The following is a 70,359-nucleotide window of genomic DNA, read 5'->3' as shown; positions in this document are numbered from 1 at the left end:
AATCAGGAAGTGTGAGCCCCCAACTTTGTTCTTTTTCAAATTTATTTTAGTGACTTCATGTCCCTTAAATTTCCATATGTAATTTTAGGATCAGTTTGTCAATTTTTATAGAACAGCCAGCTGGGCTTTTGATAGAGGTTGCATTGAATTTGTAAATCAATTTGGAGCACACTGCTGTCTTAGCAATACTAGGGCTTCAATCCATGGACAATAGAGATCTTCCCATTTATTTCAGTCTTCCTTACTTTATTTCAACAGGTTTTTGTATTCTTCAGAGTCCAACTTTTGCCTATCTTTTATTAAGTATTCCTAAATATTTTATTTCATTTTTTGTGCTATTGCAAATGAAATTATTTTCCTACATCCATTTTTTGGGCTATTCATTGCTGAAATGCAGAAATACAATGAATTTTTGTACATGGATCTTGTATCCTGCAACCTTGCTGAATTTGTCTATTAGTTCTAATAGTTTTTGAGTTGATTCTTAAGGATTTTTTTATATCAAGAATACATAATCTACAAATAGTTTCACTTCTTCCTTTCCAATATGGATGTCATGAGTTTCTTTTTCTTGCCTAATTGCTCTGGAGAGAGCCTCCAAAACAACATTAGATAGAAGTAGTGAGAGCAGATATCCTTGATTTTAGGAGGATCTTGAATTTGATTTTAGGAGTGTCTCTGGAAGTCTGTTGGTGGTGAACTCTCTCAATTTTATTACACCTTTGTTCTTGAAAAGTAGATTTGTTAGATGGAGAATTCTATTTCAGCAGAATTCTATTTTATTTCAGCAACATAAATTTTGAATATGCTAGAAATACCATTCTGCTATCTTCTGTGTTAAATTTTTGTTGTTGAGAAGTCAGTCCCATCTGCTTGAGTGCCATTCTATCAGAGGCAATTTTTTGTCTCTCTGGCCTCTTTCCTAATACCTCCCTCTTTCTCTCTCCTGCAACTTTGTTTATTTACTTTAAGGTGTATAGCTGTGGATTTCTTTTAACTTTTAGTGCTTAGGAATTACTGGATATTCTGGATGTAAGGTTTGCTGTCTTTAAACAGCTCTTGGAAGTTTCCAGCTATGATGTCTTCAGATATTGCTTCTTCCCTGTTCTCTCTCCTTTCTGTCTAGTCTTCTAATTACACGTTAGATTTTTGTACTCAATCCTCCACGTCTTTTCACTTTTCTTTTATATTCAACTCTTTTCCTTTTGGAGCTGCACTCAGGATAAATTTCAACAGCTCCCTTACATTTTACTAATTCTGTCTTCAGCTTTACCTAATCCATTTGGCTCATACCTTGAATTCTGCAATTTCAAGGATGACATTTTTCATTTCTAGCAGTTGTGTTTGACTAATGTCTGAATGTCTGTATGTATGTATGGGTTCTTGTTACTCGTCTGTATGTTGAAGTATGCTGAAGACCTTCATGTTTTAGCTTTACCTTTGCCTCTGTTATGGCTTTTTACAGTCATCATAGATTTTTATAGTAAGAAGGCCAATAAAAATTTGTGTTCATTGAGAAAAGCTGAGGTAGGGTTGGGCCCATGGGGGGTAGAGGGGAGGATTTTCACATTGTTTCCCAAATTTACTCTACACATACCCTAACTACTGTTATTTTATTTTTGGTAATGGTGCGTGCAGGTGTGCCTCTTGGGAATGACTATCCCACAGGCAATCAAGATAGACCGGAAGTTCCTTTCCCTGGGGCAGAACCCTGATAGACAGGACCTCATTTAAGCCTCAGGCGTTTGCCTCTCTGCTCTGGGGCAGGGCTAATTGTCATCCTTGCTTTAGAGATGAAGTCCAAAAAGATAAAGGCCCTCATCCAGGACCACCCAGCTGGAAGATTCTGAGTATGCATTTGGATGTGTCTGGCTTGGTCTCTGGGACCAAGTCTGCTCCAGCAAGACAGAACAGCCTCCAGCTGGAGGGAGAAAGTGCATTGAGCCTGGGGCTGAGGACCTTCAAGGGTCTGTCCCAGGGGACATCCCCCTCCCCCACCCAGGATGTGTCATATTCTCAGGGGCAGCCAAGGGTGAAGGGTAAGCAGGGCCAGAGATGGGGTGGGACCAGGAGGATGATGTCACCCCCATACTTCGTAATGCTTTGGCAGAGCCTGAAGCTCCCACCTTGGGAAGGAGAGGAAGGAGGGGGAGAGCTGGAACCAGCAGCTCAGAGGCTGCCAAGTTGCTGATCAGGACTGGGCACCATGCCAGGAGCATCCGAGACCAGGCCTCCTGAGCAGGGGGGCTCGGGGAGAGGAGAGCCATTCTCAGAGTCCTGGGAGGGGATTCTGGAAAGCGGTGTCCACATCAGATCAAATGCAGAGTGCTCAATGGTTGGTCTACGTGTCTGACTGGCCAGGCTAGTGTCCAGCCGTCCCCTGATGGGTGTTCGACTGTCTGATGGCCTGTTTGTCTTCTCACTGGTGGATCGGCTGTCTGATTTATGAGGCTGACAGCTGGAAAAGCCAGCAGGGATGGCCCAAATCTCTGTCCACTTCCATGAGAACTTGGGCTACTCTCCCACAGGTGCCTGACGTCCCCCTTCTGAATACACAGGGTCAGGCAAAAGGAAGGCCACCCCAGGTAGCCAGGTACGAGGGGGATGGAGCTGACTCAGATAAGGCCTGTCCTCCAAAAGCTCCCATTCTAGGAGGGGAGACAGAGTCATACCCGGGATGACTGAAACCCGCTCCTTGCCTCATCTGACCTTGTGGGCTGGAAGTAGATAGCAACTGGGTTGTAGCCTCCTGATGGCTCTTTAGGATGTGTTCTTGGGAGTAAGTCCTTCCTCTGTTCCTGGAAGAAGGCTCAGGTAGTGTCACACCTCTGTAAGGTGACAAAAACTCTTCAGTCCCTTGAAGCTACCCCCAGAGTCAGGTGAACAGTGAAAAGTATGTGGTCCATGGTAATAGTCACCCGGCCTTGAACTTAGTTTGAAGTTTGTAATTCTGCCTTGCTGTCCTCCGTAGGCAGCGAGCCCTGATAGGGCTCTGGCCCTCCTTCCCCCTGCAGACATCCGTGCTCCTCTGCCCCCTTTCTTGTCCTGCCTGCTCTTGGCCATCTCAGAGGTTGTCAGGCCGCTTAGAGAGGGAGAGGGAGAGGCACAGGGAAGGAAAGGTTTACTTCCTGGGCGTGTTGTGAGCTGGTTCTGCTCACAGGGCCCTGCAGAGGGTAGGACTGACTCGAGGGTCCTCAGGCCCCTCCCCAACCCCCTGTGCCCCGGAGAATATTCTCCTGTGCCTCCCTCATATGGGCCATGGGCCTCCTGCACAGGCTGGCCCCCAAGTCTTCCCTGGCTTTCCAAGTCCACAGACTCCCTGCACATTGTTCCCCAAATTTACTAGACCACAGAACTCTCATGATGATGACGACGATGACGATGATGATGATGAGTTCTGTGTCTTGTGTGGACTGCTTTGGCAGACCAGGCCCATGTCTGGTCCACAGGAAACACATGGGTCCTACACCCTGACGAGCTCTGGGCATCCCGCGCCCCCACCCCCGCCGCCATCTCAGACTTGCCTCTTCCCACTCATCCCTAGCACACAGCAGCCCCTTTCCAGTCCTTTTAGATCTTCCTGGTGGGAACTAGCTCTGTCCAGGCCACCCTGTGCCCCACCCGCTGGAGACAGGTGACCCAGCCGAGGCTTCTGACCAAGCCCAGGGGAGGGGCACCCTTCACAGGGGCAGAAATCCAAATGCCTTCACATTTCCCTCCAAAGAAATCCTTTTGATAAGATCTTTCCAACTCTCTAGCCCCCGACTCTCTTATTCCCTCAGCACAGGGGTGTTGTGAACCCATTCTTGGCTCAACCGCTCACAGTGGCTCTCCTCCCGTCATGACCCGCTGTCCGCCCCCGGTCACACCCTGCCTCTGGGCCCTGCGTCTCCAGGAAATGGGGCTTTCCTCAACTGCCCATGCTGAACCTGCGAGCTTTCTCTAAGCCCTGCTGATCCCAGTCTGCCCCTAGCTCTGAGGATCCATCCACCCTCGGGGGAACCAGCCCATCGGATTGGCCAGGGACTTTCCAGGTGTCCGAGCCAACAGCGCCGTGTCCCGGGGAATCCCTCAGTCCCCAGCAGAGCAGCGGCCTGGTCTCCCTCCTCATCTCCCCTACAGCAACTGGTCCAGCTCGAGACACCCCTCGCTCCGACAGCGGTCTCTGTGCCCCAACTCAAGCCCCTCTAGCCTCTTCTCCTCACAGCAACCAGTGTGACTTCTCAAAGAGAAGTCTCCACACCTGTGCTGCTGCTCATTCCCATGAAACCCTGGGCCGTCAAGGAGGGTCCCTGTCTCCTGCCCATGCGTCCTTCCCTGTCTCTCCAAACAGCTAAACTCTAAAGATCCGAGCAGGTCTTGTCCTGCCGGGAGCGCTCAGGTTTCAGTGAGTCCTACAGCCTGGACTTCCGCCTGAGCCTGGACTGTGCAGATGACACGTCTGCGGAGACAATGGGTCACTCGTTCACCCAGCACATGCAGCCACTGTGGTCGGCACTCGGGATACAGCAGTGAAGAATCTATGAGAGCCTTATACACGTTCAGGAGCCCTGCAGTGCACCTGCAGAAACACACACACACGCGCACACACACACACACACACACACACACACATACACACAAGTGCAAATGCGCACACACGTGCGTGCAGACTCAGACCTGGATAGAGACCTCGGTGTACGATGGCTTTCCAGGGGTTCGATTTCAGGAGGCCCAAGTTCGTGGCCAACATCCAACAATAAAATGCCCCTCCCATGGGGTACATGTGTGGCTCAGCCCGTTAAGTGTCTGCCTTCTGCTCAAGTCGTGATCCCAGGGTCCCAGGATCGAGCCCAGCCCCAAGTTGGGTTCCCTGCTCAGTGGGGAGCCTGCTTCTCCCTCCAGCTCTGTCCCTCCCTCTCCCCCACCCACCCTGCTTGTGCGTACTCTCTCTCTCTCTCTCTCTCTGTCAAATAAATAAATAAATAAATAAATAAATAAATAAATAAAATCTTTTTTTAATGCCCTTCCCACTGCCTTCCCAACACAGGTGTTCTCTCCACCCTGCCTGTGTCCAGGACATGATCCCGGCCCCTTCACCAACTTCCGGTGTTAGTGCCTGCTATGTAGCTCTAGATGGGTCATGATAAAAATGGGGACTATCGACCATGACCCACTTGCACCCTCCCCCCTCCAGTCCTTACAGAACCCGTGGAACCTCCTCCGGGCAAGGCCCATCGGCCTGAGGCTTTTTCCTGATTGAGCTTCCTTTAGAAAGTGCTGCCCTGGGTGGCTCAGTGGGTTAAAGCCTCTGCCTTCAGCTCTGGTCATGATCCCAGGATCCTGGGATTGAGCCCTGCATGGCTCAGGGAGCCTGCTTCCCTCCCCGCCCTCCGCCCCCGCCCACCCCTGCCCATCTCTCTGCCTACTTGTGATCTCTGTCTGGTAAAGAAATAAATAAAATCTTTAAAAAAGAAAGAAAGAAAGAAAGAAAGAAAGAAAGACAGACAGACAGACAGAAAGAAAGAAAGAAAGAAAGAAAGAGAGAAAGAGCTGCTCCCGACCCCCTTCCCTCTCAAACAGGGCAGGCGGGACATCACACTTGGAAGCTCCCCTGGGGCATCCCAATTTATAGAACCCCAGACTTGGCCCACAGTGGGTGCTACTGATACCTTCTTCTATCTTCTAGATGGGGTCATTGTGGGGAGGGAGCTGGACATCCCTGACCCTTGTATCTTCATTCCCAGTCCTCAACCTTGGCCCCAGTGCCACCTCCTTCAGGAAGCCCTCCATGCTCCTTTCCCTCACCCACCCTCTCAGACAGCAGGACAACCCTGGCCCCGGGCTTCTGGGCCATGTTAATGGTGTATCTGCCCCCCTCTTCTGTGGATTTCCTCTCTGAGCATGGTTCTAAGCCAACATTTCTCAAACTGCCTGTGTACAGGAAGTCCAGGCTCCCAGAGCCCCTCATAATCCAGGGATGGGACCCCGAATCCAGATCTCTAAATTAGGGTTCAAGTGGTGGTTAAATCAGACAACTGTGGCCCAGCACTCTAATACTATTGCCTGAGTTCTTTTTCCATTGCCTGATTTCATTCTAGCACTGAGAACAGGGTCCATTATATTCATCCATCCACCTAACCATTTATTCATTCATTCGTTCATTCAACAAATACATCTTCAGTGCCCTTTCTGGGCCAGACATTGTGCTCAATCTGGGGTCAAGGTGAGGAACAAGCCAGAAGTTCTGTCTGCCCCAAGGAACTCAGAGTCTGGGGAGAAGACAGAAACCCTAACTAACAGTCACAATTCATGGTCACCGAAGGTCACCCCAACAGGGAAAGGAAGCAGGGAGCCTGGCGCTGAGAGCTCGTTCTGCACCAGGCAGCTGGCTAAGCCTGCTCGTGTGCTAACTTAGTTGGCCTTTGCAGCAACCTCGAGGGTGACACTATGATTGTGCCCGTTTCTGAGAGGAGGAACCAAAAACAACCCACTTGCTGAGGCTTGCACAGCTCGGGCGGGCAGAGTCTGGATTCGAACCCGTGGCCCACGTGTGGGCAGCAAGGTGGCATACTTTCTTGCTGCTTCGGAAGAAGGCCACGGGAGGGCTCAGCGAGGCCACCCTGTCATTATGGGATGTGACAGGCAAGCTCCCTAAAGGCTGATGGGGTTAGCCAGGAGAACAGAAGGAGACTCATTTCCAAGCGGGACAGCACAGCAGAGGAGTTCAGGGCATGAAGGGAGCCTGGCATACAGGCTGGCAACTTGCTCTACGACATCAGGATGCTCCAGCAGCTCGGGTACTGGGCAGGGTGTCCAGGCACCTGTCACCGTGAGGTCCCCAAGCAGGGAGGCCAGCAGCTGTGCATATGAGCCCCTGGGCTGGGTTCAAACAGCCTGTGGCCACACACTTACCAGCTGCGTGACCCTGGGGAGCTCCTTAATGGTGCAGAACCTCCTCAGGGGATTAGATTCTCCCCCCATTTCCTAGAAGACCCTCGAGCCTCCTAGCCTATCACCTCTAAAGCCCTCCCGCTCCCCCCCACACAACTGCTACAGCTCCCGGACCACAAGAAAGCTCGATTGACCAGGACATCTGGGTGGGGCTGGCTGCCAGCCTGGAGGAAGCAGCCTCCTCAGCGGCTGGGCTCTGAGAAACTGGGGAGGCCTACAGCTAAGTCCCTACCCCAGGGATTGCCCTCCTTCCAGCCCAGACTGTGCCTGAACTCCCCATTTGTAAACAGGTCAGCCAGGAGGGGCAGGGCACCGAGCCCAGCACCTGGTGCAGACAGATGGCCACGGTCCAGCAGCGAAGCGGAGGGGTGGGCCGGCAGGTGGGGACCAAGGATGGCGGGGACTTGTCTGCTAGACACAGGGGAAGCAGGGTGAAGCCTGTGGTTCTCCCTCCATCCCCAGCACACGCCCCCTCTTCCCAGGCCTGCCCGCGGCGGTCCACAGGCCAGCTCTCGGAGTCAGGGAACACTTGCCAACACCCCACTACCCTTTCTCCTCCATACACAGATCCCAGTGGAGATTTCAAAATCCCTTTATAAAAAGCCACAACTGTGGTGACGGAGAAAGCAGAGGGCCTGCCGAAGTCAGGCAAACCCGAGTGGGATCCTGCCCTGGCCATGTAGCGGGTAGGTGGCCTCAGCTGACCACGGGGTGGGGAAGCTCAGCTTTTCCATCTGTGAAGTGGGGGGCGGGGGGGATGGTGATCCCAACGACCACAGAGTCGCCAGCAGGAGAACCTGTGCTGAGTGAGGGGCTGTCATGTGACACGGGCCCAGGAAATGTCATGGGAGAAAGAACATTATGGAAAGGGGCCCATGACAAGTGCTCAAGAAATATTTGCTGATTAAATAGGAGGTTGAATGAAAAAAGAGATAAATGATCCCCACATCTGTGCTTTTGTCTGTCTTCCTAAAAGCACACCGGAATTAGAGCCACTGGCTGGGGGAGACACAAGAGCAGGGCGGGATGCGGGGCATAACTCTTGGGGAACGGAAGGCTGAGAACATTCTCAGTGACGTCAGCCCCTGTGTGCAGAATACATTACACCCTCTCCTTGCTGCCGACTCGCGCTGACATTGAGGCTCGTCTGCGAAGGTGACTCAGGGCTGAGCTCCTGAAGACAGACTTGGGTTTCAATCTTGTCTCTTCCCCCCAACTGGTCAGGTGGCCAGAGATAAGGATGGTCTTCCTGGCCCTCCGTTTTCTCGCCTATAAAGTGAGGAGCCAAGGACCAACTCTCAGAGCCACTGGGAGGATTAAGTGAGGTGATCTCTGCCGAGAGCTTGGAACTGGGCCTAGCAAGAAATGGCTGTCATTTTCGCCATCATTCCCTCAGGCCGACACTGTATCAGCTAGCTACTGCTGTGTAACACTAGCCCCAGATGTAGGGGCCCCAACCGCCATCTATGTAGCTCATGATTCTGCATGTCAAAAATGTGGGTTGGGCTCAGCAGGGTGGTCCTTGGGTCCTCTCGCATCTGCGGCTGGCCGTGGGTGAGCTGGGTGTCTCTGTGTCTGAGGGCGAGCTGACTGCCGCTGGGGTTTGTGGGTCTTGCCTATGTTCCCCCTCTAGCTTGCTGGCTCGGGGACCCCAGGGATTTCATTCACCTGGCTGAGCCCGGATTCCCTCCACAGAGCCTGGCATTCAGTGGGTGCCCAATAGTTACTGTGCAGATCAATGGATGAAATGTCAGATGTCATTGAGTCGAGCCTCTTCAAAAAGGGCCACCGCCTCGAGGGCTCCCTTTTGAACCAGCTGTCTTTATTTCCATTGGCCTCCCGGGTGGAGGAGGCACAGGACGCAGAGCCATGGCTTCCAACTTGGTATCCTTCCAACCTGGTATCCTTCCAATACCAGGATCTCCCCTGGGTGATCGTCAAGTACAGTCATTCTGGTTGTTCACTGACACCTCCAGGGGAGCTGCTTCAGACCACAGCGTGAACCACTCCTCCTCCTCGACTGGGGCAGAGGGACAGCCTGCAGCACACCATGTAGCTTTTCCAAGCCTTGGTATCCACACCTGATGGGGGCCAGAGGGTAGCAATTGTGTCTTCTCTGCCCGGGGGTGGGGGGGAGGTTAAAAGTTAGCACTATGTACATGATGGCTGCTGAGAGGACGATGATGTTGCTGACTGGGAAGGGGACAGGGTCCAGAGAGAGGCACCGGCCTGCGCCTGCTGGTTTCCCACCCCCTCTCCTCCTCTGCCCTCCCACTGCCACTGTCTGCTCCCCAAGGCACGCCTCACCCTGCAGAGCTGACCTGCCTCCTGCTCCCAGCTCCTCCTCTGGCTGGGGTCTTGTTCACAGCTTCCATCTCACCCCAGCACCCCCTCCCTCCTCCTTGTGGGCTCCCTCAGGCTTGGAGCTGGGCCCCTCTGGGGAAGGGGCTCTCTCTTCCCATCCCAGCAAACGCAGGATGCTTCCTGGCCCCAAGGCCCAGAGTCCTCTGTAAACCAGCACCTGGAGGATTGACTAGTGGGAATAGAGGGTCGTTGTCCCCCTGGAAAGCCCAAGCTGGGCTCACCCAGGTATGTGACACAAGGGCAGAGGCTAAACCTCTTCATTTCGGTCAGCTGCCACCGGCACCCTCCAGCCCTGAGCCTCCTCCAAGAGGCTGCTGGGGCCTCTCTCAACCCCACCTTCCATCCTTCTCTCCCCTGCAGCCTCTCTGCATTTTCTGCTGTTTCTGCCGAGCTCCACACCCCCAGCATCCTGCAGGAAGCCCACTCCCGTTCCCAGAGGACCTGCTTGAGGCATCTGAGGTGACATTGGAGGGGGAGGGAGGAATTTGCTTCTGGGACTGACATCGCTCCAGCCCTGAAGGCAGGTGTGTGTGTGGGGGGGGGGGGGGGGAGAGGTGGGAAATGACTTCAGAGGGGGCAGCTGGGAGTGGGGGTGGGTACTTCCAGCTCAGATGGCCTCGAACGGCCCCTCCCACCTCCCACGCCCCACACCTTCCCCAGACACAAGGAGGGTCCCCCCCCTCCCCCCGCTGCCTTCCCTGCCCTGCCGTGGCGCTCTGGCTGGCTGCAGATTGCTTCCTGCCCCAGTCCCAGCCTCTTGGACCCATCCGCAGTTCCTGCCTTGGCGGCACCGATGTTCTTCACTGGCCTGTTCCTGTCCAGGGAGGGCCAGTGCCGAGGGATGCGGGGTTCCGCTGAAGCTCAGAGCCCTCACGGGAAGAGGCGTCCCCGGGGAAGCAGATCATGGTGTCTGTTACCTCATGTGACAACCACAGTAACACCGGGACTTTGGCATGACAGCCTCCAGGTCACGGATGAGTCTGAGAGGTTGCTTGCCCAGGAGCAGGAGCTGCCCAATTTGTTTCCACGGGGAACGGGCTGCCTGGGGGTGGCGGGGGATGAGGGTGTGATTCCTGCGGGAGTGTGGCCAGAGGGGAAGGGGGCTGAATGTGAGAACTTCCGCACCCTTTCCTGTTTGTCCACTCGCTGTTCATTATGCTACTTCCTTCCACAGGACGACAGAGGCTCTGCATGGGCCCCAGGGGGTCCCTCAGCAGTAGTCAGCACTGACCAAGCTGGGGGCAGCGATGGTGGCTCCGTGTGTGAGCGGCCTGTGTGCACACGCTTAGGAGTGTAGGTGTACGAGATCCCTTATATTCACCAGAACACAGGTGCCATACAGCCCAGGATCTGTTTTTCTTCACTGCTGTGTTCTTGGGAGACTAGAACGGTACCTGGCACAGACGAGGTGCCCATTTAAGTGTTCATTGAATGAATGAATGAACAAATGAATGAACGAACAAATAACTGAACGAATGAACGATCAGACAGTGAGCAAATGAAGCTTAGCCCACAGGTTCCAGAAACTCCGGAGAGCAGCCAGATACCTGACCAGAGGCAGTGTGGCAAGTTGGGGAGGAAGTGGTGGCAGTCCTGGCTTGGGAGAGGCCCTGGGGGCTGAACTGTCACTAGGGACACTAGCCACCCTCAGCACCTGGCTCCTTGGCCCAGGAAACCCGCTGACGTGGAAGACCCCAGGGACGGGGCTGGAGGAGACTCTGCCAGGAAACAGGCAGGATGGGGGGTCTGCCAGGGCAGGTCTGGAACATTCTAGGCTGGCAGACATTTGACCTTTCCTGCCTGCCCAACGCTGGCCACAGCTTAGTTGGAGGAGATGTCTGGGTTCCCTCACAGCTAGGAATGGACTGAGCGAGCCCTCAGGGGGTGGCAGGGCCTGTGTGTGTGTGTGTGTGTGTGTGCATGTGTGTGTGCACACACTGGGCTGATATCCGGCAGTACTTGCCTATATAGCCATAACAGTTACAAAAATACTGGAATATTTCTGTCTACCCTAGCCCACCCTCTAGTCTCCCCCACACCTCCTGCCTATCCACAAAGAAGGAACTTATTCCGGTTCCAGTCTGGCTCCCATGCCCATAGTCCGTGTCCGTGCCAGACCAAGCCCCTTCCTGGACGCTGCCATTGACTCCCCAAAGGACCCAGAGAGCAAGTAGTACCCTGTCCCCATGCTTCCTGCCTGGTCCCAGGGAGCCATGGGTTGGCTCTACCCAGGGGAACCCTCGCACCTTCCTACCCTATGTCCCAGCAACCAGGTCATCATGGGGCCGCGGTGGCCATCATCTGAGCCACACGTCCCTTGGCTAGGACATTCATGGCAAAGATGACAGCCTGGGGGTTCCCCCCCACCCCCACAGAAGGCCTCACAGCCCCCCAGCTGGTCCGGCAGCCCATGGAGGGAGGCAAGAAGGATGGAAGCCCCAGGTGGGGTCGGGATGGAGAAGCCAACTTGGGAACTGGAGAAGCTGGACTCTGCTCCCTCCCTACGGAATCTCACAGGCCTGGAGGCAATGGCGGTGGGGGGGGGGGGGGTAGGGGATGGGGGAAAGGAAGACGGTGGAAATTGCCCCCCATCCCCACCCCGGGAGGTAGGAGTGAGGGTCCCAACAGACTCAGTGCTCACGATGACCAGATGTCACTGAAGTCATGCCAGCCTGGGGGTGGTCCCAGGTAGCCTGGGAGGCGGCGGAGGCAGGAGGAAGTCTAGAGTCAGATCCATGGAGTCCCAGGGCCGGCTCTGGTACTTTCCAGCTGCAAGGCACAGGGGAGAAGCCTCAGGAGGAAGCTGGCTGGGGGTTTAGCCCATCTTCTTAATAACTTCTGACATTTTCTCAGCCTTCTTTAATGTAGTTTGCAAACACAGATTTGAGCTCACCCCTGCTCTCTGTGGCCCAGGGTCACACGGGAAGACTGAGGAACAGCTAGATCCAACCCACGTCCCTGGACTCCCTCCTCTTCTGAAGAGCCAACCTGAGAAGCAACATGGACCCTCCCCAGGGGTCCTCGTTTATGCCAGGTACGAGGTGCGGGGCCACCACTAAGATGGCAGGACCCTCAACCAAGGGCTGGGTAGAACCTTCTACCTTCTCTCCCGCCTGCCTACCCGGAGGGAGGCAACCCAAGGCCACAGAGGGGGATCTACCGCTGACACCCACAGCTGGTCCCATTTAATTTGGGGGCCAGCAGGTGGCCTGGGACAATGGTCCCCCTTGCCTCCTGCCTGCTGCCCCACCCCCACTCCCATCCTTCAGACTCCCAGCCTCAGCCTCAAACCCCTGGGCATCTTGGCCAGCCGATTCCTGCTCTTTGGGTGGAGCTCTCAGCTTTCTGGGCCATCCCAGCATCCCCTTCTTCCCCCCACCCCAGCCTAGAGAGAGTAAGGAGGGGAGACACACATGGAGAAAGGGGCCCCCAGTTTCTCTGTGTTCATGGTTGCTAGCCCCACCCTGGGTACTGTCCCCAACACCAGGGGCCTGCTGGAGACCACAGTTTGGAACACGCAAGCCCCCTGGTACCTGCTTCTCCCCAGGTCTCATGCCTGGAGCTCCCCACAGCAGGCATCACAGAGCGACAGGAAAACCCCACCATCTGGTAACCTATACTCTCCTGCCCCAACACGGCCCAAGCCCTTCTCAGGGAAGCCCTCCCTGAGACCTGCTAATGGGGAATGGTCACGTGGTCACCAAGGGACCTCTGAGCTGAACTGGACTGTGTCCCCACCCCACACAGCTTCTCATCTAGCTGAAGCCCCAGAGTCTCCTTATCTGACTGGGGAGCCTGGCCTACAGCCAGGGACCAAGGCTTGTCTCTTAACCCAGCCTTTCTCCCTCTGGAAGGCCATCACTGGTGCAAGGGTGGCGTGTGGGTCCCTTCCCTGGGCAAGAGGAGGCAGACAGTAAATGTGGGACGGCTCCCAACTCCCCAGGAAGCAGGAGAATGTGGAGGAAATTACTTAACCATGTGTTCTTCATTGTCCTCATCTGTAAGTTGGGGATAATGAACATGGGCCTCCCAGGATTATAGGGAGTCAGTCAGTTGACAGTCAAAGGCACTGGAACTGAGCAGAGGCTATTCAGGCCCCAATTACTATGTACAACTGTCATCCAATCACTTTTCAGGCATTCGCTGGGTCTTCCTGGTTCCTCATTGGCAGATGCACAGCTTCTGTCCTCGCTGCCCTTAACCAGCACAAGGTCAGGGATAGGGGGCTTGTTTATGCTTTCTGCTCCAGTCATGAAGGGATATCAAAGTTTGTGTGTTTGAGGGTGGGCTTGAATTCTAGATTCCAGCCAGCCACAGTCTTCCTAGTAGCTAAGCTATGGAAGCACTGGGAAATGAGAGCTATAGAACTGATAAAGTTTCCCTTTTTGCTTTGGCCTCCAGGAAGCTCAGAGAGAAAATTAGTTCGATTCAACTGAACAACTAGAGCTCAAAGACGGCAATTGCTTTCATGTCCCAGGCCAACTGGATTGATGGACAGTACTGAACTGGTAACGATCCCCGGGTTGCTTGGAGCATGGCCAGGGTGCCTCTGGGCTAAGGAAATGAGAACGGTGATCAACTAGTGATATCTGCTGCAAGTACAGCAGTGAAGAACACAGGATGTGCACAGCATGGATTCGCCATCACCAGGTTGGCCAAGTCGGCTGGTCTCATTTCACCCACGTCTGCACTTCCTCATAAGCTCTTATTTTCCCTGTTATGGTTCATGTTTTATTACATGTACTTGCCTACAGAATGAGGCAGGTTATAAAGGAAATAAGCTGGGATGGCTTCCCTCCGAGCCCTCAGGCCTCTGTGCAGGCTGAGCGCCCCGGGGAGAGCCTCTGATTGCAGCAGAGAACAGGCTCTGTGGAGCTTAAGGGTTCTTCAGCCCCCTGGGGCTGACCCCATGTCCTCCACAGGCCAGAGTGTCAGCCACAGAACGTCTCTTGCAAGAAATTAATTAAGTTCAGATCAACAGCTGCACTGTCCCTAAGATGCACGCCCCCCCCCCTCACCTCCTCAGTGAAGACAAGGCTGTCTGGTTTGCGTGCCCCTCCTCTGCCCTGCCCATCTCTCCTGGGGGGCTTCTGTAGCTACAACTTATTGGGACCAGAGAATCTAAAAGCAACACGATTCAGGAGTCACTTGGGGGAGCTGCTGAAAATGCAGATTCTTTGTCCCCAGCCCAGATCTGCTGTATCAGAATCCCCTGGGCCCAGAACCATTTCACCAGCGCTCCCATTGGAGTTAGAGACCCACAGGGCTGGGGCTGGTGAGGAGCCTGGAGAAGCCAGGGACTTTGGGCTCTGCCAGGCTCCAAGGCTAGGCAGCAGCGCCACCTGGTGGGCCCTGCGGAAACACCTCCCAACCAATGCCCCTTCCAGCCCTACTTGAGGGTAGACCGCCTCTTACCAGTTTGTTTTCAGGACTCCAAAAGCAGCATCTCCAGGCGGCAAGCTGGATCGTTACAAATCCTCTTTAATGTTACTTGTCAAATCTTGGACGTGTTTTATAGAACTGTGCACAGGGCCCCTTCCCACTGCCTTACAAGGCACAGTTTCACCCACCCATTCCCTCGGGGGCAAAGGACAGGCCCGCCTAGTTTCTCCGGGGAAAGCATCCTCCCCCCACCCCCCTTTCCCTGGACAACTCGGGATCCTGGCAAACGCAGGACCAGCTGTGTCATACCCCCGGGGTTCATCCCCCGGATTCCCTAAGCAGCCCAGAGCCAGTCCAGATTCCCCGGCCCAGGGGACCCCTTCTTCGGCCCAGCTCAGAGCCTCATCCTCGGTTGATCTGAGCTGGCCTGGTGATGGGCTGCTGCTCCTACGAATGTGAGGTAAAGCCCACCCTCTCCCACCACCTTCAATGAAAATGTGAAAACCAAAGATAGAAGAATTATAGTGGAAAAAAAAAAGTTTACCCACGCAGTGGGCAGCCCCGATGACTTCTCCAAATCCCACCCCCATCCCCAATGTTGAATACACCTTTCCCCACCCCATGTACAAAGCTCCCAAGGTGGGCAGAGACCCCGTGCCCCTGTGCAGAGACGCCGTGGGAGCGTTCTCTCTGGGAGCCTACGCGGATCCCGGCAGGCAAGAAGCAAAGCAGCCACGGAGCCCCTGGGGCTCAAGTCTGGAGGCAGAAAGGTAGGGAGACAGGTCCAGGCCCCAGAAAGCCTCCCCTCTCCAGCCAGCACAGGACGGGCACAGGGAGTGAGGTGGGCGGTGAGCCTAGAGCAGAACCTGGAGACCCTGAGGAGCCTGGAGGCGGGGGGACTGGCAGGGAGATGGGGGACAGCAGCCGCCTCAGTACTTGGGGACCTTGCTGTAGTCTTCAGAGTGGACGTGCCGGCACAAGCAGATGGACAGGAGCATCCCCAGGAACTGTGGGGGCAGAGGGCAGGAGTCAGAGGGAGGACCCAGGGCAGCATCTCACTGTGCAGGTCGGCGAGGGTCCCGGGGCTTGAGCAGGATGGAGTGGACCCACAACGAAAGCCTCAGGACCAGCCTGTGGCTCCTGCGGCAGAGGCGCCCAGGGAGGGGACAGTGATCAGGCCGGCCTGGCCTCCCTGAGGCCATCAGCGGGGATGGTAGGGCTGGGGGCGGAGCCGGGGTGCTGGAGGGGGAAGGGATTCAGACCTCGATGACAGCGACGCCCACACAGATGCCTAGGATGATGCCCACGTTCTCCTGCAGCCAGGCCTGCACCTTCTTCATGCAGCCCTACAAGGGGAAAACACGACCGCGTCACCCCACCACGCAGCCTCACCCCACCATGCACAATGGCCGGGACGCCCCGCCCTGACCTGGCCCAGAGGGCCGGCAGAGCGGGGTCTGTGTGTTCCCTGACTGTGTAAATCAACGAATATGTTGCTGCAGGTACAAATGACAAGCAAACAGGTGAATCAAAGGCAGAAACAGCTAAGTGAAGGAAGGGTGGCCCGAGTACCCAGACCCCAGGGTGCCCCAAGTCCAGCGCGGGCCCCACAGCTGTCCACACACCTCATGGTACACGGGCCAGTACTCGGGGCTGTTCCCGCTCTCGGTCCTGTTGCTGTCGAAAGCCTCACAGAAGCCCTTCCTCACCACGAAGCTGTCCTCTTCCTCCCTCCTGGCCTCGCAGGAGCAGGGGTAGGTGATGTTGGTGCGGTTCATGAGCTCCGCATTTTCCGTCCAGTTGTAGAAGCTGACCCAGCCGCAGCACTTCACCTGCGGGGAGACCGGCTGCTCACGCCCACAGCTCTCAGGCAGGCGGCCCTCCAGGGGGAGGCGGCATCTCCAGGACAGAGGCTCAGATCGACCACTTTCAGCCACCACCCCCCTCCCGCCCAGGCCCAGCAAACCACCAGGATCAGAGTTTAGGTTTCACTCTGGCTTCTGGGAGCCACAGGGAATTTAAAGGGGCTTTCAGGAAACAGACATCATAAACATTAAAACAGCAAGAGACAAAAAGTCAGGGGCAGTAGAAATACAAAGCAGCACAGGAGGGACGTTCAAGTTGAAAGACAGGACACAGATAAGTGGGACAGAGCAGGGCAAACAACACACAGTTAAGAGTGGGGGTCTCGGGGAGCTTGGCAGCCTCAGTCCGTAGAGCAGGCAACTCTTGATCTCTGGGTCGTGAGTTCAAGCCCCACATTGTGTATGAAGCCTACTTGAAATAAATAATTTTTTAAAAAGAGCGTGGGGTCTGGAGTCCAGCAACTGGGTTCAAATCCCAGCTTTGCCATGTACCAGCAGCTTAACTTCGGTTAAAGTGCTTTCCTCAGTCTCCTCATCTGCGAAATGGGGTAACAAAGGTTCCTAAGTCAAGGGGCTGCTGGGAGGACTCCCCGGGATGAGGCAGGCCAAGTGTCCAGCTCTGATCTGGATGGCTCGGGAAAGGCCAGCTCCACTTTTAGCTGCTGTGTACATGTTAGAATTGAGATCTGGCTGTGAGCTTCCTGGTTGTCAAGGTGAAAAAGGAGATATGGCCAATTCTGCGTTTTGGAAGAGAAAATGTTCTGGCTCCAGAGGGGAAGAAGGCCTTTTGAGACTCCCTGGGCCAGAAGCGCCTCCGTGGGGCTCGTGAAGGGACCCTGAGGGGCTGTGGGTCACATCTGGGCTTGAATTCCTGACAGGGCTGGGATGTGAGGAGCTAGGCCTGTGCTGAAAAGGCCCCTGGGAAGGAAGAACCGAGTTGGGGAGGGCCTGTGCCAGCCACCAGCCCCGGCTTCCTCGTGGTAAAGGGTTAGCGAGAGCCACTCTGCCAGGGTCCCTGGGAGGATTAAGTGGACTTGCAGGGTAAGCTTCACGTCCCCCTCGCTGGGTGCATGGATGGTCCCCCCTGCTTCCCTCCCAGCTCAACGTGGCGGGTCCCTGACCAGCAGCCTGGTGACCAGCAGGGGGCGAGCCAAGCTCAGGCAGTGGCTGGGACAGGTTCCTTCCTTCTGTCCTCCTTCCCTCTGTCTGGATGCTTAGCAGCTTCCAGCCTGGGCCAGAGGCCAGCACGGCTGAGGGGCGCACCCAGGCCCTCATACCCTCATCAGAAGGCAACAGCGCTCCTTGACCACCACACCAGGCAGAGTCCCCGACCCCGCCTCTTGCCGAGACCAAGAAGCCTTCATCACCAACATGCCACCAAAGCGCTGTGTAAGCGCCACCGGCTTCACACACTCCTCTCACGGGTCCAAGGCCCTGTTTGCCAGACAGGGACCCAGGCTCCGCAAGCAGCAGAGCTGGTAGTCCCAGCCTCAGGGGCCTGACTCAGTCAGCTTTCTTAACCACCGTGCCAAGGAGGCATCTGACAGACATCAGAATGATCTAGAGGCCTCACCAGCTGCAGAAATCCCCCAACCAGTCAAGTGCTTCCCACGGCAGGGTGCGCACCATCTCTCAAGGGACCCGCCTCTCCCCCAGGCTCCTTGAAGGAGGGACGTGTTCATCCTGGGACATGAGGGAACCCCCAACCTCAGCAACTGTGGGTCAAACTGAACGTGTGAGGAAAACATCTTCCCACAGGCACTGAGCGCCACAGCGGACACAGGCCCCCCCCAACCCGGCTCCATCTGGTCCTCCTCACCAAACACTGTGAGGCAGGAAACACTACCCTCCCCTCTTCACGGCCCAGAAAAGGGGATGCACCCATGTGGTTTGGACAGAGTCCCGTCTCCAGATCCCTGCTCTCCTGGTGCCGTGGAGTCGGACCTACTCCCGCTGCCCCCACCCCTGCCCCTCATACCCCAGTCCCCTGCCAGGCGGCAGTCAGTCAGAGCTGCAGGCAGGCCCTGAGTGACCGCTGTGGCCGGTGCCCCCTCGGGAGATAGGAGGCCGCTGCGGCAGCCCAGAGACGCTGGGTCCCCACCAAGGGCATACAGCCTCTGGGACCTGATCCCCGAGGTCCGTTTGTGTGTGTGGTGACTGGCTCGCCATCAGGGCATGCTGGGAACCCAGTGGGCCAGTCAGTTATTCTGTCTCTCAGTCAGTCAGCCAGCCCACCATTCATTCATTCATTCATTCATTCATATAGTCAGTCATTCTGTCTGCCAGTCAGTCCATCATTCATGCATGCATTCATTCATTCTGTCATTCATTCATTCATTCAGTCAGTCAGTTCATCATTCGTTCAGTCAGTCAGTCAGTCGTTTTGTCACCAGTCCATCATTCATTCATTCAGTCTGTCAGTCATGGAATCTGTCAGTCAGTCATTCTCTCATTCCTTCATTCAGTCAGTCTGTCTCTCTCACTTACCTGAGGTGGAACACACACACACACACACACACACACACAGCTTGACAAAATTTTAAACATAGACTGACATGACTGCCAGTTGGATCAGGATTTAGATAGAACATTCCTTTCACTCCAGAAGGTTCCCATGGGTATATCCCATGCCAATACCCTCCCAGAGGTAGCCTCCACTCAGACTCGTGTCTGCACATCAGCCTTGGCACCCAGTTCCTTAACCCCCCGGAGGGACTCCTGACACTCCCCAGCCTGGCTTGCGAGGAGGGCCCTCCTGCTCTGGCCATAGACTGGGGGCATCAGGAGCCCCGGGCAGCCTCCAAGACCCTGGGCCCCCTGAGAGACTGGGGTGGGAGCTGGGGTGCTAGGCAGGGGTACAACTCATAGGCCCCTTGCCCCCAACAGATACACACTCATATACAAACTCTCTGGAATATTCAGTCAGGCAGACGACACCCAGACTCAGACACACTGGGCCAGGACGCTCACGCCACCCCCACCCCTGCCACCGTCGCCTTACCTGGGCCTGCACGTAGTCCCAGGCCTCCTGCAGTCTGTCCTCATGACTGTCCTTGTAGTTCTGAATGAGGTTGGTCACGATGTTGCCCATTTCCTGCTTTAGCTGCAGACGGAGGGGAGAGTAAGGGTCAAGGTCGGATTTCCTGAAACCCATTCCCCACCTTTGGTCACATCTACTTAAACGGCCTCTCTCCTCACCCACCCCCCTCTGGGGACATGCTCACACTCAAAAGCATCCTACTATTCATGCCAGCTGCTTTTCTAGTGCTTCTAGGGTGCCAGGCCCCTGCTGGCCATCACAGGAAGCCCGGGGCAGTCAGGACCTACCACAGCTGCGCTGTAGTCTATTCGGCACTCAGCGCCCTCTGGTGGCCTCTCATCCCTCAGGAAGAACACCGCCATCCTGTCAGTGGCCCACAAGGCCCAGCTTTGTTTCGCCCCCGCTCTTCCCAAACCATTTTCTGTTTTTCACCTTCTACTTCAATTACCCAGATCTGCTTTGCTGTCTTTCTGCTAGGCATGCTCGTGCCTCAGGGCCTTTGCACTTCCTCTTCCACCTGTCATCCTCTTCCCCCACATATTAACATGGCTCACTGGTCCACTTCCTCCAGGGCTTTGTTTAAAGGTCACCTCCTCCGAAAGGCCCTCCTGGACCATCCTACAGAATATATCTCTTCTCTGTCCCCTCCAACACCCCCTCCCAGGCTCTCCTCAGCCTGCAAGGGTGGGCCTGCTGTTTCATAGCATTGTCATTACGAGCTCATTCCTTTTCAGGATGTACTGTGTCTCCCCTCCACTAAAATGTCAGAGTCATGGGAGCAAGGACCATACCTGGTGAAGCCTGGCCAGGTCAGACGTGAGCTGTACTTGAATAACGGATGGCTGTACGTTCACCGCCTAATGCTGCGCCCCAGGGCAGTACTCACATACTCTCCCCATTAGTCCTCATGCCTGCCCTGCAACCCTGCGAACTCCAGATCCTGACTGTGTCGGGGAATTCAGGGTCCGTTGGTGAGGGAGAGAAGCATCTGCTTTTCTCAACGCCACCAAGGAAACAACGATTTACAAAGGCAGATGAGGGGCACAAGGAATAAAAGGACTCAGCCCCAAAGGCCGCCCAGGGGCGGCTCTCAACAGAGGATCGCACCCAGGCAGCTTTTCAGGAACAAGTCAGCCGTGCAAAGGGAGGCAAACCCGAAACCAACCTTGAGAACTGAGAACAGGGCCCCGAGCCCCAGGTAGGAACAAGGCCCCACCGCCCCCCTCCGCTGCCCTCCACCCTGAGAGCCAGACCAAGCCTGGCCCCGCCTGGCCTCTCCCATGGACCTTGTCCAGGGGCCTCCCTGGCACACCAGCACAAATAAACGAGTCACAGCCACCTGCTGTCACCACAGAAGCCCAGGGTGAGAGGCCAGGGTACCGAGGGGACCGCCACAAACCTGTCCCTGGGTTCCGGAGAAAGGGGAATCAGGATATAGGACAGACACTTCCTGGCAGGGGTTTTCAAAGCCCAGCTCACAACGCGGTGAGTGGGCTGCCTCAGCTCTCCGCGGGCAGCTCAGAAAACCCACAACCCTCTGGAGAGACCAGCAGCCCTGGCTCCTTGCCCCCTCCCTTCACGGCCCTGGGAAACCAGCCCCGCTCCCCAGGCCTGCTCTCTGCCCCCTCCCTCTTGACAGAATCCCCAGCGTGGTTCTCTTCCCTTCACTCACACTGAGCTTTACAAGGTACAAAGCCTTCCTACCAGCAACGAATCACAGCGGCTAAGTTTTATCAAATACCTCTCTGAAACCAGCCATGCTAAGTACTTTTTTGTGCATTAATAGAGATGCAGGAAATGAGGCTCAGAGAGCGTGATTACACAGCAACATGGGTCACACGGCCAACATGTGAAGAGCTGGGATTTGGCCCTGGAACCCAAGTTTTGACCTGTGAAGCTCTATCAGCACTGAAACCACTTGGGCACAGCTTGAAGGAGGTCAGAGCGTGTGAAGGAACGGCCTGGAGAAGCTAAGCAGCTAGCTAGCTCCCCGTCCTACAGCTGGGGCTCCTGCAGGCTTGGGTCTTTCTGCCCTGACCCTCTCTGCTCCGCCTCTTTTCCGGGGGGGGGGGGGGGAGGAGAGAATGATCCGGAAAGAAGGGGGCATTTGCATGGACAGCTGCTTCTCCCACAGCGGTCTTACCTGCCCTCCCCGCCCCCCACCTTGTCTTTATTTATACCCCAGCCCATACTTCCCTATTTCAGGTCCCCTGACATGAGAAAAGTGATGGAAGCCCAGTGGTTTCCACTGAGGCTGGGGGGTTTCCATGGAAACACCACCTCATCCTGCAGCCCAGAAGGGAGCTGAGAGACCCAGCGAGACCACAGGGACAACGGCCGCCGCAGGGGCTGGTTCAGCTCTCAGCAGATGCCTTGGGATCCCCATGCCCAGGAGGCCGAGTCGGGAGCTCAGGGGCAGTCACCCTGGCAACCAGGTCATGCCTGAGACAAGAGCAAGCGGGAAGGGGAAGGGGGAAGATGCCCACTCTCTTCCTTCGTCCCTGTAGGGGACGCTTCTGGGGTTTCTCCCTGCGCTGCACCCAATTCTCCCTTCTAGAAACAGCACTTCCTTTCCTTAGGGGTAACCCCCCCAATCCCTTCATGAGCCCGGAAGCCCTGCCCCTCTCATTGCCATGGGCAAGTCCCAGGCTGCCATCCGCGACCTCCCCCACCCTGGGCACAGGGAGTGCTTCAAGGATGGGATTTGTCACCCAATGTGACCTTCTCTTTCTGCTCATCGGGCAACACGAGGGCCTACGGGGGACTGCCTGCCCAAGAAGGCAGCTGACAGAGAAGAGCCAGAGCCAGATCAAGGGACTGAGAAGGACAGAGTCCCAGGGGCAGCCTTCAGAAATCTGGATCCCACAGAGCCTCCAGCCAGCTCTGGCCTATCTCGTTACTATCTATGCAATGAAGAGTTGTGCCCAGGATTAAAAAACAAACAAACAAACAAAAAACAGTCCTTCCCAAGGACCAGCAGCATTCATTACAGCTCAGAGCAAAATGAAAATGCAGGGTCCCTTGCTTAAAAAGGATTATAAATTTCAACGCAGCAGCAGCAGCAGCAGAGTATAAACCAAGCATGGACCCTTTGAAGCGGAGGGCCCTGTGTAACCACTCAGGTCACACGCCTCCGAGGCCAGTCCTGGAAAGCTGCCCGGTCCCTCCTCCCCATTTCCCAGCACAGAGCACAGATCCAGAGGCAAGATCACACAGCTAGCGAGCAGCAGAGACGGGACTTAACCCTAATGGGGAGGCTCCAGAAGCCTGCGATCTGAACTGCAGCCGACCCCCACTGTTTCCACACCCCCCACACACCCCCACCCTCCCCACCCCCACCCCACCGTCCCCTCTGGGGCAGCTCCCCACTACCACCGGCTGTGCTTGCACTCCACCTTGTTGCAGCCTGCTGTTTCACACAGAGGCAGGATTAGAAGAGACCTCAGTAAGAGCCCTTCCCATACCTTCTTGGGCTCTGCTTAAATTCTCCCCGTATGGAGAACTCAGGACCCCACAGAATGGCACATTGCGGGGGTGGGGAGGCTCTTGATGTAAGCAATTCATTTTAAGTTCCAGAGGGGACCAGCTGAAACAAATCAGATCACTCTCTCCCAGGAGAAACCATTTGGATATTCAAGACCAGACTGGGTCTCCCTCCACCCCCTCTCCTCTCTGGCTCCTCCACCCACTCCTTGGGATGGTGTGCTGACCTCTCTCCATGCTCTTTATTCTAGGCATCAAATTGCCCTCGAGAACGAGGTGCCCCCCCACCGCCCCAAGCAATGAAATGGACCCACATCTTCCTGTCTTCTCCTGGGGATCCCATAGGACATGTTGCCAGGTGCTTTGCCAGAATGCAGACACAGTGGGTCTGAGGCTTCAGCCTGGGATCCCAATAAGAAATGAGGGCCCTTGTTGGTAGTGGTGGATGCAGAGGGGGTGGTGTGTTTACTCCTAGTCACCGCACCCGAGTCTTTCCTGAAAGCAGGCAGCAAAGTACATAACCAGCAACCCAGAACTCCCCAGGCTCCAGTTAACTCCTTGAGGGCGGGGTCTGAGTCAGGCTCCACCTTCCACTGCCACGGAGCCAAGGAGCCACACGGGCACCCAGCACCCAGCGCCTTAAGAATTTTCAACCCAAGGCACCTGGGTGGTTCAGTCGGTTAAGCATCTGCCTTCGAATCAGGTCATGATCCGGAGGTCCTGGGATAGAGACCCACATAGGGCTCCCTGCTCAGCCAGAAGCCTGCTTCTTCCTCACCCTCTGCCACTCCCCCTGCTTATCCTCTCTCACTCTTGTCAAATAAATAAAATACTAAAAAAAAAAAAAAAAAAAAAAAAAAGACTCTCCATCCCACTGCTCTCCATGATCCCCTTCCAGAAGGAATGCCTGCAGGCCTTCCTCCCCTTCCCAAAGGGAAGACAAAGGTCACATGTCTCTGTCCTAGCTCCAGCTGTCCACCCCCAAGGCTGGTAGCAACCTGGGCCAGAGCATCAGGAAGTTTCCGTCATAGGGAGCAGGCATCTCACAGAACAGCACTGTCCTTGGGGAACCCCTTACCACCTATAGGTCAGGGCGTTGCGACACACGCACACTGGCTCCTCTGAGCTTCTCCGGTAGGAAAGGGTAAGAGCGGGGAGGGCATCACCGTGTTCCTGACCAGCCTCCCCCAGGGTGAGGAAGGGCACAGCAGTGTGGCTGGGCCACTGCCCCCAACCCCAATCCCCAGCACCCACCCAGCCCAACTCGAGCTCCTTCCCCTTCAAGCCCTCAGCGCCCTGCTCTTCTGCGCAGCCCCCTGACATTATCCACTGAAGCCTCAGCGGCCTCACCCTTGTGGGCCATTGGGCAGGGGAGCAGCAGGGCCTGCCTGAGTGTGCCAAGGCCAGTGCCCGGCATGTCCCAGCAGAGAGTACTCCCTTTCTTCCTCGAGACCCTCTCCCACTCTCCTCTTCCTGGAGAGGACAAGCCAGAATCCCAGAGCGTCAAAGCTGGGAAAGGCCCCCGAGATGTCAGCTGGCACTCCAAGAGGCTGGGCAAGTTGTCCAAGCCCCTGGGGCAGCCAGAGGCAGATCCCAGCCGAGAACACAGGGCCCTAGAAGCCCAGACTTGGGCCAGGCCCACCAAACTGGGGCTGGATATACGTGATCAGATGAGCAAAGAGCTAAAGGAATCCCCACTCTCAAATCCTGGCCCACGGCTCTCGCTAAGACTAACACCAAAGACAAGAGGAACAGCTGCCGTTTCCTGAGCCCTTACTAAGCATTAATGAAGTTAATGATGGGAACCAGTGAGCCCTCCCAAGGAGTCCAGGAGGTGTCTGCTCCGGGCCAGGCGCTACTCAGGCCCTTCCCATTGGCGGGGCTCTCAAATCCGCAGCAAAGAGCTAGGAGATGGCCTTGGGGAGATGGGCCTTGGGGCCCCGGGTGCTCTGGCACTGAGCAGTGTTCCAATTTTAGAAAGGGATTGGGGTCTGGGTCACACCCCGCATTCTTTCCCATTCATAATTCCCAAGGGCCCCCTGAATGGGGTACACAGAGGCCACGAATAGCCTGGCTTCTCTTCGGGTTTGATTCTGCCACTGAACGAGCTGCAAAGGGCATTTTTGCTTTTCAGAGTGGTTCTCGGATTTCAGAACTGCGGCTAAGGGGAACGGACCTGTATTGTTACCGCTGTCTGACCAGTGACATGCGTGGAGCACAGAGAGGTTGAGTAACTTGCTGAGGGCCTCAGAGCAGCGATTCCAACACGGGCAGTTGAGTCCTAGAGTTGAGGCCTTGGCCCCCTCCCTATCTTATACAAGTGTTGCAGTCTGTGCTCCCTTCAACTCTGGGTGGGAGTGGGGGCCCAGCCGCTTTTCCCTTCAATTCAGAGATGCAGAAGCCCGGGCTCGAGAGGCCATGTGCCTTGCCCTAGGCCCCCAGCCTACCCTGTTGCTGCCCGGGGAACCGTGGCTGCTGGGAACTCAGGGCAGGAGGGACAAATGGCATCCCCAGAGACCACTTCGGGCAGGGGCAGAGGGGACCCCAGTGGCTCGACTCCTTCCACCTGCCCAGGAGGCCTGCAGAGTGAGAGAAAGGACAGCCCATTGCCTCTAGAAGTTCTCTTCCTCTAGGCTCAACAAGACCCACTTCCCCAGCTGGACCTCATCGGCAGGAATAAACATCATCAAGGACATGTTTAGTCTTCCACCGGGATTTACAATGTGCTGGGAAAGAAAAAATAAATCATTCATTCTAACTTGAGTGAGCGAGCACTGCCAGAACATCCCCAGCAGATCCAGGAAATGTCCCTCTGCCTTTCAGGAGAGGTGGGCCAAGGTGAGGAGGGCTGGGACCTGGGGGCATGGGGTATGGAGCCTGGTGGGGAGGAGGAGCGGGAGGCAGGGGAGGGAATCACGGGGTAGGGCGGACAGTTTGGACTGGAGTCAGGAGTCCTGATTCTCCAAACAAGCCTTGCTCTGGGGCCGTGGGACGCCACTGAGGCGGGGCTGCTGGCTGTCAGCCAAGCGGAGATCATACCAGCCCACAGGGAGGCAGGGTGCTGGAAAGGCAGGCATGGGCCTTGGTTGGGTCAGAGGGATGGGGATGGAATTCTCCATTCTGAAGCATCTGAGCTGTGTGTGGCTGTGGCCAAGTCATTTTGCTGCTCTCTGCCTCAGTTTCTTAAAACTGGAAAATGTTTGTAAAACCGAAGTGTGTATCAGGTTACTTGCTCCGCTCCTGGCATGTGGTTGGCATTCAACAGGGGCCCGAGATGGGGGTCGTCGTTATTACTATGAGATGGGGAAATCAGACAGTGAGAAGGCAGACTGCCCGAGACCCTTACAGAGCCGACCGCCTTCTGAGTCATGGAACCCAGCTTACCAGGGCCCAGTTCTTATCCACCCTGATTATGACCTACCACCAACTGGGTCCCAGAGAATCCCCAGGTGGCACAGGGCAGAAATAAAGACCAGATCTTACAATCCTTTCACTGAGAAAAGAGTTGCCCTCCTTTAAATGCTGCCTCCCTGTCTGGTAGCCAAGCGAGCTCCCTTTCATCTGCTGAAACCACTATTTCCCCTTTTGCCTCGGCTTCCAGGAAGCTCAGTATTCAAGTTAGCCCTCAGCTACTGTGTCTAGTGTCCTGGTGTCAGGGCCACTGCTTCTCCTCTCCCACTGTGCATTCAGTCCCTCTCATTTTGACTTTAGTTACCCAGTGCCTGTGTTGGAACTCAACTCTACTTCTGGGAAAGGGCCACTGCTTCTCCTCTCCCACTGTGCATTCCAGTCCCTCTCGTTTTGACTTTAGTTACCCGGTGCCTGTGTTGGAACTCAACTCTACTTCTGGGAGGCTAGGAGTGGATTATAAAGAAGGAAAACAGACTCAGGTAGGAGCCACTGCTATGAAAATCACACCAGTATGAACCAGGAGCCGCCTGGGTTCAAAGCCTGGCCCTGCTGCTTACTCGCCGTGTGACCTTTGATCAGGGGGGCTCATTTCTGCGTTCTGCTTCCACATCTGAAAATGAGGGTGACATGCCCATGACCACACAGGACCCCAGGGAGGAAAAGCTCAGTGAGCACAGTCTGCCCGCCACAGGGGGTGGCAGCCTTGTTCTAGGCTTCACGAAGTGTTAGTTGTTGATGTTGGTGTAATGTTTTCTTGCCTCCCTTCTAAGAAGTGATCTGAAACAACCGGACCTTCAAGTGGTAAAATTAGGAGCCCATGAGCCACCAGCTCCGCCTCCCTGATCGCTAGGTAAGAACTGTATCGCTGGAGGAAAGCGGTGGCCCCCAGGGGCATCCAGGGCATAGGCCATGTGCAGTGGATCTGGGGTGAGCTCTGGGCCCTCCCGTGGCCCAGCCACTGGCTGACTGGGTACCCTAGCCCCTCACCTGTCGGATGGGGAATCACGGGGTAGTATGTGAAAGAATGAAAGCAAAGTGGCCAGCATCGTACAGTAATACATGGTGTGCACTGAACCAACCGCAGGGGTGCGGGGGTTCTAGTCCCTGTATTACTGACAGTATTGTTTGATATCTCTCTGAACACCTGTCTCCCCTGTCTGTCAATGAAACACAGCGCCCAGCTGCCAGAAGGATAAGACAATGTGTGTAAAGCTTCCAGAAGATACTGTGTGCACACAGTAGGTGCTCCTTAAGTGCTAACTTTGATAGTCACAATCAACTGGCTCACCCAACAGTTATTCCTGGCTTCCCTTCTCCCTTGTGCCTGTGTCTCTAGAGTCCCCTTAAAGGCAGGGTACCTTTGTGACCCAATCTGGAGAAGACTGTTGGAGGACTTGCTTTTCTGATCAAAGGGATGGCCCAGGTCTGGCACTGCCCGTTTCCCTCTGTTCCGGCTACAGCAGCACAGATGGTGCTCTGGCAGCCATCTTGTGACCATGAGGTGAGTGGAGTGATCTAGTGAGTGGCATGGTGAGGATGCTGAGCAGACAGCCAGAAGCATCGTCTCTGATCTAGCCTGACTTCTGATTAAGTCAATAGTGAATGTCAGCCTGATAGCCTTTCTATTCCTTTATGCTGAGTGCCTTCCCTGTGACACAAAACTGATTTTCTTTATTGACAGTGTCCTCCCTGTGCCCCATCTATGGATGAGTGGCATGGATTTAGTACTTGCTGAGGTGCTTGAATAAAAACAAGATGAACAACATCTTTTGGGCGTTGACCATGCCGAGCACTGTGCTATGTTTTTACTATGATAATCCCCCTGAATCCTCATCAGAACCAGAAGCTAAATTATTATTGCCCTCCATTTGCAGAAGGGGAGACAGGCCCCAAGAGGCAAGCAGCTTGCCTACCGTCCCCCAGCTACAAGGTGCTGGGGTAGAGCTGCGTTCAGGCCCACGGCGACCCTGCCCAGAATGCTGTACCCCTCCCATCTCACTAGGAGATCACAGGGACCAGACCTTCTGGGTTTGTCTGAGACAGCTGAGGGGCCCCTGGTCTCTCCCCTACCCCCTGGGACCAATCCCCCTCCAGGCCCAGCCCAGCCAGGGGCCAGGAGAGTGCTTACCTTGCCCATGTTGAAATAGAAGAGGGCTCCTGCAGCCACCTGGACGATAAGGATCAGGAGGAGGAAGGCAAAGTACTGGGGACACAGAGGAGCAAGGAGTCAGCTGCATGCCCAGTCCCCTGGGGTGCACCCGCCCTGCTCACCCCTGCAGGCACTCCCGCAGTTGGAACCAGGGTACACGCAGGTGCCCCTCAGCTGGCCGGCAGTACTCACCAGCCCCAGCAGGCAGCGGACCTCCTTGATGGCACCAATGCAACCCAGGAAGCCCATGAACATGGTGACGGCCCCCACACCGATGAAGATGCAGGCCCCTACCTTGAGCGAGCTGGAGGAGGTCTCTGGGGATGGAGAGAAGGACATTAAGTCAGGCCCAGCTGTCTCACCCTCATTAAGCACGCCATCAGGGGAAGGCCGAAGGTCGAGCACTGCTTCCCTTGGGCTCGGCCCCCACCAGGCGCTGTGCTAGCTGCTGGGTAGACAGGAGTCAGAATACTGAGGTCCCCATGGCCAGGAGCTGCCACCCAGTGGGGCGGGATGTAGGGACAATACACAGCACAGATCCCCCAGTTGTGGGGAGAGCCACAGGGACACGGAGGCTAGCTCCAGTACACAACCATGGGGCGGGGAGTGGGCTGGGTGGCTGGGAAAGGCTGGTCTGAGCAGAGGAGAGCCTAGAAGCAGCCTAGTGAAGCTCTGAGAGGGGAAGGCATTGCAGGTGGGTGGGGGAGGGGAAGGAGGGGTGGGGGGTGGGCACAGCAAGGAGGAAGGAGCTAGGATATACTTAAAGAAGGCAAGACAGAGTGGGCCCGTGGAAGTCTGACCTGTGATATGCCTGAGACATAGAGAGGTGCCTGATGACAAGATACCCTCTCTGGGGGCGCCCCTGTGGGCAAAGGTCTGGGTTCCGTCAGAGCACTTGACCAGCAGTTCCCAAGAAGCCCAGCGCATCGCCCGCCAGAACAGGACGCAACTCACGCCCACCTCCAGATGCCCTGTACCCAGAGGCTGTCAGATGCAGAAGAGCTAGGGCAGATGGGCCTCCCCCTGGCAGGGAGTGGCAGACTCCCCCGACAAAAGCCCCTGCACTCTCCGGGAGGCGGAGGGCAGGATGTTTCCAGAAGGCTGGCGCGCAGCCTGGAATGCATTACTGGATCAGGGGGAACCCGTTAGGGAAGTAGATTCCTGGGTCCGTACAACTGGACAGACTTTCTTGGGAGGCCACCCGGAACCTGCAATTTTAATGTGCCAGGCAAGGCATGGCCAGAGCTGGCACAAGTGGCTGTCATCAGGGAGGACATGGGCCAGCTCCGTGGGGGGGCCTGAGAGAAGCTGAGACCCCCACCCCAGCCACCGAGGACCCCTGAGCACCCTTAAGCAATCATTACAAAGCTCAAGTGTGGATGGACAGGAGGGCCGGATTCAGCCCCACTTCCTGGTCACAGACAGAAATGTTCTGGAGCTCGGGAGGAGCTGGCTAGCCCACCCTGTTCTCAGGGTGCAGGGTAGGGCTGCCTACCCCCCAGCTCCACACAGGATCCCCCCAGGCAGGTGGGGTAGGGAGGGGAGTGGGGAAGCAGTGCCCCTGCTGGGGTGAGCGTGGGGGGGCTCCTGGCACTGAGCTCCCATTTTCATTCTAGGTCCTCGGCGCCCTGCTCTCAGCAATTGGCATAGTCAGGAGGAGGCCATCCAATCCACTTTTTCTAAGCTTCCTTGGTTTGGGTTCCTCCCAGGGATGACTCCCAGAGAAAAGAAATTTGGCAGAGTCTGGAATCCACTGTGTGCCTGCCAGAACACGGCTCTTTATCCGGATCATCCCTTCATTTCCAAATCGCTTCATGTCCACGCCAGACCCATGAGGGTCGATTTATATCCTGATTTGTCCCTAAGGGCCCTGATGCCCAGCCAGGCTAAGAGGCCACCCAGATGCCCAGCAGGCAAGACCCAGGGCTGAGACCTCCCCAACTCAGCTTCTTCCCCAGGAGGCCAGCCCAGCTGCAGTGTCTCAGCTTCTCAGAACACCCAGCGGACAGCAGTCCCTGACCGCACCCAGGATCTCAGGCTGGCCCCGATCTGAGCACCCTGACTTAGGAAGGGGCCAAGTGGACATTCTGGGGAGGCCCTCCACTGTGCACGGCAGAAACGTCTGGGTCTTGCCGGGCCTGGCAGGTGCCAGAGTAGCAGAAGTGGCTCCACATGAAAGGGACCGGAAGCAACAAGAAAGGGGTTCCCATTCCAGCTCTCCTGTGAACAGGGTCTGAGCCTGGGCAGGCCATCCTTTGGCTTCTGTTTCTTTCTCTGTGAAATGGAACTAAATCCTACTTCTTCAAGATGTTCTTACCAACTCCATCACTTCCATAGGGTTGACTGGTTACTAGGAGCTGTTCTAAACACTTTTCATTTCTCACAACCACCTTATAACATAGATTTGATGATTATCCCCATTTTCCAGACGAAGAGGCCCAGAGAGGTGAAGTAACTTGCCCACGATCACTCAGCTAGGAGGTAGCAGAGCCAAGATTTGAACCGCAGCAGCCTGGCTCCAGAGTCTGTGCTCCTGACCACAGAGCAAGGTCTGATTAAGGCAGGACTGTGTAGCGAGTGTGAAAACCCTGCAGTATATTGGGGTATGTGGGGCTCAGGAGCCATGGCCCTGTTCATATCCCAGCTCCCACTCCTGGCTGAGTCTCCTGGGACAAGTTAACTTCCCTTCCTGTGCTTCCATTTCCTCCACTGTGAAATGGAGACAGACACACTTCACCCCATGGACTCCCAGTTAGGGAGTCCTCACCAGTTAGGTTGAGGGGAGAGCTGTGTCATGTGGGCCTGGAACGTCTGTAGTAAGTCAGAGCCCTGGGTCCCAGCCCTGTGTGATTCTTAGCAAGTCTTCTCTCTCTGCTGGATCAGTGTTTCAGAACCCTGGCTGCTTGGGGAAATCACCCGGGGAGCTTTGTAAAAACCACAGTGCTCCAGGTCCCCGCCCGCACACCAATGGAGTCTGATCCCCTGGGGTGGGCCCGGGACTCTTGTATTTGTGAAAACATTCTGGGTGCATCTACCAGTGTATCTAGGGGACCTCTGCCTTCTGGCAGCTGGAGAGTCTTCCAACTGAATAGGGAGGAGGCCGGAGGAGCAGTTAAGAGGTTTTCCTGGAGCCTGGGGCAAGGTGCAGGGGACAGATAAGCAAAGGCTGAGCTGGGAATTGAGACTTTGCCCCCTGGCACTGTGCCTGCTGGGTGTGGCCCAGGACAGGAAGTGGGGAGCCCGGGCCTAATCAGGGCAGAGGAGAGTGCATCCCAGGCTGGGAAGGTGTGGGGAGCACGGGCATCCCACTAGGGCTGGAAATGCAGAGCCTCACCCCAGAACAGGGGAACAGTCTGCAGCCCCCCAACCCCCAGCAGGAGGCAGGGCCAAGAGCCCCAGGCTGCATCGGATGTGGCTGGAGGGTGGCTCATCCTTGCTTCCTTTCAGGTCCGAGGGGAGGCCTAGCCCCTTGGGGCCACAGTGACAGGTGTGGCCTCTCCATCACCCATCCCAGCCTGGTTCCGCTTTATTCAAATCAAGCAGCTGTCATGGGCCTGAGTCCAAACCTGCTGCCTCAGCGGCAGCTGGGAGGGAACTGAGCCAAGGACACACTCACTGAGGGCAGTGGCATCACTGTGCTCCTTGGGGCCCTCAGCTGTGCCTCCCGTCCACCTCAGGGCATCCATGAGGTCAGTGCAGCAAGCCTCATACCTATCACTGGAAGCTCTGGGAACATGAGCCAGGGACATCACTTCTCTGAGCCCCATCTCTTCATTTGTCAGGCAGGACAGGAACAGTTCCTACCTCACAGGAAGGTCGAGGGATCAAGGCAATTTTTATGGGCAAAATGCTTGGCCCCTTGCCGGCCCCATAATGAGCCCAGACCGTGGGTGCTATGTCCGGCGTCTTCTTCCTCAGTCCAGAAGCCCAAAGAACCTAGCTGGTGCCAGGCACGGAGCAGACACAGCTTGGACTCCTGACAATTTGTGTTTCCCAGCCTTTCCTACATTTCTCTAAACTGACCGGGGATGGAGTGTGGCCCACATCTCACTGAGCTGGCAAATGGAGGGAGAGACTCTAAGAGGCCTTCTCACGGTCAGGCCTGAGGGCAGGGGTCCGGGCTGGGACAGCAAGCCTCCCTCAACCCCCAGTGTTCTCCAGACAACAGCAGCTTTGTGTGGGGAGGGAGAGAAAATTCCTCCCAAAAACCCCTGCAGAGGGGGGCCCCGGGGTAGAGTGGTCAGCACAGGACCTGGGCGAGGCCCCAAGGACGGCTAGAAAAGCGACCTTTCAGGTTCAAGTTCTTGCGGGCAGCCCTGAGGGCCACCCTGGCTCACTGCTCCGGGGCCAGCTTGGCAGGGGGATCACGGGGAAGGACCCTTACGTAGCACAGAGATGAAACTGCTCTTGTCGGCCAGGATCCATACCCCGAAACCCAGGATCACCGCGCCCAGGATCTGGAAAGAAAAGGTGCAGTCAGTTGGAGCCTGTGGGGACCCCTGCCCAGCTGCCCCTGCACCAGGCCAGGAGGACCTGGGGTTGGGGGGGTGCACCACCTCCATCCTCAGGCCCCACACCCCAAGTCCCAGCCATCCAGACAACAAAGCCGTGTGTGGGGGAGTCCCTCGTGCCTCCCATCTCCCCTACCCCACCCCCATACATGGTCAGACCAAACTTATTAGCTTTGAGGGGTACAGCCTCCTCCCAGGGGTACCCCACGACTTTACCTCCTGGCCCTGTCCTGTGCTCACCCCCTCCACTCCAGGAGCTAAGCCCTGATAGGAACATTGCAATGCTGTTCGTCATCCCCAAGCGAGGACCTCACTCACCCTACCCTACCCTAGTCGGGCCGCCTTAAAGACAACAGCAGCTGCTGATGACCCTACATTCTTCCCCAGTGTCTCCCAGCAGGCCACCTGTCCCCTCCTTGCCAGGTGGACCCTGTCATCGTCCTCACGTTACAAATGGGGACACAGAGGCCCCGACCTTGCCAAGGGTCACCCATTCCATCCTTCTGGGGCTCGCAGCCAGGTCTGACTACTACCCCGGGCCAGACTGTGGCTCACACTAGCTGCAGGATACTTGGACCCGTCCTGGGACATCACCTGGAAAGCCAGTCTCTGGGGACAGGGAGCTACTGAGGAGCCACTGAGGGGAAGGGTCTGCCCTTGGGTGGGTGTGTCTCAGATGACGCAGCTTGCCGGGATGAAGGGGGACTTCATAGAACAGGGGAGTTTGGCTCCCAGATTCCTGAGGCCCTGTCCACCCCAAGCCCGCACCTCATGGCACAGCTGGCCAGTGGCCAGGCGTTGGGCCCACAGTCTGCTCTGTGCCCCCAGAGCCCTGCAGCAGAGTGCCTGACTTGCTCACCTCCTGTGAGGGCGGGACAGAAAATTCCCTCTGGGCAAGCACAACCCCCAGGAGATCGAAATCCAGGACTGCCCAGCTAACCTCCTCAGCTCATCTCCAAGCACCCACGAAGGAAATCCCCAGCAAGAACCCAGGGGGGCCTCTGCAGTTTTCCCAACCAGAGACTGTCATCCGGAGTGGCTGGACCAGCCCTGAGGCGATGGGCCAGCCAGGAAGAGACCCAGTCAGGCGGCCAGCCAGAACTGGGGAGGCACATGACCCCCTCTTTCTCTGTGAACCCAGACTGGAACTATGGGGCACCACCCTGCCCCCCCCCCACACTGCCCACAAACTGCCCCCGAGCTCTGCCAGAATCTCCGGACAGGGCTCTGCCAGGAGCCGGGACCCTCAGACCAGCGTCCTTCCCCCGGAACAGCAGAGCGTCAGCGGCTCCTGGATTTCTGTGAAGCTCAGAAAAGCTGACGAGGTAATTTTCTGGGGCATCTGGGGCCAGGAGTTCGCAGGCAAGGAGGTACACATGTACATGTGAGCATACGCGAACACACACAGCCGCCAGAGCAAACTTTCCAAACCACAAGTCTGATCACGGAACCGCTTCCCGATGTGCGTAGAACAGAGAGCAGGATTCCTGGAAGGCCGACGCGGCAGGCACCCTGGAGCCCCACACTCCGCCCCACTCCCCCACACTGGACTTCGATGCTTCTGCTGGAACTCCTCCCACCGCCACTGCCTCTGACAGGGAGCTTCTGTGGACCGTCCCGACAAGGTCGGCGGCCTTATAACCTGCTCTCCTGGGGGCCGTAACCTTCATGCCCAGCACCCTGCATAGCTGCAGGAACCCATCCCCTGCCCCGAACAGAACCCCCAGAGCAGAAAGCATGACTCCCCTGTTGGTGAGTATCCGCCTGGCACCTACAACCGGGTCTGCACGCACAGAGGGTCAAATACCCACTTGGTGAATGTGTGGTGAGTGAACAAGGAGACGAACCAACCAAGGTATACTGTCCCTGGTCCCCTCTCCCTGCACCCTCCTGTGATAAGAGCTCCCTCTCACCCTGCCCACCCCTCCCCATATTCTGGTGGGCCATCTCTGGCCCCAGCACACAGGGAGTTAACACCAGACTAGAGCCAACCCCCAAAGCTCTGGCCAGGGACCAGCTTTTCCAGTCTCTGGCTCCACGGAGAAGGGACCCCCTTGGCCAAAACCATCAACCCTGTTTCCTTTCTCCACGAAGTCTCCACCCCTCCCTCCCGCTGCATGCGGTGAGCTGGCTGTCTGGGCCCCTGGACTGCAAAGCCGCCTCTCTCCAATCCTAGGGTCCCTGGGAACAGAAGCATGGCACTGCGACCCTCTTGTTCCCCAGTCCTGGCCAGCTGGCCCTGGAAGCCGGGTGGAGGCCCAGGGGTCAAGCACTTGCCAAGAAAGGCTTGGCTCTGGCTGTATGGCCACTGTTTTCTAGAGCCCCGGTCCAGCCAGGAGGGACATGACTATCTGGCTGGGGAAGCCCAGGTGCCCTGCCCTCAGCAGAGCTTCCACACCCGGCTGCGGTCCACAGAGGACGAGAGCCGGCAGGGCAGGGGCACCTCAGCGGTCCGTAGGAGTGCCGGGAACACGCTCATTTCTGTGTGTTGGGGCACAGTTAGGAGGGGGAATTGAGAATGATTATTTCCCAAACTGTCTACGACCCTATGTAACTTGCAATGTAGAACAACTTTTCCCCCAGGAATCCGTGTCCGCTGTAGAAAACTTGGAAAAGGGGCAGGAAAGCATAAAGAATAAAATCCAAATTCTCAGGAATCCCAAAATGAACATTCAGAGGCACTTTCTTCTCTCAAAAATATCCCTGGACGTGTGCACTTTTTAAGAGTAAATCTGAATCATAATAAATATAATAATAAACATCCTATTTTTCAGCCTGATTTTCTAACAGTAGGGGATAAACCAGCCACCCAGAGGAGACAGCCCCCAGCAGCACCCTGCACCCAGGAAAGCCTCTCAGGACTCCCCGCGCCCCATCTCTCTCACACATACACACACACACTCATGCACACACACACACACACACACACGTGCAGACTCACACATGGATCACACGCTTTCCAGCCCCATCATATACACATTCATGCACGTACACATTCACACATGTGCACACACACCCTGCCCCATCACACACTTGCACACACATACATTCACGCACATGCACACTCACACATGCATCACACACTCCCCCTGCCATCGCACATCTAATGCACACTCACATGGACACATGTGCACTCACACATGCATCACACGCTCCCCCGCCCCATCACACATTCACACATACATTCACACACGGACATACTCACACATGCATACACACCTTGCCCCATCACATATGGACTCATGCACACTCACATGCACACATGTGCACTCACACATGCATCACACGCTCCCCCTGCCCCATCGCACACACACATGCACTCACACACTTCACACATGCATCACACTCTCCTGCTGCCCCATCACACTAAAGCACCCACAGACAATTGACACATGTGCACACTCACACATGCCCCACTCTCCCCTTGCCCCATCACACACACTCACACATTTACACACATGCACACTTGCACACGCATCACACTCTCCCTCTTCCCCAACACATACACACGCTTATGCACACACATACATTCACACATGTGCACTGACACACGCATTACACCCTCCCCCTGCCCCATGATGCACACACTCATACACACTCACACACACACACACACACACACACACACACTCCAAGCAAGAGGAGTCAGTGTCAGGCCTGAGAGGAAAATTGAGGTCCCAGGAAAACCAGTTCAGATGTGCACCGGCCTTACACATCTGGGCAGCCCTATGCCAGGGTGGGTCTGGGGTCGGGGGTGTGTGTCTCCACACTGGCCCCAAGCCTGCAGGTCTCCTGCACACCCTCTGGGGGTGTGGGTACATCCCCCACAGTGGGCATGAGGGCGGGGGAGGGGTGGCAGCTGTAACAGCAAGATCTTCAGAGGGGGTGCAGGAGGGTCAGGGGCCGGCACAGAGACGTCTCTGCTGATGAGTTAGGGGACACCCGGGGGGCTCTTTCCCATCCATTCCCACCTCCAACCCGGACCAGCCCAGCCCTCAGTGCCCCAGGAGAGGGGACAGCGGGGAATGGGCATCCAGTGTTCTGCCACAGAACCAGCTGGAATGCAGGCCATCTCCTGGCTGGCCCCTCCCGGTTCTATTCACCCTGGTCTATTCACCCCCACCCACCACCCCTGACCACCACCCTGCAGCCTGGAGTCTCTGGGGGGTCTGAGCCTGGGTAGCCCCAGGGGAGAGTCTCTGTGGGAGGCAGTGGGCTGGTGCAGGTCATACTTACGAAGAAGAGCAAGTTGAAGAGGAAGAGAAAGTATTTGGTGACTTTGATACAGGCTGACCCCATCCTGATGGTCCTGGAGCTCCCTGGCAGGAAGAAGACAAGGCAGGTGGGTCAAGGCCAGGAGGGAAAGGGAACAAAGCTGACAGGCATCCCGGACCCGCCGACCGCAGATCTTCCCAGAGGGAGGGACTAACATGAGGTCCCATTTTACGGCACCCTGAGTCCCAGAGAGGTTAGATGACTGGCCCAAAGCCACACAGCTAGGCAGTGTAGGCCTATAGGCCATCTCGGTTGCTTGATGTTTGACAGCTGGGAGTCTGGACAGGCCCCTCGACTGGGCAGGGCCTGGAGGGAAATGACTTAAGACCTTCTCGGACTTTGGAAATACCCAGATGGATGCTGGTCAAAGCCAGGAGGCCAGGAAGTTAGCGGGTGACTGCTGGAGACCCAGAGGGGAGACAGTGGCTTGTGGCACAGATCCGTAGCCCTCTCTGGGGCAGGGGCCTGCTGGGTCAGGAGGGAGGTCCAGCCTTTCAGAAAAGGGACCGAGAGCTCCCTCCACCATCTCTTCACAAAGGGCACAAGTGTGCATTGTCGAACATCCAATGAACAGAACATTCAACAGAGTTAACACAAAAATTTTAAAAAAAAAATTTTTTTCTCTCACCCCAGAAATAAAAACTGTCCTCATTTTAGTAGCTCAACTTGCAGCATGTGTTTCACAGATGGTTTTAAACAAAACTGGGCTCTTAGCGTATAGAGGGATCCGTAACCTGCTTTTTTCATTCGACAATACACTCTGCGTGTGCTGGTAAAATGCCCCACAATGTAACTTCACCTGCTGCGTAGGATTCCTTTCTGTTGATCGTTTCACATTTTGGAGGGTCAGCTTCCTCCAGAAAATTCAGGTATGGGCAGCATTTTACATATAATGTCTGGGGGTTCAGAAGCCCCATTAAGCCCATTCAGGAGCCCCCAAGGATCCCAGGGTTAAAGTCCCAGATACAGATTTGTCCCAAAGCATGTAGTCAGTACTCGACATTAGACACACGGCTGTTGCCCATTTTTCACTGTCATCCTGGGTGACACACACACGTGCTTTTGAAACAGCACAGACCATGCTGGAGCGCGCTGGTGTGTCTCTCCACACTGACGGACCCCAGGCCAGGGCAGGACTTAGAGAGGGAAGCTGGCTGCCCTCATCCCTTCCCCGAAGCCACACAATCCTGGAATGACAGCGGCCAGCTCTCGGGCCCTGTGGGGTGACAGGAGCCAGTGCGGGGCAGCTGGGGACGGGACAGCTGCATGGGACAGCTGCTCAGGCAGAGTGGGGCTTGGGGGCAGGGAAGTAGGCATTGGGCCCAGTCCTGTTCCCACAGGCCCTATGTCGGGGGAGGGGGAGAGCAGGGCACAAAGCAGAGGGAAGGAGAGCTAATGGGTTGGCTTCACCCCTTCTTCCTCCTGCAAGGGTAGAAGGCAGTCCTAAGCCTTGTGCATCTCCCCACTCCATAAGGAAGTCCCCTCTGCCTTTTTCTGGAAGTAACCACCTTCTATCATCCTTGCCAGGCGGAGCTCAGCTTTGACTCCCTATACCTTCAGGGAGAGGAGAGAGGGTTGAAGCGGGGAGGGCTCACTACCTCCCAGGGGGTCCATTTCGGGGTTCTGACATCTCAGTTCGGGAGAATGTTCTCTAGCTGCCTTGCTGGGGGTCGGACTGGGGCACAGCATGAAGCAACACTGCCCAAAGAAGGAAAAGGCTGTCTGGGATGGTAGTGAGCACCCTGTCACAAGCGGCATGGAAGCGAAGTGTGAGTTACTACTTTGGGGATTCAAGTGCTACCTGGCGACGTTAGACTGAATGGCTCTTCCAGTCTACCAGGGTCCAAGGCTTGGGCCCAAGAAACGCAGGGACACCAGGGACTCTAGGAGCCAGGGAGGTCTGCCCTCGGTAACTCCACCTGGGGCTGACCCCAGACCCAGTGTGGGGCGAACAAGGACGACGCTGTGGCAGGAGATCCCGAACCCAGGCTGGCCGGAGGGAGCCCTGCAGCGAATGGTCCCAACACAGCTCTGGACCGACCACAGGCTCTGCGTACACTTGCACAGAGCAGAACAGCAGCAGAGGAGAGATCCTCTCACCCAGGGTCACGTTTCTCATTCCTACCTGGACCGGCTTTCCTCGCTGGGTTTCCTCCCCGTAAGTGACTCAGGAGGCCCCGAGGGGGGGGTGACCCAGGCTGCACCCCAATCTACAGAAAGGTCACGCCTTTACTGGGAAGAACCTCAGTGACTATACTCTAGGGGCAACCGAGGCCCTGACGGCGTGCGCTGGGTTCTTGTGCAACTGGAAAAGTACGCAAGCGGTCTTTGGCAACCGTTGCCTGCTTCTAGAAAGTACGGGAAGGGGGTTTCTACAGGTTCCGCTCCCACATCCTCTGCTCAGGCTGGCCAGCCAGGGCAGCCTCGCAGGGTTGGGGATGCTCAGAAACGAGCAATTTGTGGACGAAAGTAGATTCGGTTGGGGCCCCTGAGGGAGGGGTAGCTGCCGGTGAACGGGAGGGACTCCAGGCAGCCACCAAAATCTGTGTGTCATCCCCTTCAATCCCCCCAGGCCCAGGAGGTGAAATAACTCATTCAAGACACACAGCTCGCAAGCAGGGCTGGGCTCCAGAGCCCAAGGTCTGTCCACTGGGAAGTGCCTCCTTCCAGAGAGTGATCTGGACCATATAAAGGGATCTTCGGGGATGGCTGGGATTCCCTAGTGGGAAAGAAGGAGGCAGAGGCTGCCGAGCGGTTATTCCTTGATGCTCCAAGACTCTGAGCAAGCTCTCTGGTCTCAGGGACTCATACAAATTGTCCTAGGCTTCGGGCAAAGCCCTTCAGTGTCCTACGCGCAAACTGAGGCACCGAGGGCTGAAGGAGCTCGCCCCAGATCACCAGTACATGGACCATCGAGGACAGAACCCAGGCTGCCTAGCCCCTTGGGCTCCCTGATCCTCTCCAGGAGGTATCTGGGTGAGCTCCAATGCCAGAACGGGAGTCGAGGCTGCCCCATGCCTGGCAGACAGTCCAGCCAATCTGGGCAGGCCCAGAGACCACCTGGGAACCACCTGAAGGGGGAGAAGGTGCTGAGAACCAGAGCCTGGGGTGGCAGCTCCTGGGCATGTTGGCCAACATCCAAGGATTTATGGTCTTTGTTCCCTCCAAGTACAGATGTTTCCCCCTCAAAGCAAAACAGAGAAGACGATGGGCAGTTCCAAGAAGGCTGGGGGGTCAGCTCAGGCTGAGAACATGCCCAGGTGGCATCGCGATGTGGGGTGGTGTCAAATTCAGGGACCCCACCCCCGCCCAAAGTTGGATTCAGATGACCTGGGGGATCTGAGCCTCAGTCTTCTCATCCATGCGGTGGCTCTAAGGGCTGGTGTAGGGCAGGGGCTGGCCAACGGGGTCTTTAAATCAAATCCAACCTGCCACCTACTTTTTGTACATCTTGTGAGCTAAGAACAGATTTTACATTTTTAAACAGTTGAAAAAAATCTATTTTTTAGCCCAAGAAATTCACATTTTAATGGCCCTATCTGAAGTTAGCCATGCTCTCCCCAGCTTAGGTCTTGTCCCTGGCTGCTCTGGCATTGAGGTGGCAGAGTGGACATCACGATAGAGGCCACTGGACCCACAAAGCCTGGAACATTTACTCCCTGGCCTGTTCTGGAACAAGTCTGCCAGCCCACAGTGCAGGGGATCCGATGACGTACACCCACACGTCTGTAAGAGGCAGCAAGGGTCAGGACCGCTGTTAGCTTGAGATCTTGGGGGGTGAGCAATCTGGTGGCAAGAATTGAATGTAAAGAATTGCAGTTGGGAGAGAGAAGACAGAAGACCCCCGGATAAGGATTCAAACGCTGGCTCGCCAGCACATGAGAGGGAAGGTCTTTGATCCCCTCACCTGTCGAAACCTCACCTGTCCCCTCACCTAACGGAACCCGCCACTATGAACAGAGGAAGGTCGGTAGCTGGTACGGACAGGGTGCAGTGGGCAGGGGGTCGGGCAGACCCTTCTCAGTACTTGTGGAACCAGTCAGGGTGGAGGGTTTCATCCGCAGACGAAATTAAACAAAAGAAATGTCTCCCCACGTTACGCTTCCGGGTATACACTTTCTGTAAACACCGGAGGGTCAGCCTGTACTTTCCTGCGAGCTATATGGACCGCCAACAACACAAGGGAATGACACGCATGCATATCTGAGTGGAAAATTCCAGAGCAGCCGCTGGCAGCCGTCTGAGCAGTAGGAAGGAGGTCCTGATTTTATGTTATGCTTTACAGTAGGGAAATTGATCGTTTCTAAGCAGCTACAATTTAAATTGACCAAATATATAATTTAACGCCAAATCAATTCGTACAATGAAATGACTGCGCTGGTATTTTACTAACTCCTACTCATCCCTCGGGACTGACTTCAGAGATCACCTCCAGGAAGCCTCCTTTTCCAGCCAGCCTCATCCCCATCACCCTGGCCCTGCCCACAGGCATGCTGGTTAGCCACACTCCCTCTCCGCTTCCTTACAGTAGCTTTGGATACTGGATCAGTTCTCAGATCAGGCTAGGGCGTTGGGCTGCCTGGGTATGAATGTCATTCTCTCACCTCCTAGCTGTGTGATCTCGGACAAACGACTTACCCTCTCTGAGCTTCACCTAACTCAGCTGTGAAAGGAGGAAAAGAAAACCTATTCGGAAGCTCTGCCCGGAGATTACATTAGATAATGTGGATGAAATGCCTGGCATGGGGTAGGCTTTCCATAAACGGAGGTTACTGTCCTCGTGTCTGATGCTATACAGTAATTCTCTGCGTAAATTGTCCCATCTTCCCTGTGAACCTGTGATACTTCGAGAGGAAAGACTATGTATTATTTATGAGAGCAAAGGAGGCTCCCAGCCACGGTTGCCTAGTGAAAGATGGGATGGGTGGCTGGATGCAGCAATGGGTGGGGGGAGGGGGATGGAGGGATGATGGACCGACAGATGGAAGAATGGAGGCATGAGCAGAGGACTGAAGAGACAGAGGAATGGCGGGCTGGAGGAGGCTGGCAGGAGGGACGGATGGACAGGAGAACGGAGAGATGGAGGCATGAAGGGAGGAGAGACTTCCACATAAAATACCAGGACTGCCATATGCTCGAGCCACCTGAAACGGGTCTGACACTCACAGCTGAGCCCTTTCAGGCCTCTCCTGTCCTCATCCAAGGGGTGGGGGCGAGGGGCGTTCTGGGGGGTGAGCACCCGAGCCAGCTCTGAGTGCCAGAACCCGCTGCCAAGGCTCCTTCACCTTCCCCGAAGCCTGAGTACAGGACGTGGGTCTGGGGAAGAGCTGGGACCTTCAAGAAAACCCCTCGTCTGCAGCGGGTGCCTGCGAATTCGCACCTGCAGGGTAGGAGGGTGGGTCTGTCCCTCCCCTGAGAATGGGGTAGGAGCCCTCCGGCCTGATCCTAGAACCCGAGCATGGGTTAACCCTGAGCCTGGGGTAAGGGAGCTACATGAAGGCCTGGCACATGCGGGCCCAGATTAGGGAGATGCAGGCTCAGACCCCTGCTCCAGCAGAACACAAGGGATGAGACCCAGCCCAGTGACAGCCCTCCCCGGGCCAAGGACGGGCTGGGGCCAGAGCAGTGTTTTCAGGAGTGGCTCCTCAGAATCGGAGTCCTAGAAGACGCGCTGTTGAGGACAGGAGGGTTTGCGGTCACCTGCCCTGTGGAGGGTCACTTCTCCCCAGGAGCCACCTGCACATCAGGCCATTCACCTCTCCACTCACCCAGCAGCAAGCATGGCCAAGCTGAAGCCATTGTTCCCTTAGCAGCCCTCAACACTGCACGGAGCGCCTCTTAGGAAAAGCCCAACCAGAGGCTCTCGAGGGTACCTGGGGGCCAGTACTAAGGAGTCTCAGTGCCGTAGGGTTTCCGGCGGGGGACAGGGGATGTCCCTTGGGGATGGCCCTTCCTCTCCCTCTCCTGTCCCCTGGGCTGGCCCAGACCAGACATGTAGGAGTCCTGTTCATCCACACCCCCTCTCCTTCCTCCTCCCTCTTACCCCGCAGCCCAAAAGCATCTCCTCCCGTCCGGCACCTCACCCGGCCCAAATCTCACCTCCCGCCTGGCCCAGTATAGCTCCCTGCTGGTCACGAGTTCCCCTTCCGTCCTCCCCAAGGCCTTATCCACACCGCAGGAAGAGGTTTGAAAGCTGTAAGCCAGACCTCGTCACTCCCCTACATACAATCCTCTAACCATGATACAGCCACACAAGTTCCTACAAAATCCAGGCTCTTCTGGAGCCGTGCAGCCCTGCCCGCATTGCCCTGCCCCTCCTCTGTCCCTGGCACACCCCCTGCTTCCCGTACGCACACTCATTTCCAAGGCCACGCTTCTGTGTCATGCCAGTACCCCAGGCCCTTGACCGGCTCAGTGCCTCTGCCCTGGCGGTCCCCTCAGACCCATCCACTGGCTCGTTCCCTTCCCATGGGCCAAGTTCTCTCCTCCCAGGGAACTTCCCCGAATACTTGATCTACACAGCAGGCCCAGCTTCTAGCCACACAGTAGAATCAAAGCCTGCCAACACCCAGCTCCCGACCCTGCCCCGACCAAGTCAACCATCAGAATCTTGGGGGTAGTGGGGAGGTTCCCCTGTTGACTGTCAGAATAGCACCCTTGATGGGGGGCGGTGGGGGTCAGGGGGGTGTACCTGCCACATGGTCCACTCACTGCAGTTAGCGCACTGGTTCATGAGTGCCTCTAGAGCCCGGTCTGAACTTGACTCCTTCGGGTGAGGGCTGTCTGTGTCTCATTCACCCTAGATCCCAGAGCCTAGAGCAGTGTCGAGCACATGCTCAGCACCTGGTGTGCATTTGCAGAAAGAAGAACTGGGAAGGAGGTGTCTGGGGAGATCAGGAAGGAATTCTTAAAGGAGATGGAACAAACCAACTTAGATCCTGCAACTGGGGGTTTCTGGTCCTTAAAATGACATTGCTGGTTTACAGGAAGGGGTGGCTGCTTACTCCCAAGAATCGATTTTGATCTCCTCTGTGTCAGAAAAGCTGGTGGGAGCTGTGGGCCCTCTCCCTAGATGCAGACGGGCAGGCACATGCCTCCGTTGGGTTTCAGGGGAATCACTAACCCTAGAATGCCAAGACGTGCCTACTTCTCCCAGCCCAGCTGCCTTCAAGTAGTGGTCCCCAATCTCAGCGATGTCAGACTTACCCTGGGAGTTATACAACTGCTCATGCCCAGGTCCCCCTCCCAGAGATCCTGAGTAAGTTGGTCTGGGGCACAGTCTAGGCATTGGGATCTTTTTTTAAGCTTCCCAGAGGATTCTAAGGTGTTGAGACCCACTGCCTTAGGCCTGGTCTTCAGCACGGCCTGACCCCTCTGTTCCGAGGGGGAGGCAGGCGGGTCTGGGCATCAGGGCCCAGCTGGAGAGAATCTCACATGCAGCTCCCAGCACCTCTGCTCCAACCTCAGCTTCCCGGAAGCTAACACCCTCCAGGGTTCTTTACTCCAGGAGCAATATCTACTCTGAAGACCTTCGAGATCACTGCATTTCTCAGAGGGGGTGGCGAGAGCAAGAGTCTGCAAGTCACACAGCACCATCAGGGCCGAACACACAGCAGAAGACTTGGCCATCCCCGGTGCACCTGCCGCCCTGCCCTGGCTCCCCGGGCCTTTCTTCTGCACAGAGACGTACAGAAGAATCACACAGTACCTTTCCTTCCCACCCCCAGAGCGGCCCCATAACCTGGGGAGACACTGTGGAGCTGCCTTTCTCAGCAGATGAGGGCACTAAGCACCCACCGCCCCCAACCAGCCCGCACAGGTATGAAGAAGAACCACGATCAGGCTAGTGCGGAGTAGGGCTCAATCCACACTGGGCCCCTTGGTCACTCCTCCCACTCTCCCTGCCGGAAGATGCCAAATCCGCCCCATCTTTACCAGCTGTGTGGCCTTGAGCAATCACTTCCTCACCGTACCTCAGCTTCCCCACCTGTAAAATGGACTTACTAATGGATTATGTATGGCAAGATGCACACGAGCTTGTCTCTGCAAAGTGCCTGGCACCCAGAAGTGTCCAATATATGCTACCGATCATAAGAACAACAATTACTATCCAGAAGTTGCTGACCGCCTGACCAACAGTCTAAAACCCTCGGGGACAGGGGGTGTTAATTTAGCCTCCTAACGAATGCCAGGCCTGGAGGCCTCCATGTCAGACCGTGATGACTACCACTCCCTGGCAAGAGGGTGAGGGTTAAGCAGGGCAGGGATGGGCCAGAGAGTAGGGATTAAGCAGGGCGAGAGGCCTGGGCGGCCTAAGGAACAGGGCCTCTGCCCTGCACATGGGCATAGCCTCTGTCTCTGGGCCTCTGGCTGTGCCCCAGGGGCCTGCCTGAGGCCTGGAGATCGAGCCGGTTTGGTGAGTTGACAACTGATCTCACCACGTGGGCTCAGTCAGCCTGCTCAGGCAGAAAGTAGAATGAGAAAGTCTGGCCCAAATGTTCTGCTCTGGAAGCCTGCCTATCTGGGGGCTCTGCATGGGCAAGCTGGTTCTTAGCCGCTCAGCTCTCCAGTTCTCCGGACTTTGTCCTGGTCATCCATAAAAAGAGGCCAGTCACAGGTGGCTGTGTTTGTTTTCACGTGTGACAGGTGATATGTTTCCTGAACCCTCAGCTAGCTCTGGGGGCTGGCTTTTTTACCTCATCATGATCTTATTTCCCATTCTCGTCTCTTACCTTTTGCTGCTGTTGTTTAAAAAAGAAAAGAAAAGAAAAGAAAAGAAAAAGTAAAAGGCAGTTTCTCTGGGCGACGGGAAGATCACGAGGCCATAGAAGGCATATGCAGATTTCTACAGAAACTACGATTCCATGAAAGATTTTGAGGCGATGAGGAGGGCTGGTATCTTTCAGAGTGCAAAGTGATTTTGGAATGTAAAGAATTTCTTTGGGTTGAGTTCAATTGAAGTTTGTCACTGACCTGTGTTCCTGAACTATGAAGCATGAATATTGGGTTATGGAATTGTCTTGATAAATAAACAACTAACACATTAACACACACAAAAAATAAAAAAGATCACGAGGCCATAGAACGGGATTAGGCTCAAGTTTCCTTCAAGACCTAGGTTTGAATCCCCGCTCCACTTCCTACTAGCTGTGTGACCTGGAACAAAGGAGTTACTGAATCTCTCTGAGCCCCCAAATCTCATCTCTTACACGGCGGCACCACCTCTGCCAGCCTGGGTCAGTAAATATTCCATGCAGTGCATGGAATCCCCACTCCAGGCGGGCCCTGAGCTGGACATGGGAACAGATGAACGCACCCCATCCCTGCCCTCAGGGAGTGCCCTGTCTGGAGGGACAGAGCCCTGCAAGGGAGCAATTACACACCAACATCATGTTCAAGTAGCACCCAGCCTTCCGCTCTCCTTCTGGAATGAGACAGTCACTTGAGAACACAGTGTCCAGTACTGGACAGTAACAATAGCCAGCGCTTTGGCCATGACTACTGGTCAGATCGTGTAAGTGCTTCACGTGGCTTGGTTCATCCTTGCAATGAGCCGATGAGGGGACGACTGCTTTGATCTCCAGTTTATGGGTGAATGGGTGAAGAAAGTGAGGCTCAGCGTGGGAAAGGGACTTGCCCAAGGTCACACAGATCGTAAAGCTAGGAGTTGAACCCCACAGTCCGTCCCTCTGCTGTCAGGCGACATGGCCCGCAGAAACCAGTTTACAAATGGTCAGGTACTAAAATAGCTTCACCAAGGCCCAGCCTGAGTTTATTGGGTTCTATAGCCCAGTCTCTAAGCCCAGCCCACTGAAGACCTCTGGAGCCACACGGGGCACCAGGAGCCAGCCTGCACACCCATCGCAGAGCCTGGCAGCGGGTGGTTAATAAAGGGTTAACTTCTGGGCCAGGGCTGGGGTTCCCAAGACTGAGGGTGGGTGCTAACTGTGGGCCCTGGGGAGGCAACTGCGGATGAAGAAGGGGGCTCTAATCAGGGACCCCACATGGCATCAGGCAGGCCCTTCAGTCACGGCATCCTCTTCAGAGGCACTGGGTTCAAGAAGAAAGAGAACGAGCAGCTGAGAGGCCACCTCCTCCAAGCAGCCTTCCCAGAAGACTCTTCTGCACAGGATCTCTCAGAGCACTGTCTGGTGGCCCTAACTCTCTCAGCATGGGTAGTTAGGGTTGGCATCAGACAGGGTGGGCATCAGACACGTGGTGTCTGGCTCTATCTGCCCCTGTTACTTGACTTTTCTGAGTCAGGGCTCTCTAGGGTCTCATACTCTCTCCTTCAGTCCTTCCCCCCCACCTGCATCTTCCCTTTTGTGTACGTCCCTGTCTCTGCCAGTGGCTTCATCCCTGTGTCCAAGACCAGCTCTCAAGTCTCCTCCTCTTGCATCCTGAGAGCTTCTGACATCCAGGATGTCCCATGGCAACTGGCCAGCACACAGGCTCCCGGCTCCAGCCTAGCCAGCCTTCCCCAGGGCCAGCACCAAGCTCCAGGGAGGAGTGGCCTGGAGAAATCCATTTCCACAGCTGGCTGTGGGCATCCAAGGCCTGGATTCCCAGGCAAAGTAGGGGACACTGAAGCAGCACAGATACCTGACAGCTGAGGCACAGCCTGACAGGTTTCCATCCCCAGGGAGAAAGGGCTCCAGGCCTGTCGGGTCCTCTGGGATTGCCCAGGAGCAAGGCCTGGGCAGCCTCAGCCAGGGTGCCCTTGGGTCTCGGCACTTCTGGAGACATTCTGGCTTCAGAGGTACTTGGAGGGCAGGCAAAGGTTGACTGGTGGGAGGCTGCTGTTGGGCGGGGAGTAAAAAGAGTGGCAGGAAAGAGCAGTGACGCAGACATAAGGAAAGAGAGACAGAATGACAGGGGTGGGCAACACAGAGAGAGATCCCAGGTGAAGGGAGCCTCCTGGGCATCCCCAACTCCAACCCACAGGCCTCCGGCCCTTTCAGGTCTGCACAGGAAGCCCCCAGAGGAGCCTAAGGCAAAAGCCACCCAGGAATGCAGGCCCTGCTCACCTAGACAGGATCTGGCCCTGGGAGCCAGCCCAGCTCCGCCTCCCCCTTGCTCACCCCTCGCCTTCTTCCATAGCCAGGAGAGCCTGCCTTCCCTGTGGCCCCCCTGAGAGACTGCACCCTCCCATTCTTACCCACACTGTCCTCCCCACAACCAGTCATCAACAATGGCCCATCCCCTCCCCAGCACATTCTCCACAGCCTTGGCCTCCCCCAGATTCTGGGAGCACCAGGCAGAGCCCTGGGTGGAAACTGCCCCCCTCTGATAACCCCTTCTGAGCAGGCTGGGTCTGAATCACCCAAAGGAGCACTGGAGCCACTCATGGACCCCTCAGATTGCCGACGGAGGCAGAGGACTTGATCTCAGCCAGCAGCAGCTCAGCCCAAATGAGCACCCAGGTCCCAAACAGCCCCGTGGGGTCCCCTAACTTGAGTCCCCAGGGTCCTTAGGAGGCAGAAGAAGAGAGTAACCGAGCCCAGCTTGCTCTACCCCATAATCACTGCCCTTTCCTAAACCTTAGTTTCCCTCTCTGTGCAACGGGGCAGGCCCTATGCCAGCTTCCAGAGCTCCTGGGGCCAGAATCTAGGACCGTTCACCCTGGAGACCTAGGGCTCTGCCATTTCCACCTCCTCTCAACCTGCTTCCCACTCCCATGCTGGGGCATGCCACTGCAAGGCAAAATTTAGCCAAGAATGTGAGCACGGCCAAGAGGTGGGGAATAGGTGTGGGTGGAAAGGTCACGAGTCCCCGCCATGGGCCTTGGCAAGCCCCCTTCTCTCTCTGGGCTAACAACAGTTCGTTCCTACCTTACAGGGAGGTAGGAGATTTGAGAAATCAAAATGCTCTAGCACAAGGAAGGGAAGCATGTGATTATTATCACCGGGAGAAGGTTCCAGGCCACAGGGAACTAGGAGGAGGGGTATATAGACAGATGGACAGAAATGGAAAGGAAAGGTGCTTGGCACTACAGGAAAGGGTCTCTGTCCCTAGGGGCCCCTGGCATTCCAAGAGTTCTCAGCATAAAGACCTGCAGTGACACTACCTTGGTCTCAGGCAGTTAGGCAGGGCCTCAGGCCTGGCCCCCCACCCCAGGCATGCTGTTTCCCCCAGGCGGCCCAGCATACCAGCACCAGAGCCAAGGGCTTAATGGCCTGGTGAGCCTCCAGGTGGCCAGAGAGAGAAGGGACTGTTTGTGATGCAGTAGGAAAGCAAACAAATAAATCAGCCACGGCAGGCTGGACTCAAGGCTCCTGGGAGGCAGCTTTGGGCTTCAGGCCACTGGGATTCCTACCCCTACCCCACCTCTACTGGGATCCTAAGAACAGAGAAGGTAGGAGTATCCCCCTTCTACAGATTGGGAAACTGAGGCTCAGGGAGGTACTGTGCCTGGGGTCACAACTTGGAACCAGCAGAGCCTGTTTAAACACATTTGTTTGCAGCTGATTCTGTCCTTCTGCCCAATCTGTCCCCTTTTATCAGTCTAGAACACCACCCAGGCTAGAGCAGATATAACTGCAAGCCTTAGACCAAAGCCCAGCCAGACACCTGCTCTAGGGTGTCAGGTGGGTGGAGGCAGAATGAAGCCTGAGCTGATTGCAGGGGAGGGAGGGACAGGCATTTCCTGAGTGCCTGGAACCCACCAGACGTCAGAGGTTGATGTTTTGCACGCTTATCTCATGCAAGGCTTGCAAGTGGTCAGTGAGGAAAGTTGTGTTCTTATTTTTAGGAGATGGAAGCCAGAGGACAGAGAAGACAGGGGACTTGCTCGAGATCACGAAGTGTGAAAGCCACAGGTCTGAGGCTGACCCTGAAGGGGTCAGGCGCCCCCAGTACACACAGACCCAGCACCCTGAGCCCTACCAGCCAGGCAGACCTTTGGGGGGCTCAGACCCACAGCAGCCACAGCCTCTACTCTGGGGGCTTGTTAACTAGCTCACCCAATGGACAGACCCTGAGAAAGCTGAGTTGGCTTGGCCAGGTGCCACGGCTGGCCCCAGGGAAGACGGTGGCCAGAGCCGGGCCTCAGAGAATGAGGAAGACTCAGGTCAGGGGACAGGGGAGGAGGTGAAGGCATTCAGACGGAGCTATGGGGCCCAGGCACCTCGGTCTGGGAGTCTGGAAAATTCTGTACTGTTCAGGAGTACAGGAGGGCAGACACAATCCAGAGGGGAAGACGGGGGTTAGGGAGGAGGCATAGCCGGGCCTGAACCCCACTCCCTGGGCATTTGGGGCCCATCACCACCAGGGGCCCCAAATGCCCAGGCAGGAGCCTATAACAGGGATGGCCGGAACCACCCTATCTTCCCTCCACAGGTTCCTGGGCCAAAGCAAGGATCCCGGTGCAGTCCCTTTCTGGAGACCCTTGCACCCCAAATCTACCAGGCCCTGGGACCTCCAAAGCAGAGGCTGAGAATAGAGAGGAGGCTAGAGGTCCCCTTCCTCTGTAAGGAGGCAGCTTGGGGGCGATGGGCCAGGCTCAGGACAGGGAGAAAAGGTAAGAGGGATTCCAGTCCTGGCTCCAGCACCTCTTTAGCTGTCAGATCCCAGGCATGTCACCCATAGCCTGTCATTATCTGTAAAATGGGCTCAGAAATAACACCCTTGCTGCCTGCTTCACAAGGTGTGGGGAGGCCTGTGGGGAAGAAGTACGTGAGAAAATGTCCATGGCTAAAAGCTATAAAGCATAAGGTATCATTAGCAGAAATAAGAACTCTGACACCCCGAGGAGGGGAGTGACTTCCCCAAGGTCACACAGCCAGGTGGCAGCACAGCACTGTGTGACCTGGTTCTCCAGATGGGTAGACCAGGGCCCTCCCCCAGCCAGACTACGAGTCCCAGAGTAGCCATACCCCTCCGACGGACCCTCTTTGATGGGTGCAGCCCACCCCCACCAACCCTTAGCTCCTTCGGTCCAGGACCTGCTGCCACTCTAGACCAGGGAATCTGGGAACGGAAGCCCAGCTCTGAGCCCTGCAGCTGTGGCTTTGGGCACGTTGCTACAGCCCTGGGACCCTCCACGTCCTCATCTGTAAAATAGGGGCCACTCGGTCACTGACACCACGGCTGCAAAGTGCCCAGGGTAGGGCCTGGCACATCTTAGCTTCCCAACAGAGGAGGGCTCTCTCCTCTTCCTCTGCTGTGCCTGCCTGACCACAGCCAGGCTTAGGCACACGTTTCCCTGGCCTCCCAGAAAAATGCCCCGAACAATAACTGGGAATATAAATGGGCTGAAAACATTAGATCTTAGAAGGGCACGTTACTGAATGGCTAGTAGGTGGTGGGGGGGAATAAAAAGCAGAGCAAGACCCTGGTTCAGAGACAGTGTGGGGGACCCTCCCTCCCCCAGCCCCCTCACCTGGGGCCCTCTGGGTCCCCCTCAGTGTTCACGGAATGCACCTCTGCCCCCGCACCGGACCCACATGATGGAAGCCCAGAGTATATGATACAGTTTGGGGTGGGGAGTGTTGTTGAGGGGGAGCACGGAGAGGTGACAAGGCTGGGGTTTCTGTAGTGCTTCCGATGGCTTTCAGGGCTAACTTGGACATATTAGGTTCCCTGTCAGAGCCTTAGTTCTCCTTCCTACAAAATGGGGATGGTGATAAGCATCTTATCCTCTTGCACATAAATATATAATTGCACATCCTGGAAAAGCTGACGAGGTGGAGGCAGGGGGAAGGTGAGTTTCGGCCTCATGCAAGCCTTTACCAGGTGGGACCAAACGGTTCCTACTGGGAGCTAAGATTCTCCACAGAGCCTCCAGTGGCCCATTCTACGACTCCATTGGTTCTCCAATTGTAGTTCCCAGACCAGCAGCAACAGCATCTCCTAGAAACCTATTAGCCATCTGCTTTCCTGGGCTGCCCCCTACAACTCCATTGGTCCTTCTGACCAATGGAATCAGAAGACTTAGGGGCATGAACCATGCATTAACAAACCCTCCAGGAGATTCTGCCATATGTCAGAGTTTGGGAACCACTGCCCCCCCCCCCAATGACCCACCTCCTACTCCAGACAAACTTCCTCCCACAGACTCATCTTCTCATTCCCTGGCTCCCAGAAGACTGCTGAGAAGGAAGGAGTCACCATGGAGAAAGGTCATTAAATACTAAAGAGATCTCATAATTAGTTAATGACACCACAGGCTCCTGGAAAGGAGACAGGAGGAGGGTCAAAAGTCAGATTCAGACTCTAGTTGAAGAGGAACAGCTCCCCATATCTGTCTTTTTCCTTCTGTCTCTTACCCGCCTCCCCCCAACACAGATCCCAAGCACTGGCCCCTTTCCTTCTATGTGCTTGCTACCTAGCTCCTAGGGACACAACACCCTCTCTCCCTAGTGGGGCTAGAGCTAAGTTTGGGGATACATTCTGGTGGGTATGGAGGAAAGGATTTTTCCCTGAGAACTGGTCCCTCAGACTCCAAGTTTAAAAACCAGCTGGCTAGAAAGCCACTTCTAGGAGTCTACTCTGTGGAGAGTATTAGATGTGAGCACAAGATATATGTATGGACAAGGCAGTCACTCTAGCGACCTGGGAGCTAATGAAAAACTCAAAATGGCCGAAACGTGTAACAGTAGGAGAATGCGAAACTGGGTCATGGTGGATCCACACAGTGTGATACTATGGGGCTGGGAAACGTGCTGAGGAAGAATATTGAATAACATGGAACAATCCTCCCTTTACTATGTTAACCCACCGTGGCGGCAGAGGAAGTGGTTCGTATGGTATAATCCCAACTGTGTGTGTGTGTGTGTGTGTGTGTGTGTGTGTCTGTGAGTGTGTGTCTGTGTGTACATCAAACTGTTCCCAGTACTTATTTCTGAATGGTTCTTGCCTCCTTTACATCTATCCCTTAACCTCTAAGGTTTTCCACACAAAAAAATTTTGTCAGTAATTATAAAGTTTGTGCGTGTGTGTGTGTCTGCCCATTTGGTTCGGATGGAGAAGACGTTTCTAAACAGTTGAGAGAGCTAGCCTTCCTACCTCAGAACCACCGGTCTGGGTGGCCTCTGCTACAAGGGGGACATGGCCTCTCCCAGGGAATGTCCACATTCCATGTGGACGTCATCCCAGTGCACAAGATTAGGACTGTAAGTGGAAGCTAAGGGAGAATAGGTTTGCTTAAATTCTGTAGCACATATATTTTTTTAAGAGTCAGATCTGGGGCACCTGGAGTCCCTTGTACCCAAAGGGTGGCTCAGTTGGTTGAGCGACTACCTTTGGCCCAGGTCATGATCCTGGAGTCCTGGGATAGAGTCCCGCATCAGGCTCCCTGTTCGGCAGGGAGTCTGCTTCTCCCTCTGACTCTCCCCCTTCTCATGCTTTCTCTCTCTCTCTCAAATAAATAGGTAAAATCTTAAAAAAAAAAAAAAAAAAAAAAAGTCAGATCTGTGCAGGGGAGAAGGACTCTTTATTTCTCCATAGCAGTGGTAGGCGCAGCCTTCATGTGCCATTCTCTGGCTTTTACTGAGGGGGCTTCCTGTGTTGGGCCCGCTGCTAAGTGTTTCACCCATACCCATTACCTCATGTAACCCGCCCCCCCACACCCCCGCCGCGGGCAAGCCACGGGAGAGGTCCCACTATCATTCCCCAGTTCACGGATAAGGAAACCAAGGTTCTGGGCGGTTGAGAAACTTGCCCAAAGGTGAGCAGATGCTGGGAGGACGAGCTGGCCCACATCTAGGTCCCCTACATGCCCCCAGGGGACTTCTGACACGCAGGGTTTGAAAAGCACGCTCCACAGTGTCACAGTGTCGCGGCAAAAGAGGGCAGGAGAGGGCGTGGGCAGAGAGGAAGGGGATCAGGGGGCCTTGCCCAGCCTCTAAATGTTCAGCGCAAGTAGACCCACACATCCTGCCTGCCTCCATTACTCCCCCGCTGTGTGGTCAGGAAAGGTCGGGGAGGTGAGCTGTCGACGTGACCCACAGGGACCCAAGGACGAGCCGCCCACTCACTCACGCAGGACCTCAGACAAACCAATCCTCCCACAGCCCCACTGACTTATTTCCTCTACACACCATAGCATCTCACCGGGTCCCACGGCAACAACATTCCAATAAACCATCTCCTAAACCAGTGACTGTGAAAGTGATTTTCCGACCCCAGTAGAATTATTCATTGTTACCATTATTATTAGCAATGACAAATCAACATGTATTGAGTGCTTACTGCTTACCTGACATCATTCCAAGTGCCTTCTACTTATCAGTGGAACGCATATTGTCCTCTCCACTTGTTTCCCTAAGGAGGGACCTCTACCAGGAGAACACCTCTAGTCTCGCTCCGCCTCCTCCCTTACTTCCTGGACCCCAACAGAGGCTTCTGTGATTGGCTCGTCTCAAAAACACACTGGGCATGCTCGGCGGGGCATGCAGCCTTCCATCCTGGCTGCCCTCCGCTCCTACCACCTGTTCCTGCAGGGAGGCTGGCCCCTGTCCAGCGCTGCTTGTGACCGGACACGTAACTCTGCCAGTTCGACGGCAGACGGTTGGAAAGCCCTCTGGGCCCCGGATCTAAAGCTGTGTTCTCCGGCCAGCCTTCTCAGTGTTGATGCTTCCTGTCGGAGCCCCATCTCTGTCATGTTTCCATTTGGTTCCAAATTCAGAAGAAGGGGGTCTCTCTAAAACCTCAACATATGTTAAGATCCTTCAATCCTTGTAGCGCGGCCCCGAATGAGAGATTATTATCATCTCTATTCTCTACAAGAGGAAATTAAGCCCTCTGGTGTCAAGGACTGTAGAAAGCTTTCTAGGCAGGCAGCGTTCAGGGTGTATTCCCCGGGGATGGAAGTTAGGATGACATTCCCAAATATATCCAACTCGTCTCCCAGGCTCTGAGGCCAGTGGACGTAGCCACTGCTTCCACAGACACTCCCTCCGTCTTTTGATAAAAGGCATGGCAATTGATACATCAAACCAACACCCAATCCCTTTGGGAACAAATATGATTGATCAACAACAAAAACCAGACTGTGATCCCAAATTCAAATAATATCTTTCTGTTTAAATATGTATCGTAAGTTTCTCCATAACTTTACTGTATAAGTCCATTCCTTCTTTCGTGAGCATCAGACTATGGAATCATTGCAGGAGATTCAGAAAATTGAGGAAGGAGGAAAAAATAAAGGTCTGCAATCTGATCTGTATAATCCCATTATTGTGTATTTAAACGTACTTATTCATCTACTTTTCAGCCTGGAGTACAGTTGTGGGGTGGGGGAAGCTCTGCTATTCTGTGTCTACAGAGCCCCCATGGGGGAACTAGGACCTGCCCACCTACATTGGCTGTCTGTCTTGGTGTGCAGGAGAATGGACTGGGCACCCAGAGTCCTCTTTCGGAATAAATCCCTGAGACTGCCAGCTGTGACGTCACGTGTGCCTCATTTACAAAAGTCAATTGCAGCAAATACAGGATAACAGTTTCTAGTTCTGCAGCCCAAGAAAGGCTGTGACTTTTTCAAGGTCACAAGGCAAGTAAAGGACAGGCTAGGGTCTCCTGATCCCCACTCTCAGGCTATTCACCAAGCTTTTCCCCAAAGACTCACCCCCCAAGGACTGAAATTCTGCTTCCTCTTAATAATAGCAGCATTACCAAAACCAGCTGAAATACGTATGTATGTAGCACTCACCATGTGCCAAGCACATGTCATAAGTGCTTCATGTATATTAATTCACATCATTCTTGGGGTGCCTGAGTGACTCAGTTGTTAAGTGTCTGGCGTCAGCTCTGATCATGATCCCAGGGTCCTGGAATTGAGCCCCGCATCGGGCTCCCTGTCCCTTTTCCACTCCCCCTGCTTATGTTCCCTCGCTCACTGTGTCTCTCTCTGTCAAATAAATAAATAAAATCTTAAAAAAAAATCACATCATTCTCAATAGGCCTATGAGGTAAACACTATTATGATCCCTATTGTAGATGCCAAAATGGATGCACAGACGGGCTAAGACACTTGCCCAAGGTCTCACCCAGCAGGCAAGTAGCAGAGGCAAGAATCACCTTTAGGCAGTTAGGTTTGGGACATCACTTGTGGTTCCTTCCCAACTTAGGCCAACCCCAGCTGGTCCCCAGGCCAGCTTCTGGAGCACTGACCGCCTGAAGAAGAAAACCAACCTAGGGGCGCCTGGGTGGCTCAGTGGGTTAAGCCTCTGCCTTCGGCTCAGGTCATGATCCCAGGGTCCTGGGATGGAGCCCCTCATTGGGATCTCTGCTCTGTGGAGAGCCTGCTTCCTCCTCTCTCTGCCTGCCTCTCTGCCTACTTGCAATCTGTCAAATAAATAAATAAAATCTTAAAAAAGAAAGAAAGAAAACCAACCTAGAGGCTCACCTCCCTAGACAAAGTCACCCTGCAACTTCCCATCAGATCCAGGATGTGAACCCAGACTTCCAGTGCTTCTTCCACTTTCCTACATTGGTTCTAGAAGCCTAGGTTCAGAAACAACCACTTCTTTCCAGGATACCCCCCCTCAGCACAACAAAAAAAGTCAGGCACAGGGCCCAAAGTAGAGTCAGAAACCCCCACTGTGGGGAATGAAGGCAGAAGGGACAGTGAGGGGCCTCCCAGAGTGACACACCTAGTGGCCTGCAAAGAGACTGTCAGGGAGGGGCCTCCCACAGGGCAATTTCCCATTCCCCCAGCCTGGAGCCTGTGCCCTCACAGGACAGTAGCACCTTCCACAAATAACACGAACTAAGCCAGAGACCCTTCACCAGGCTGGAGCCAGAGGAAGTCGAGCTGTTCCCCTCTCAGGAGGGGAAAGGCCAGGCCTCACAAGGGAAGCTGAAGCCCTGACCGAAGCAGTCCCAGGCCAGCCAAACCATTCTCGCCTCCCTGGTCCCAGGTTCCAGGAGCAGAATGGGCAGGCCCAAAGGGCAAAGCATGGGCATCCAGACCCGGCTTCCCAGCTCCACCTTTGCCAAGGAGTCGCCAAGGATCTGGCACCGAGCTGGGTCCTGCTGGGCCACCCCGAGGAGAATCACTTACTTATGCATTCAACCATCATTTCCTGAGAGCCTGCTGTGGGCCAGGTCTTGTGCCAGCAATCAAGGATACAGAGATGGACAGGGCAATCCCTGCCTGAGAGGGTTCATGGAGTCACTCCATATGCCACCAAAGAGCAGCGGGAGAGTAAAGTACTCAGTGCAGACAAGCACAGAGGAAGGGGGAGAGAAAGGAAGGGTTTAGAAAAAAGCTGCCATCCACGTTCAGACCTCCTTGCCCTCAGAAAGCCTGGGGTTGCACTGGGGAGGCACATGCCCCGGGGAATGCACTTTTTGTTCTATGCTCATGTCATCCTATGAGGCTGCTCCCGTTACCCAATTCACAGATTCAGAAACTGAGGCTCAGAGAGGGTCACAAAGCTGGGAAGGACAGAACCAAGATTCTAGCTCCAGAGTCCCGTTCTCGCCATGCTCTACCATCTCCCTGATCCGGCAGACAGGCAGAAGGTAGGTAAGGCGGCTTCAGGTGCAGTAAGCAAGGGTAAGGGAAGGAGGTGGTCTCAATTCTTGCCTGTGTGAGAGGAATCACGCAGTTCACCCCGGGGTGTGTGTGTGTGTGTGTGTGTGTGTGTGTGTGTGTGTGCGCGCGCGCGCGCGTGCATGTGTTCACATGGGCTCCACTTTACAAACAACAGATTCCAGGCCCCAGAACTTCCTAAAAGGCCAAGGGAAGGAACGAAGCACCACAGAGAAGGGAAGCCCAGAGAGGAGAAGGAACTTACCCGAGGTCACACAACCTATAAACAAAGGAGCCGGAACTAATTCCAAGAACCAGAACCCAAGGCCTCTTCTCTCCCGCTCAGCTGCTTCTCTGTGTCAGCACAGAGTGAATCAGCTGCTGATAGGAAAACCAACGTGTAGGGGGAACCCCAGGGGTGAGTCAGGAACCAGCCAGCCCCCAGACACCAAGTGGGCCTGTGACAGAGGCCCTGAGCCTGTGGTTGGCCTCCTCACAGGCCACATCGGGATGGGGTGTGGGGAGGGGGGAAGCAACACATACCACAGGGCTCACTGTGTTTACCTCTGGGCTTCCCTCCTGGCTCCTCGGATCCAGGCTTAGAGGAGGGGAAGCCGGTGGGCAGAGCAGCTCCTGCTGAGATGAAACAGGCCCCCCAGCCCTGGCCCCATCCTGTCCCACAGAGGGGCCCAGGCTCTTGCTGAGCCAACTCCTGACTGTTTGATGCTCTTGATTAAACCCTAACCGCCTCCTCTCAGCTTCCCCTGGGGTGGAAGAAGTGGTTATAACGGTCTGGAGTAAAGGGTCAGGGCCACGCCCAAACCAGGGGGTGCCAGCTGGCCCCAGATTCTCCAAATCCACGGGAATGTTCGAGGCTTGGGTCTGCTCAGCCTCAGGCCAGGAGGGGGCTGTCTGGTGTTCAGGTGGAACAGGGTTGGGTCCTCAGGCTCGGGAGGTATTGGGGGGAGGGAGAGCTAGGCAGTGGCTCAAAAGTCTGAGGCTGAGAGAAAGAGAGAGAGAGAGAGAGGAGAGAAGGGAAGAGAGAGAGACGGGACTGCCCCACTTGGCAGAAACTTGAGAAGAGCCAACCAAAACCCACACCCCCACACGTGGGAAATTGGTGTCCCCACCGCCTGACCATTCACCCCAGCCCTCCCTGGACTGTAGCCAGGAAGGGGAGAGCCCCAGGCACTTCTCCCCATCTACGCTGCTCTCAAACCCACTTCTGGCTGGTGCAAGCTCCCACCACTTGCCCAGATGTCCCCCCCACAACCTCTCGCCCCGTAGGGCCTGGGACAGAGGCCCTGAGCCTGTGGTTGGCCTCCTCACAGGCAAATACTGGGCCTACTGGGCAGCTTCCCTCCCTATCACTCCAAAGCATGCCTCACCCTCCCCAGCACCTCTGAGCCCCTGCTAGACACTAGGGTCAAGGCTGGGTGGAGGAATACGAAAAAAAACAGGGCACACATCCCCTAGTCACCCTGGCTCTCCACCCACCCCTCTGATGTCACCTCTTCCTTCACTCCTAGCAGCAGACACCCCAAAAGCCCGCAAGTCCCTCCCTCCTTCCCCATCACCACAGGCCTGCGATCCTTCTCCCTTGACCACTGAGTCCCTCACCCCAGCACATCTGGCAAACTGGTTTCCTAAAGCGCCCCTCTGAATACGTCACTCCCCGGTTCAACAACCTTCAGTGGCTCTCACTTTCTGCAAATCAGATCCAAACATCTCACCTTGGCATTGAAGGCCCTCCATGAGTTAATCCAACTTACCATTCCCCCCTTCACAGCCCTGCTGAGTCCCAATTCTTTGGCCAGACTGATCAAACTAGCAGTTTCTTAAAAAGTCCCTGAACACGGTGACCTCCCGCTTTTGCCTAGGTGTTTTCCTCTGCCCAATGCCCAAAACTGTCACTGCAGCAGGGGAAACCTTCCCAATTCTTAAGACCCACTCCAAATCCACCTCTTCCATGAAAGTTCCCTGTAATACTTTTTTCATTGATCTCCTGTCAGGGTCACTGGTATCCCTTCCCAGGCAGTAAGCAACTGAGGATAGAGGCAGTGTGTCATCCTTTGTCATGCGTCATGTGGGCTGGACGGGAGTGGGGGGCACTTCTAGTATTTGCTTCCTAAGTACTCTTTGAAATGAACATCTTCTCGTTCCCCAACCCCCTACCCCCCTATCCCCCACCATGGATCCCACTTAGTGACCCTCTTCCTCCCCCACAATACCACACTCTAATCTTGAGCTGTTCACATGCTTGGACAGGGGAGACTGAGGCCCCAAGCTGATCCAAGCCCAATCAGGACTGGCTCCTGGGAGCCCAGGAGCTCCTCACCCTCTGCCCTGGTTTCTCTAGGATCTCACTGCTTCTAAGCACCTTCCCCTCTGAAAGGCACACACAGTCTCCTCCCTATAGAGCAGGCTTCAGTCACACTCTGTCCCATACTACTTTCTAGCTGGTTCCAGAGTGTTCCAGGGTTCATCTCCCCAGGACATTCCGGGAACCGACATGCAGCACCCCCGGTCTCCTTCGGTGCCCAGCCTTGACTGAACAGGTTAACAAGTGCCCACATTGACCCTCACCTTCAACCCAAGACAAGTGTTCAGTGGAATAGCTGGGCTCCAGACACCAGAGCAGCGCAAACCCATGAAATCTCATCTGGCTCCAGGCTCTGGGTGTGTGTTATCTTCCCCAGCAGGGGCATGGTGGAGCCTGACTGTCAGGAGCCCCAAATGAGGGCAGAGCCCAGGTCTGTCTAGGTCTTCTCTGTATCCCCTAGCTCCATTTCATATATAGTAGGTGCTCAGTAAACATTGTAACTGGACAACCACCAGCCCCAAGCGCTATGACAGAAAACTCAGCCACTTTTTGGTCCAGATGACACACTCCCCAAATGTGAAATGGACAAAGTGATGCAGGTGGCAGGTGGCAATTTCTGGCACTCACAGGGTCAAGAATGGCTGCAGCCTGCTCTCCAAAAACAGGCTCATTCCCAGGCAGGAAGCCAGTCCATCACCTGCCTGCCTGCCTCAGAGCAGCTGTCATATAGCGAGGGCTGACTGGGTGCCTGACGCCTTGCTAAACACTGTATATGAATTACTCTGTTTAGTCCTCGCCACTGCCCTTGGATTCTGCCAGGACTCCCATTTTACAGACGCAGAAACTGAAGCTTGGAGGGAAGTGCAATCCTAATCAGTTTGGTCCCAGAGCTTCAGATCGTGCCCACTGAATGAGGCTGCCTAGCTACAATGGCCCTGGCACAGAGCACACACTAGCACCAGGAACAGAAACCTCCAGGCCAGTGAACTAACCCTGAGCATGCAGCAAGAGCCCCGGGCCCCAGGGTTGACTCTGGACCCAAAGTTTGTCGGGGTTTTCCCCTTCTCTCCCCACCCCACCAAGAACTTGTCCCCTGGTTTCCAACCACGGCCTCCCAGGCCAGGTCACCTGGAAATGCCCCAGGAAGGGGACAAAAGCCCCTGCTGAGGATGTGGTCTGAAGTGTTACTGGGATCTCAGTGTTAGGGGGAAGGCGAAACTGACATTTCCTTGCTTTACCCTGCTTCCCCGGGGCTTGTGGGTTCAAGCCCCATCGGAGAAACTAGTGTGAACTTTAAAGTAGTTCGCTTAACTCTAGGGGAACGTTCCCTTGGCCCAGCGCCACCGGGCAGGGAGAACCAGCCAGCACGCTGTGAACACCGGCGACTGAACTGCAGTCCGCTCTCACCTGCCAGCCCTCGCTTTCCAGGGCTTTCGTGAGAAAGGGCAACCGGAGCATGGAGTTCACCTGGTTCAACCTACTCCGTTTACGGAATCCAAGAAGCCCAGAGCAGGGTGGGGGAGTCGGGGCCGGGGCCGGGGCCACACAGCTGGTAGACGACACAGCCGGAAAACTGGGGGTCAGGACTCGGGGACTTAGGCTCCTTTTCACCCACCAGCTGCTGCTGTCACTTGCTCCGAGAAAGCCGCCCAGGCGGGCTCTGGAAGTGGAGACGAAAACTAACTTTGCTGCTGTTGGTCCGGCCGGCCTCCCCCCTGCCCCTCTCACCTTCTGGCTTTGCTTTCTGCTCGGCGCTGCAAGCCCGGCGTCGCCCGCTCGCGCCCACCCGCGTCCGACTGCGCAGCTCTGAGCTCAGTCACTCTGCAGTTCTCCTGGCGACCGTCGGGGAACGCAGGGACTGGAGCAGGCCCCGCCCCCGGATGACACGCCCTGGGCACGCCCCCCTGCCCTGCCGGAATGTTGCTGCCTCCAAGCCGTACCCGGCTCCGCCCACCAGGCCTCCCTAGGAGATACCCGTAAGCCCCGCCCCCGGCCTGGGGGTGGGAGGGGCTCCTCTTGCCCCGCCCCGCTCGTTGTGGCCTCCCTAATTCACCCGCCAGGCCTGCCCCTGTGCCCGCCTCCTCGCCACGCCTCCTCAGATAGGTACTCTGCGCCGCGGCTGCCACCCGGCCCCTCAAGGCCGGATCCCGGCTCCTACCCCTACCCGGGTCGCGCTCGAGCCCTGCTGGTGGGGGGGAAGCCCTACTCACTGCTCTGCCTAGCGGCCCCGCCCCTTCTGGGCCCTCTTTGTCTGTCCCAGACTCCCCCCAGACCCTCCCGCCACCGCGCCCGGGTCACGTTCTCCTCTCCCCCGGGACCAGCAGCCTCGGGCGAACCCCCGCCCCAGGCTCGCCCTTCCCTGCCTCAGTGCCTCACTAATCCTGTTCTGCCCTGCCAGCCCCAACCCGGGGCGGGCCGGCCTCGGCCCCCAAGCTGGCATTCCAGGGCGGGTGTATCCGGGTGCGGCCGGGGACGGCGTGGGAGCGGTTTGCGTTCCAAGTCGGAGCCCTTATCAGCAGGCGCCCTGGGCCCAGGCGCTTTTTGAAAATACTAACAAGCACTGATTGGACCCTTGCCAGCAACCGAGCTCAACGCCAAGCCCTGTTAAAAGGACTGGCCCTTAAATTCACACAACTCTATGCGATGGTACTCTTGTTGCGCCCATTTCACGGGTGAACGGCCTGAGGCTGGGAGAAGGGTAGTCGTGGCCTCTGCGTCTCACGCTGGAGAGGAGCCGGATCCGGTCCCAAGCCCTGAATCACAAGCTCAATGCTACCCGGGCTTGCCTGGACTGGCTCCTGAAAAGTGACCCAGGCCAGCTAATTGTTGGGGCTGTGCTCAGCAGGCTGCCAGGGGTGAGGGAGGAGGCGTGGGCTGAGGAGGCAGGTAGCAGGAGGGGCTGCTGGCCTGAGCCCCAGAAGCTGGTTTTCTCCCTTAAGAAGTGACTCAGAATTAAGATGGACTGCAAAGATCTCCAGACAGCCGTGGTGCCTGAACCTGTGTCCCAGCCCTACGCACTCCCAGGCCCAGGGATCAGCCCCAGGCAGGTTTCCTCGCTATGACCAGGACCATTCACCTTGCAGCTGACAAAGCTCTCTAACTCCCATTATCTCATTGGCATCTCACAAGGACGCCATTGTGGGGAGGGTATGATTATGCCCGTTGTGCCTGGGTGGAGTAGGGCGGGGAGCTTGGAGCCCAGCCCAGCACGGTGGTTCCCAAAGCGTGGTGCCTTGGAACAGCAGCGGCCTCAGCAGCAGCCTCAGCAGCATCTGGGAACATGTTAGGAAAGTGTGTTTCAGAGCCCCATCCCCAACCAACTGAATGAGAAACTCTGGGGTAAAAGCCTAGCGATCTGTTTTAACAAGGTCTCTAGGTGATTCTGAATCACAAGCAAGTCTGAGAACCATGGTCAGGCATAATGGCGAAGAAGGTGCGGTGGTCTGAGAATCAGGAAGACAGGGAGCATCCCGGGAGCCTTGTGACCCAAGGCAAGGCAAGGTACTGAACTTCTCTGGGAGACACCCATATAAGGGGAATAGTTATACCACCAATCTCGAGGGTGGCTGTTGAGAATTAAGTGCGATAATGGTCATGAAATGTTCTCCTGCTATTGCACACTGTGCACACTCAGTAAATGTTCTCTTTCTAGTAAAAAGTCCCCTTTATAGAATCTCCACACCAAGTCGGGAGAGTGGGGCTGGGGTCGGGGGAGTGAGGCTGGGGGGTCTTTAAGCCCAGCAGGGTCCACTCTGTTGTCCTTCCCACAGAGGGATGCCATCTTTGCTGCAAGCAGCCAGCAGAGTAATCTCTCAGATGATGTTGACGCCGGTGGTCCCACGGCCACTTTCAGAACCACTGTGCTATTCCATCTTGGACCAACTTCCTAGCGAATCCATGCAAAATGGGCATAAAAATACCCTCCTCTTCTACCCTGTTCCATGCCCCTCCCTTCAGGCCGGGGGTGTGTGATGGCGATTGGCAGTTAGCAAAACAGCTGGATCCCATCAGTACCTCCTTCCCCACCAGGCAGACTTTCAGTTCCATGAGTCCCATCTGCTACCCCTTCTGGTGTGTCACTCCAGATTAGAGATAGTGGCAGCTGTGGCAACACGGAGGGGCCAGTCGCAGGCAGATTCTAGAATCTCTGTCGTACTCCCCTACCACCTGCTAGAGCCCCCTAGAAAAGGGTCCTTCTAGAGGAGCTCAGAGTCTATCGGTCCTATGGCACAGAACTCCCATAACATGTTGATAGGAAAATTGAGGCCCACACAAATAAAATGTTTAAGAAATATTCTTTATCATGACCAAGAGGGTCATGTTCGAATTTAGAACTCTTGGACTCTTTAGAATTCTCTGCAGGAACATCGCAGTGTGGAGTGGGTTAGCCCTGACTCTCAAACCTCAGCCCATCTGCTCAGATTCTCTTCCCAGCGCCCTGTTGTCCTGTGCACACAAGTGGCCTAGGGCTTGGGCACATATACACCCTAGCCCATGTGCCCAAACTCTGTCCATACTTCTTATCTACAGCTGTCCCTCACTCACCCCTCTAGGAGTGCCCCTGTACCCTCGGAAGGATGGACCTGGGGAATTTGCTTATGTGGACCATTTAGGCAGAGGTTTCTAGGGTTTTGGCTATCTGAAGCATGACTGTGCAAGGCAGTGAGGTGTAGGTTCTGAGTGGACACAGGTGGCCCTCTTGCCTGGGTCTGTGAGTGGCCCCAATATTTGTCCCTATCTCCCCAGCACCTAGCACACTGCCTGCTACGTATTGGAAGCTGAAGTCATTGAGGAGATGTGCGTCTGAAGTATTACTAAAATATCAGATTGGCTTGGCTCCCCCCCCGTGTTTCCTCTTCCAGCCAGAGTCAGGTTTTGTCATGATTTACCCTGGGCATTTTGCCGGGCAGCCTCTAGTGAGAGAGATGACTTCCTTCTTTTGGGAAACTCCTCAGGCCATTCCAGAAGTGAAGCCTGGATTTTAGGAGCTGGGAAAAGGAACAGGAAGAACTACTCTAGAAAGACTTGAGAGAAGATACCAGATGGAAAGCTTGGAAGTAGGGGAGATGGTGGTATGGTCAAGACTTTAAAAGGTTAAGGGCACCTGCATGGCTCAGTCCATCAAGTGTCCAACTTTTAATTTTAGCCAAGGTCATGATCTCTGCGATCATGACATCGAGCCCCACATCAGCCTCCATGCCGAGCATGGAACCTGTTTGAGATTCTCTCTCTCTCTCTCCCCCTGCCCTCCATCTCTCCCTGTCTTGTGCTCTCTCTCTTTAAAAAAAGAGGGGGTATGGTATGGCTATGGGGTTCCCAGTCTCTCAGATGAATCCCCCACTTCAAAGGGGCACCGGAGCTGCAGAGCAGGAGACCTGAAGGTCCTTATGGTCAAAAACATAGTTGTCAGAGTCTTGTTGGTACCTAAGTACCTAGGCCTAGGTAAGACCCTAAGACTTTGACACAACTCTGGGAGGGGGGAGGGAGGGAGAATGGTGTATCTGTTTCCTGTTGCTGTGTAGCAAACCACCCAATCATTTATGTAGCTCATAAATCTGCAGTTTGGGGTAGATTCATCGGGGAAGACTTATCTCTGTTCTAGGCAACATCTGCTGGTTCATTTGGATGTCCAAGATCCTTCACAAGATGGTGCACTCACATGGCTAGCCAGGTGGTGCTAGATGCTTGCTGGGAGGTGCTAGATGCTAGCTGGGAACTCAGAGAGAGCTGCGGACCAAGACCTCACTTCCTCTCCACGAGGCCTCTCTGCAAGGCTGCTGGGGCTTCCTCAGTGCCAGACAGCTGGGTTTTAAGAGCAACCAGAGAACAAGGTAGAAGCACATGGTGTCTTGGGACCTCAGCCCGAAGCCATGTGGCATCACTTCCTTTGTATTCTATTCGTGCAGGCAACCGCAGAGGCCCCCAGGGTTCAAGGGGAGGAGATATAGTCTCCCTTTCTTGAGGACAGGGTGGCAAAGTTCTAGAAGAGATTGCAGAAGAGAAGAGACTGTCACAGACATCTTTGGAAAACACAGTCTGCACCAAGTGGGTCCTCGAATAAGTGGAGAAGTTCCTCTAGTGGGAACTGAGTGTCTAAATTAAGCCGATTTAAAGAGAAAGGTATATGTTCGTGCACAGATGGATGAGAAGGCTGGTGGGCGATGAGTCTGGTACACTTGGGTTACTTAAGATCTTCCTTCTTCCGAGAGTCCTCAGAAGAGAGTTAAGACTCCTCGCTGTCTACACTGTCTCCTTAAATCCGTACATGTAAACACCATTCATCTGATCCTCTTAAGAGTGGCTTCCACAATCTTTTCAGAGATCGGATGCCCATTTCCAAGATGTGGAAATAGAGACCCTCAGAAGGTAAGTAACTTGCCCAAGGTCATACAGCTAGTCAGTGATGGAGGAGAGAGAAATGACAGTTTGTCACCAACCCAGTTTGCTGTTGCAGACTGTGAGCCCTGGGGAGAGGCCCAAGTTGGGCAGAACCCAAATACCCAGATTCTGAGCACCCAACCCTGAGCCACGCAGGCCATCCCTAAAGGCTCACAGTGAGTTAAACAACAACGACAACTCCCTCTAGGGCCTTGAAGGGACCCCGCTTCCTGCCTAAGAAGCAGAAAGGATGCAAGTCCCCGCTCCCTGGAACACTGGGCTGTAGCCCTCACTTGACACAAGTCTTGCTCCAATATCCGTGCTCACAAGTAGTCAACAGCAGTTTCTGAAACCTGAGCTCATTTAAATGCATTCCGCAGGGCCACCAACTTTTACTAGCTTCTCCAAAGGATTCCACGAGGATCTGAACTCCAAGGCCCTGATAGCTGTTTGTAGCTGGGGAGGGCCCGTCTTCCCACCAGAGACACTGACCACGAATTCCTTCCCAGCTCAGCCATTTCACAAAAAGCATTTAGACCCCTGCTCTGATCCCCACCTCTGACCCCCTGCTACAACTCGGGGTGTGCAGGTTAATGCCACCCAGCCCTGATCTCAGGGCCTTTTGGCACAGTGGGGAAGCTGAGGCATAAACAGGGGTGCACGGTAGGCTTACAATGTGAACTGCAAAGGGAAATCAGTAAGAACAACTTTCATGCGTGCCTGGGTGGTTCAGTGGGTTGAGCCTCTGCCTTTGGCTTGGGTCATGATCTCGGGGTCCTGGGATCGAGTCCTGTGTCGGGCTCTCTGCTCAGTGAGGAGCCTGCCTCCCTCCCTCTCTCTGCCTGCCTCTCTGTCTACTTGTGGTCTCTCTCTCTGTCAAATAAATAAATAAAATCTTAAAAAAAAAACAACAACCTTCATTTTCCAGGTAAGCTGTCACATTGCACAGGACATTTAAAAAATGACTTCGAATATATTTAACTAATTTGATGGCTAGCATTTGCGAAGCACTTCGCATATTATAAAGCTTTTTTTTTTTTCTTTTTTAACTGTTGGAAATGATTCAGTGATGTCTCCCCATCCACAATTCCCTGGATACCTGTTTTTCCTCCCTTTCAGGCTTCAGCTCAACCCTGTGGCAGGGGGTAGGGCACCCCAAACAGTCCTGAGCCCACGCCCCAACATATGTTAGTTTATGGATTTATTATTGAGATATATTATAATTTCACTAGCCATTTTGGATATTTTGAACCATACACAGAAACAAAACTTAAACATATGAGAGAAAAAATATTTAAAATATTAAATACGTACAAAAATAAAAATAAAGAATGATAAGCCTCTCTCAATTATATTTCCCTTGCAAGCCAGTGGCTCACATCGGAGTCCAGCTGTCACAGCCTCCTTGCCCACTCATGCCCTGGTAAGAGTTGCTGGAGCAGAAAACAGAGAATGTTGCTCAGGGCGACCCTTAACTTCGGTATCTCCAGATACTTACGAGTCCCTCAGGTGGACGGGGAGATGCTTTAGGAAGGGAAACTGCCATTTTACGCCTACCACTGGGTAGAGCTGCACCAAACCCGTGTGAGATCCTCAAAGAGAACACTCCTGGGCCCACGAAGCCAGTAGGGTAGACACACTCCCGCTGGTAGGGTTGAGAATACCAAAGCTCAGAGTGGTGAGTTGAAAAAGCTTTGAATTTGTCACCAGCATTTCAAAATTGGGAAATTTCACATAACATGTAGATTGGCAGCTTCTGTTGAAAAATAAGAAATCCAAACACCCTGATAAATCTTCTGACAAGGGACAACTGGCTGGGCCTGAGTGTGGCCATCCCCTTCACGCATAATCTATACTCTAGAGCTGACCACAGTCCCCACCACTCCCTGTTGCCCACCCAACCTGCTTCTCCTGTTTCTGTGAGCTCTGCGGGCAGCTGGGTTTGCAATCCCTGGTGGGACAGATGCTGGTTGAACTGGTGTTCACACTGAGAGCTTCCTGAGTAGGGGCAGCACAGAGACTTTTGAGGAAGACCAGGACACCCTGTTCTGTTTTCCCCTCCTCTCCACCATCCTCCCGAGGACAGCTACAGGATTCGCACAAGCCCCCCTGGGAGAGATGGCACAGGCTCCAGTGCCCCTCTCTGCTAACTTCCTAGCCCTGAGACCCGAGGCACACTCCCCCCCTCCACCTCTCCTGGTCTGTTTCCCCGCCTGTAAGGTGCACACATAGCATTTAGCTACCTTAGCGCTGTAACACGGACTTGCTGGTTATCTTCAAGTCATTGCTGTCCCCCACAGAGGTGGAGAGAAAAACAAACAAAACGTCACCACACCTTTCCCTCCAAAATGAGCTTGCATTGCCCCCTGGTGTCCACACTGCTCAGTGCAGCCAATCCAGAGAGGCAGGAGAGAGACCTAGAGAGGGAGGGGGTGGGGGAGTGGGGGATAGGTCCCAACCTGCTCCCCACCTGGTCCTGGCTTCCGTTCAGTCAGGCCCCCAGGAGCAAAGTGGGGCCCTGGCATGAGGGCCAGGCTAGGGTAGACATGAAATTAGGTCTCAGCCGACCTCAGCTAGACTCCCCACTCATCCCACCAAAGGAAATGGGGTGTGGGATTCAAGAGGGGGTTCTTGGGGGCTTACAGTCCCCCTGGTGTCTGGAGGCCTCGAGGACCTGGAGACTCCGGTTTAACAATGGTGACAAAATAATATTAACCACAGTAGACACTGCAAGCACAAGAAGTGGGATCTAGTTGTTGACGTAGAAAACTTCACTCAAAGGCACTCGCCAAGCCCCCTAATTGTTGTAGGGAGGGGTGGGGCTGGCTGGAGAGTCAGACTCAAGCCCCACTGCAGAACTGGCCTAATAGGACAACTGTCACTGTCACTATGCTCTATCCAATGCCCCCCAGGCTCTAGGAAGTCAACTTCGCGGCCCTTGGGCCACCAACCCCCCTGCAGGAGTTTACCCCAATCAGTCCAGTAAAGCACGCGAGCCCCTGGCAGAGCCCAGAGTTCTGATGCTCACTTTGGGGAGTAGAACTTGTCCAGTGGGAATTTCCTTAAATATAGAAAGACTACTCAAAAGACACAGGGCAGGGCAGCTGTGAGAGTAATAGACCGCTCTGCCCAACGCTCTGCCCACCGGAAGGTCTGGGCATGGTCCTGGCCCTGGGCTAGCCTCTTCTCATCCATACTTCGTCCCCCTGAGGTGGGAACATTATCACATCCCTTTCGTGGAGAAGAAAGCTAAGGCTCAGTGAATTTAAATTCATTCAAATAAGACCCCCAGCTGGTAAGCGGCAAAGCTGGTGGCAAGCCAGGGACTGCCTGATTCCAAAACTTTAAAAATATGCTATATAGCCCCCTTTCAGTGCCTTCTTTTTCGGGACCCATGTCCATTTACTGAGAATGAACCAGAGAGTCTAGAATGAGGGCCTAGAAGGGTCTTCAACCTAAATATTTCTCTAACTGCCCCCACCCCTGTATTAGTCAGCTTTTCTGAGGTTATGCTATAGGAACAAAGAACCCGGAACATCTCATTGACTTACAACAGCAAAAATCTGTTTCTCTTGTATGTGAATGACTGCTGAAGGTTTCTGTGGGTCAGGTGGCTCCTGCTGCCTGTTGTCTTTGTCATTCCTAGGTTCAAGATGAAAATCGGCCTTTATTTGGGACAGGCTCTTTTCATGGTCAAGCCCCAGGATGGGTCCCATAACTTGTGCTCAGATGTCGCGTGTGTCCCTTCTGCCCAAATTCCACTGGTTAA

At 55.2% G+C, this 70,359-nt stretch overlaps 1 protein-coding gene across 2 annotated transcripts; it reads right to left on the bottom strand.

Annotated features, from left to right (window-relative positions):
- Positions 1-14,744: 14,744 nt before the first annotated feature.
- LOC132008515 (CD82 antigen-like) lies at positions 14,745-62,068 on the bottom strand. 2 transcript variants are annotated; one of them, XM_059387156.1, is made up of 9 exons: positions 61,941-62,068; positions 37,375-37,457; positions 33,012-33,084; positions 28,820-28,944; positions 28,607-28,681; positions 19,546-19,647; positions 16,305-16,511; positions 15,942-16,025; positions 14,745-15,686 (listed from the first exon to the last, which is right to left on the bottom strand). In XM_059387156.1, exons 2-9 carry the CDS (start codon positions 37,435-37,437, stop codon positions 15,609-15,611), a joined length of 807 nt encoding a protein of 268 aa, XP_059243139.1. In that variant the 5' UTR covers positions 37,438-37,457; positions 61,941-62,068; the 3' UTR covers positions 14,745-15,608. The 2 variants fall into 2 exon arrangements, with proteins under 2 accessions (XP_059243139.1, XP_059243140.1); XM_059387157.1 differs by lacking the exon at positions 61,941-62,068 and adding an exon at positions 58,155-58,176.
- Positions 62,069-70,359: the final 8,291 nt, after the last annotated feature.

The sequence above is a fragment of the Mustela nigripes genome, unplaced genomic scaffold (assembly GCF_022355385.1).
Source record: "Mustela nigripes isolate SB6536 unplaced genomic scaffold, MUSNIG.SB6536 HiC_scaffold_148, whole genome shotgun sequence".
Lineage (NCBI taxonomy): Eukaryota > Metazoa > Chordata > Mammalia > Carnivora > Mustelidae > Mustela > Mustela nigripes.
The sequence above is the reverse complement of the archived record's forward strand: the minus strand, read 5'-3'. Positions and strand labels throughout refer to the sequence as shown.

Coding starts and splice junctions, on each gene's coding strand:
- LOC132008515 (XM_059387156.1), bottom strand. CDS start 37,437: ATGGGGTCAGCCTGTATCAAAGTCACCAAATACTTTCTCTTCCTCTTC. Junction 16,512..19,545: donor GGGACTACGTGCAGGCCCAG/GTAAGGCGACGG, acceptor GTCTCCCCGCAG/GTGAAGTGCTGCGGCTGGGT. Junction 16,026..16,304: donor ACTGGCCCGTGTACCATGAG/GTGTGTGGACAG, acceptor TTCCCCTTGTAG/GGCTGCATGAAGAAGGTGCA.